At 39.3% G+C, this 72089-nt stretch overlaps 1 protein-coding gene across 1 annotated transcript; it reads left to right on the forward strand.

The window, feature by feature from the left end:
- Positions 1–4306: 4306 nt before the first annotated feature.
- On the forward strand, positions 4307–54092 carry Pank1 (pantothenate kinase 1). The gene is given in 8 exon segments (XM_005385848.2): positions 4307–4529; positions 4531–5063; positions 26671–27023; positions 37538–37791; positions 42455–42631; positions 43130–43253; positions 47921–48046; positions 52656–54092. Coding segments are annotated over 8 exon segments (1779 nt in total). The 5' UTR covers positions 4307–4377; the 3' UTR covers positions 52716–54092.
- The last annotated feature ends 17997 nt before the right edge of the window (positions 54093–72089 follow it).

Raw genomic sequence — 72089 nt, forward strand, 5'->3', positions numbered from 1 at the left:
GAACAAAGCTGCTCACCTTATGGTAGCCAAGAATTGAAGAGAGAGGAAGGGGCAGGGGTTCCAAAAGACCCTTCGAAGGCACACACCCAGTGACCTACTTCCTCTAGTTAGGCACTACCTCTTAAAGTTTCCACCACCTTCCAGTAGTGTCAATAGCTGGGGACAATACCTTCAATTCAGGAGACTTCAGGGATGTTCCAGATACAAACTATAACAGTGGATAACCAGAACACATGTTTCCCCAGGTGGCCTTCCTCACTTTGGCTGGAATAAATTCTTTGTTTCCATTTTTGGTGTGCTTCAAGTTGGATTTTAGGTTGATAGCTTATATAAGAGAGCATCCAACAGAGCCTGGGAGTGGGATAGCTCAGAGGGCAGGAGGATCTGCTCAGAAGCCTTCCACTGAGTATTTAGGTTTGAGTCTTAATGGAAAGAGAACCGTAAGAAGTAGGTTTGGGAAACAGTACAGTGTGTGCAGTTTCACAGGAGCATAGGATGTGAATGAGATAAAGGCTAAAAGTTGAAAAGCAAAGCTCTCTAAATTATTCAAAAGCAATGATTTTTCTCTCTAGTAAAATTGTAAGCTTCTTGAAGTGAAGCAGTGGAGACACCTCTTTTGTCTTTGTATTTCCAGCATCTAATTTAATGCCTACAACACAGTACACACTTATTAAACTATTGATAAATTCATGAGTAAAGAACAAGGAAAGAAGTTGGGTTCTTGTGGGTTCCCTCCTCCCTCACTTTCTTCCAAATATTGTTCTTTCCATGTCCTTTCTGATAGCTCATGCCTCAAAGTCACACCTCCTACACACACCTGAAAAAATCCTGTGAGATGCCACCTGGCTTCCATCCTACCACATTCTGGGTATAACTGAGCCATGGCAGAATCATGACAAGAGTAAGAGAAGGAGTGATAAACGTTTGGTCTCCTGTGCCATTACTTCTGTCCTACCTAGGGCAGAAACACCTGGCTGGTCTTCCCACCCATGCTTGGTAATCGAGCTGGAAGAATATGTCCTTGGAGATACTGCAGAGGTAAAGTTTATACTTGAGTCTCTGGTGTAAGTTGCTTCCTAAACAATTCAGTTCAGTTATGTGACAATTTGAAAACTATATATTGGATTAGAGGGGGGTCAGTATCAATTTTTAGCACATTTACAAAACAAAGTAGGAGAGAACCTGGGTGAAATACTGTCTTTGTTACTTTTCTCTTGTTGCTGAGACAAAATACCTGACACACAAAATTAATGAAGGAAAGGTTTATATAACTCAGTTTGTGGAGGTTTCAGTCCATACTGGACTGGCTCCAAGGCAGAGTGGCACACAGCAGAGGGCAACAGTTCATGGCAGATGAAAACAGTAAAAGCAGCAAGAGCAAAAAGGGAGGAGCCACAAGAACAAGCCTCTTTCCCTCCCTCATATTGTATACAGGCTGCCCGCCCCAGGGTGGGGGTAGCACTCACACCCATAAGCCCAGCAGTGGACTATGAATCAATCATAAACTCTAAAAGCCTGCCCAGTGACTGCATGAGGCTTTGGGGGGACATCTAGATACAAACTGTAACAAATACCATCTAAGTTTCTTCTTCATTCACATATGATTACCAAGAGCTTCCTAGGGATACAGTGATGAACAAGAGTCACCTGCCTTACTGGAGCTTATAGTTGGTAGGGGAGACAGCAAGCAAATAATATGCAGCTGTTTCACATAATATGTGGGTACTTCACATATATTAATTCACTTAATCATTGTAATAACTCAGTTATGTCCTATTATTAGGACCATTTACAAATGAGAGCATTGATGCATTTTATATTATATATTTTATATTTAGGAACTGATAAAAAGGCATGGAGTACAGGGAGTAGAAAGAAAATATACAGGAAGACCTAATGTAGTCCTAAGGATCAAAGAAGTTTCTCTAAATAGGAGACGTGAAAATGGAGATCTAAGGGATGAGTTGGAGTCTAGTAGATAAACAACATCTGAGCAGACAGAATTGCAGACAAAAGAAACAGCAGATGCAAGATGCTCCAGGAACTGCAAGCAGCACCGAGGGAGCCCAAAATGAGGTCAGAGAGGTAGGCAGGGGCCAGCTCTCCTAAGCTTCTTTCTCTACATCTCCAAATAGTATGATAAGGTGAGGGAAACGGAAAGCTGAGATTCAGGGTCAGAGTTGAGATTGTTGTCCTACCAGTGCCCTTAATATCCTCAGCCATTTCTCTGGGGCTCAGTATCCTTGTGGGGGTGGATAAAAGTGGATGGACCAGAGCGCTCAAGGGCTCCAGGTGTTCTAGAGCTCTGATTCTAGGTCTTCTGGAAGGAAATGTCAGACCAAGATGTAAACCCTGAACGCCGATGAACAAACCGAGGGCCAAATGTCCCAGTACTCAGTGGCCAGCCAGTCTTTGGCAGTCTCGGACCTTTTGTAGACTACGAACTTTTGAGGGAGACCATTACACACAATGAACTACACAATAAATACTGATATGAGCATAGTTTGTTCCCTTTACTTGAGTGAACTGCTAATAACAACAGTGTAATAAAGATAATAACTACCTCTTGCCAATGGACAAAATTGTATTTATTTATTTATTTCTGAGACAGGGTCTGTAGTTGAAGCTGTCCTTGAACTCATGTATAGCTCAGGCTGGCTTTAAACGTGCTGCAGTCCTCCAGCCTCAGCCTCCCAGGTGCTGGGATTACAGGCGTGTGTCACTAGCAATGTATTTTAATGATCATAATTTGCTTTATTTTTAATTCTAGGTTTGGGCAACACTGCATTCCATAAAACAGAATAGTGTTCCCATGGGCTAGAAGGAGGAGGTTGGCACTGCCGACAGAGAAGTGTTTCAAGAAAGTAGAAGTAAAAAGTATTTCGATCATTTCAAAGTTATGTTCTTGGTAAAATGAGGAAAAGAGACAGAACTGAAAAATGACTTGTAGTCAATATCAAATTACTTTTTTTTTCTACAACAGTGAGAGTTGAACTCTGCATAGCGGATGCATGGCAAGGGCTGTATCTTGAGCCACACAGCCCTTCTTTTGTGGTTTTACAAAATTGTCCAGACTGCCCTTGAAGTTGCCATCCTCCTGCCTCAACCTCTCAGGTAGCTGGGATTTCAGGCCTTTGCCACCACACAGACTAGCATCAAGTTATTTTTGGTTACTTCTTTTACCTACAGCAAAAGGAACTTTTATTATCTTACCAACTGAAGCTGGCATGTTTGGGAAGTTTGTCTGTTATCTCTCTAGCCCAGATCTCTTGGAAGGTCATATAAACTGCTTAGTTTTACTTGGTGACCAAGAACTTTTGGGTGAAGGATTCAATTTTGATTTTTTGGCCCGGTGTGTGTAGAAAGTTAATCTAAAACAATGATCTCCTGTAATTTTACTTTTTTGAGCACTTACTGGGGATCAAGATTATACAGGTACTTTTGAATGAATTCCCTCATAACAGCCCTATTATGGATGCAAAAGGGGAGGCCTCAGGCAATGACATAACTTTCCTAAAATTCTCACTACCCAAATTTGTCCTGTCTCTTGAGCATGCTCAGTGCAGTGTCCTAATGCTAGGTGTGTTGAGCAATGTCTGGGTTTGCTCTGTGGCTGAGTTGGAACAGAGACCCAGGGCTGATTCCAAAGCTCTTGATGTGCATCACCGTTTGATGTTGCCTTCCTTTCATAAAACCAGAGGCAACTCTTTGCTCTATAATTAACATTGCATTGTCTCTTTCTGGGTGAGGAAAGAGCTTTTTATAGTTTGGGATTGCTTGTGTTTACTAGGTTTTTTTTCCCAACACCTGTTAATCCTGTTTTGCCCTTCATTGTCCTTGCACTGTATTCCTTTCCTGCAAGACTGTTAACACTGTGAAACCACATGGGTATGAGTATGTGCATGTGTGTGTGTGTGTGTGTGTGTGTGTGTGTGTGTATGCGCGCGGGCGCACCAGTAAAGAAATTCGCTCTCCTGCTTACCCACGTCGGCCTACCTTTCTATAATTAATCGTTCCCTTTCCTTCTCTTAGTCCTCTGAGTACTTCGGTCACTTAACTAAATATATGCACGCACATGAATACGCGCGCAAGCGCGCATACGCCCGCGCACACACACACACACACACACACACACACACACACACACACACACACACACGGGGCGGGGGCAATTTGAGTGACCTTGCAAAGGTATCTAGACCACTAGGGACAGAATTAGCAAGCTTGAAACCTCTGCAAATATTTGGCTTCCTCCCCGGTTCCTCCCGAAGCTGCTGGCTCTCTCCGGCCTGCCTCACCCAGTGCTCTTTCAGCTGGATCGGCCACACAAAGCTCAACCCGCCCATCTCCTTGTAAACCCAGAGAACTTCATTCCCCATGTTGAAACTCGTCGGTGGAGGTGGCGGGCAGGACTGGGCATGCTCAGTGGCGGGGACAGGTCTGGGAAGCGAGGAAGCTCCACTTGAAGTCGCAGGGCCTAGGGATCAGGGGGAGGCGAACTGCGGGGTTCCCGGCCGGGGCAGCGCTAGGTCCAGATTCGGCGCCCCGGGCCGGCATGCTCCGGAGCTGCGCGGCCGGCCCGGCGCGCAGGGGGCAGGGCGCGGAGGAAGTGGGGGAGTCGTCGGGAGGAGGGGAGGAGCGCCTGGCTCACCATCCCCCGGCGCCGGCTTTGCGGCCGCCGAATCGGAAGGCGCAGGGAGGATCTGAAGCAATAAAGACGACCGAGAATGACCTCCAGCGGGGCCTCCTGAGCCGAGGCCCGTGCGCTGCGCCGCCAGTCCCGGGTATGGGGGACCGCGGAGCGCAGCCGGAGCGCGCGGGCGCACACTCGCCAGGGGACTCCGTGTACACCGGCGCCGCCGCCCTCAACGGGCTGCTGCACAACGGCTTCCACCCGCCGCCAGCCTGCAGCCGAGGCGCCGCGGGCTGCGGCGCCGCGGCGCCCCCACGCCTCGCGGGGCTGGCGGAGCTCCAGCCGCAGCCGCAGCTCCCTCAGCATGACTCTCCAGCCAAGAAGTGCCGGCTGCGGAGAAGGATGGACTCGGGGAGGAAGCATAGGCCGCGTAAGTCCTGCCGGAAGGAAAACGCCGGCGCGAAACCCGCGCGGCGCGGGGACTGGGAGCGGCGGGGCAGGCGCCGCGGCACCAGGTGCACCCGGCGCTGCGGGAGAGGGGCCTCGCGGGGCGCTCGGCCCGACTCTTTCCCCGGGCCGCCCCGCACGGAATGCTATTGGCCCGCCTGCCCTGCCTCGGTCGTGACCGCCGAATGGGTCTGTTGGGCGCGGAGCTCGAGCTGGTCCTTAAGTCAGACTCTGAAAGGCGAATCACTACCCGCCCTTTTAATTGTTCGCAGGGAAATGCGCTTGTGTGAGCCTTTGAGCAAGTCCAGGAGTGGGAGTAGAGCAGGCAGCACGGCCCAGGCTAACTTCTCCCTTCCCAGAGCACATCTTTCTGGGGCTGCAGCTCTGGCGAGCAGCTTGCCCTTTGAATCACAGAGTAACCGCCAGTGTCGTGGGTCTATTGGCGAGCTCAAGTCTGGAGGCGTGGAGTTTGACAACCCCCAAATCACAGCCTTTTAAACACTGTTTCTTCGCAGCCAATGAGAAGGCCTGCTAGGACGGACACACCCACTGATACCATGTGGGCCGGAACTATGTGGGCCAATGAGGATTGGAGGTGAATTTTTTTTTTTTCGTGGGAGGGGGTAGAGTTAAATGTAATTGTACAGAGCAGAAAGCCAAAGTGCGTTATTTCACAATCTAAAGCTTGTATATATAGTGGTAGTTTGTAAAGGGCACCTTCCTCGCGTGACATCCTGGGATGTAAATTTGTAGTTCGAGTTTACGGCTGTTCTTTCTTGTCTGCGCTGAACCTCATTCAACTGGTTACTTCTTTGTGTTTTTAATGAAGCTTATAAATGGCAAAAAGCAAAGTAAGTAGAACGTATGCTAATAAATGATTACATTCATACATGCACATTTTGCATAAAACATTCTGTTTGTTGTGGGGAAGTTGTTGAATGGTTTTGGATTTCTCTGAAAGTTTGATATTTGGCAAATAGCATAGCAGTTTCGCTTTTTGCTGTTTGTCTTCTTTTTTGAATCCCTTTTTCACTCTTAGCTTTTCTGCACTGAATTAAAATTTCTAAGACCCTGAAAAGCCCTTTGACATGACCGGGTGTACTCCGTAGCTCTGAAATCGGAAGGCTGGCAGTTGAGGTTTTGGGTGACAGTTTGGAACCACACAGTAGATTTTGGCTACAGTTTTAATACAGTTTTTACTTGTATTTTTATGTACATTTTGCTATTGTTGGGAAATGACTTTTTGGGGTTTCATGTTAATTACTTATTTATTTGTTTTACTTCTTTTAAAACGACATTTTAGTTATCTCTCTGGTCTACACTAACATTGTACTAGACTTCACAGTGAAGATAGCTAAACTATGATGAAAGGTAACTGTTGAATTTTTGTTTAGAAGTGTCAACTTGAATGATGTGTTCAATGGAGGATATAATATTTTAAATAATTTTCGATGAATTGAATATAATCTTTAACAATAATTCAAAGAAAAAGCTACCCTAAGCCTAACTTGTGCTTGCAAACTTATAGGGATTATTATTACTATTATTATTATTATTATTGCTGTTATTTTGTGGTACTGTTATCAAACCCTGGGCCTTTGCATTACGCCGTACCCCCAGCCCTTTAAAAATTTTTTTAGTTTGAAAGATTTCACTGAGTTGCTTAGTTGCCCAGACTGGGCTCCGACTCGACATTCTCCTGCCTTGACCCTCCTCAAGTGGTGGGATTAAAGGTGTGCGCCACCATGGCTAATAAGTATTATTTTAAAATACAAGAGAATAAAACATTTTCCAGGCCCTGTGTGCTTTATGTCAGTAAAGTGGTTTGTATTTCTAATAAAACTGAAAATCTTAATTCTTTTAAGTGACTTTAATTCTTTTAAGTTTCATCAACATCGTTTTTCATCATCTTCTAATTTTTTTTCTCAGATTTGAGCAAACATTTTTGAAATAAATTTTACGTGTCCCGAGGAGTCACATCTGCATATTTTACTACCAAACATTCTAGTTAAAACTGGGTGTAATATTTTTGTAACTTGACCATTGACATTCTTATATCTTTTTTTTTTTTTAAATATTGTTCAATCAATTAATATTTAGGTACGTTCAAGAGAAATCTTAGAGTTAAAGCTAATCTAACCTCAGCCCAGGCTACCCTAGAATTCATGGCAATCCTTCTGCCTCAGCCTCCCGAGTGTTGGGATTACTGGTGTAGACCTGCACGCCCGGCTTGTTTTCTGATGACTGACAATTTTACATGAACAATTATTACAGAGTATTTGAGTCAGAGCTTTACAGACTATGGGGACAATCAGAATATATTTGTGGTGAAGCATCAAACTGGGTAGCTTACCAGTTTATGATAGGAGACATACACTCTTGCCCACACTGGATGTGTTTTAAGATAGCCAGTAATACCACTTTTAAAGGCACCTGGAATGGAAACAATGGGTGGAATGAAATATGCAGTCCAGTACTTTTAGACTTTTTTTTAAAAAAAATGCTAACCTGAACTCCCACTGCAAACACTGTACACTATCCTGCAGTCTGTTAATGAGATTAGGACCAGGCTTGGTGGCACATGCCTAGAGTCCCAGCACTTGGGAAAATTAGGCAGGAGGATCATGAGTTTGAGGTTGAGGGTATATGTAGCTCAGTAGAGAAGCATGTGTTTAGCATTTTCCAGGCCCTGGGTTTGACCCCCAGCATGGAAAAAAAAATCAGATCAATTGAATGCTGATCTTGCAAACTCAAGAAAGGAGAATATTTTCCATTGTTTTCATCTAAAGTGCTGTCACCTACTCTACTCATCCTTGGAAGAGTGTTCCAGAACTAACTGCTGCACCAGGCTTCTTATTTACTTTGCCACCCTCTGCTACTTAGCAGCAGCATGAACTCAATTAAGCTATTAGCACTCATCCTGAAATGCTTGAGTTGGGTTAGGTGACCTGCAAGTGGTATTTTTGCCCCTTTAGAATTCTGTATTTCAAGCCAGGCATGGTGGTGCACTCTTTAGTCCTAGCACTTGGGAGGCTAAGGCAGGAGCATTGCCTGGAGTTTGGGGCCAGCCTGGGCTACACAGTGAATTAAAGGCCTGCCGAGAAGACTCACCGAAACCTTGTCACCAAAAAAAAAAAAAAAAAAAAAAAGTTATATTTCAGAGCTGACAGTTCTTGACAGTTCTTCCTACATGACCTCTGTACTAGTCAGCCAGTACACCAGATGACTTAGCATGTAACTAGGCATTTGTGGTGTGTGTGTGTGTGTGTGTGTGTGTGCTGCTGGGGACTGGGATTGAAATTGAACCCAGGACCTCACACACCTACCTTGTTCTGTCTCATTGTCACCCCCGTTAATTTGGAAGTCTTATTATAGATTATTTTTTCTCAAATGCCTTGCACCTTAGGTACATAAATATGTGACTGATGTCACAAAAAAAAATGGCACTAGTGACATCATCACCACCTCCTCTGAGTAGCTGTTTCCACCTCTATGGTGACCTTTGGCAAAAGACTTTAATGGAGTTTCCTTCAGTGTCAACAGGGAGGTTCCTTTGGTTTACCCTTTCTGCTTCTTTGAAGCACATCTGAGTAACACCTCATGGGGTCAGCTCATTTACCAAATATTTTGAAACTAGTGGTAGGCCTAAGATGATGTGTTTGCCTAATGTATTACAAATATTATAAATTCACCCCATCAAAGGGCTTGGGTTTGAATTTCAGCTGTGTGATCAGAGCCAGTTACTTAACCAATGTGCTACAGTTCCAAGAATAATAAAATGGGGAAAATCATAATACCTGTGGAGCTTATGTAAACATAAAATAAGAAAATATAAGGAACTTAGGTTGACCCTAGCACTTAGTCCCTGCCAGGTGACAATATCACCCCACAGCAAACAGTATGCATTATTAATCCACGGGGCAGGACACTGAGCTGGCTTAGACTGCTTGCCTTAGGTAAAATATTACATGGCTTAGAGTTAGAAAGACTAAAAAGTTTACTTGATTAGCTGTGACATTCCTAGCCTCACAGTTTTCTTTCTTTCTTTGTTCCGCTCTCTTGGCCTATCTCTCCCCTCCCTCCCTCCCTCTCTCCCTCTTTCCCTTCCTCCCTTCCTTCCTTCCCTCCTTCTTTCCTTCCTTCCTTCTTTTTCTTCCTCCCTTTTATTCCTTTGTTCCTTCCATTCTGCAACTGATGCTTACTAAAGGATAACTTTAATATTGTTTTGTTTTTTGGGTGGTGGTAGGAGAGAAATGACACAAACTAATATATATATTATACTATATACATTCTATATATTTAGATATATATAATCTTATATATACACTATATACTATATAATCTATATATACTTACACTATATACATTATATATATTTAAGGGACCTTTGAGACACCAACAGTACTGTTTTAGATAAGCCAGACCACTACAGGAGAAAGAACAAAGATGTGAAGAAGACGATTTTAATCTTGGAACACTGCACTTCAGAAAGGCCTAGATCTGAGCGTTGAACGTCTTCTAAGCCGCTGGAGGACACATGCTGCTCATTTGCCTCCCAGGGTGCGGCAGTAGGGAGCAGCAGTGGACAGATGATGCTTGCGGCCTTTGGGGGAGTTTCTCACTTCACACATCATCCAAATAGAACCTCCAGGGAGCAGCAAAGGAATAATAGTTCATTATGCACAAACAGTACAAACTGAAGAAACCCAAATCTTTTGCCTAGTTTGGCCATCACTGTGAATATATAAAGTGTCAGTTTTTTAAAATATCAAGGTATTAAAATATGGCACCTTGTAGGGGCTGGGGATTTAGCTCAGCGGCACAGCGCCTGCCTGGCAAGCATGACGTTGTGAGTTTGATTCCTGGTACCAGAAAAAAAACCAAAAAAAAAAAAATTGGACTTTATATTACCATCAAACCAGGTCAAGTAGAAAACCAGTATGAAAAGATAAATAGGGAGAATTTTCTGCATAAGGTGTGGATATATATGCCTTTTTTTCTTTTTGACATAGTCAGTACTTTTATTTTTTTTTATTTTTTTATTTTTTTGGTTTTTCTCCGGTACCGGGAACTGAACTCACGACCTTGCGCTTGCCAGGCAGGCGCTTTTGCCGCTGAGCTAAATCCCCAGCCCCAGTCAGTACTTTTAGATAGGTGAGAAACAATGCAAATTCAAGAACAAAATACTAATATGTAAAGCAGGAACAGGGTGCAGTATTGCTACCTTCTGGAACATGGTCAAATGCCCAAGTTAGCCAATTAAGTTATGAATTGTGCAATATATATTTGAGTACAAGATTAAGAATGTGAGGTCCAGAAGGGGAAGCAGACATGATAAATGTGTTTATGTTGCATTACAAATATTCATAGAAAATTAAGGAGAAGGTACACATATCTAGGCTCTAAGTGGTTAAAGGTCAGGATTCAGTTAAACATATGAACTCCATTTTTCCCTCCCAAAGACCAGTACGTAAATTTCACCATTAGCACAGACCCTATTTGGTTAACAAGTGAGTAAAACAGAACCCATCATGATTTTGGAGACAGAATAAGTAGGGAAACAAAGATGTATTTTTTTTTGTGTGTGTGTGTGTGTTTTATTTGTAGTGCTAGAGATTGAACCCATAGCCTTGTGCTTGCTAAGCAAGTGCTGTACTCCTGAGCTATATCCCCATCCCTTTAAAAAATTTTATTTTTAAATTTTTCTTGTTTCTTTGAGATAGGATCTTCCTATGCAGTTCAGTGTAGCCTCAACTTCACAATGCTCCTCTGTCAGCCTCTTGAGTGCTGGGATTACAGGTGTGCACCACCACATCTGGCTAGCAGTATTGGTTTTAACTGACAGGTTTTTATTTTTGTTCTTGATATCCTTAATATTTTGTTTGTGATCAGTTACCGTGAGAATAAATTAGGGTTTGGCTTCTATTATATTTACTTACATGTATTTGAGCTTTAATATGCAAACCAGTATTCACTGTGAGATGACAGTATTCTGAAGCAGATATGGAATCTGTTCATCATGCCCAGTGTGGCACACAGAATTTTTAAGTAGACCTTTTCTCTAGAGAGTGCAGCTGTCAAGCCTGGTATCTCATTACTTATGACATCTTTTAGATGTTTAGAGTTAGCTAACCATGCATATGTGTTTGGGGAGGGGCAGGTGTGTATGTTTTCTCAGGAATCTATTTGAGAGCAACAGATGATCCCAGAGGGCAAGGGAATGTTATTTTTAGACACAGTTACATCAAATAATAACCTGAGCCTCTCACAGGTGTCTTTATAGTGTGAAAAAAGAGTGAAGAAACCCATGACAATAGAAGGTCCTGACAGTAGTAGCTTGGGTTTCCAGGTTAATGCTGGTAGCAGTGATTGCGCATTAGCCATGTGCCGGTGGTTCTGCAGGTGCCTTTACAAAAGCAGGTACACATTATTTTGCAAGTGAGGAAAGACTCAGAGAAGTGAAGCAACCTAACTGAACATCTGTAGGCAGTGATTGGTCAGGCTAAAAGTTACACCTCAGTCTGCCTGTATTGCCAATTGGCTTTCTTTACTGCCACGATGAACCTGTCATTTATGCTGGGAATAGGGAGTGTGTTCTGTAAAACTTAAGGATACCTATAGGCTGAGTGCAGTGGCACATCTGCATTCCTAGTTGCTCAGGAGAGACAGTGAGAGAGAGAGAGAGAGAGGGAGAGAGAAGGAGAGAGACGGAAAGGGAGAGGGGGATGGGGAGGAGGGAGAAAGGAGAAGGGAGGGAGGGAGAGAGGGAGAAAAAGAGCGAGAGATTGTAAGAGAGAGAGGAAGGGAGAGAGAGGGAGGAGGGAAGGAGAGGGAAGGGGATGGAGGCAGAGGGAGAGAGGGAAAGAAAGAGGGGAAGGAAGGAAGGAAGCAAAAATAGTCATATGTACAGCTTTGGGAACAAGCCCATTCATGTGTCTGTGGAAACAATAATAGCCAAAATTAAGGAGCACTTAATTTAGTATGTGCCAGGCACTAAGCTAACCACTTTATATGGGTTATTCCATCAAACACTGTCAGCACCCTGGGAAATGGGTACTATTACTACCTGCAAACGAATAAACTAAGAGTTCAAATATTCTTAAGTGTAAAGAGCTTTGGAGCCATCACACCTGGATTCAGTTTCTTTTTTAAAACATTTTTATTCGTACATTTTTGCAGTGCACAGTGGTTACATTCATGTGGGGGGTTGGTGCATGTGCATAGTACATCTTAGCTCTTTCTGCTTCCTCTTCCCCTCCTCTTCCTCCCCCTTTCCTTTATCTTTAAATCCCTCTCCTGTTTGCAAAAGATGTATCTCGTGATTGAGGTTCTTATTCCTCTATTTACTAGCACTATAACCGTAGCTGGGATTCTTAAGTCCTCCAAGGCTCCCTTTGCAGCAGAGATGATGGTACCCACCCCATCAGGTGTAGTGGAAAATTCTATAAAGTGTACTGTGGTATGTGCTTGGGAAAGATGCCTTACTTTTAATACTAGCTTTATTACTACTAGTGAATGGCATTTAATATTAATATTGTGGCCATTTGACATAATGGCTTTCAAAACTTTCTGAAATCTCAGTTTTTCCCTGAATTTATCTTGCCCTGAGCAGATGTTTTTCTGGGTTGCATTTCACCATGTGCAAAAGAAGTTTCCTTAATGCCCGCTGATGTTTCTGGAAGCAGGGCACATGGCCTGTATCATAAGTGTTGACCTCATTGTCACATTCATAGATTTCCCCCATGCAAGTCCTGACACCAAGTACACCCTGATCTGTCTGAGAGTGATGTTGGCAGCTTAGTGAATACGAAGACTGTGTGATTTATTTGACTGCTAATTTAGTGTCAGGACAGTTATTTTTAAAAAAGGAAGTGTCCTCCTTTGATCTTGACTCTTTGATATCTCAGGCCTTGAGTGAGGGGGTAGGCACAAAGGAGATAAAAAGGATTAGAAAAATGAGCGCTTTTCATTTTTAAGAAGCACTTGAACTGAACAAGACTTCCGAATAGGTGCATCTATGTAGGGTCATCTTTTTAACCTATTCTCCAGAGACTGAAGAGTGGCCCTGCAGGTTTTATTCTGGCAGATGACGAGTGAGATGATATTTCTGGATGCTTTTTGTCCTTGATATTAGAATGTGGGCTTTCTGGTGCTCCTGGCCTTGGCCATGTGTTTAACCTGACTCATTGGATCTGCGTGAACTTCCATAAACTAGGAGTCCTAGTGGTGTGCTACAGCCAGCTTGTATGGGCTCTGGGGGCTGACTGTACATTTCTTCATAACTTTGCATTCATTGTTCCTGCATTGTCCTTCCATATATTCATGATGGATATATTTACACCACAGAAGTAGGCAAACACTGAAAAATTGGGGCATTCTTTCCAGAGAGCCAGTTAAGTGTTTACAGCATATCAGCAACTAAGACACAGTTCATAGAAGAGACTCAGAGAAAAGTCCTAGAGGGTAGTGATCATGCCGCTTGAATTATTGAAGTACTTGAGGTAGAGAAATGGAGGAAGGATCAAGAGCATTGTCCTTTGCCACAAGATTAGAAGTTAGATGAGGGATCTTTATTCTTAAGAAAGCACCCTACAAATATTTGTAGCCCTACCATGGCATCAGATTAGGATTTCTTTAAAGTCACAATGTTATCTGCCTCCTTTTCTCTCTCTTGAATTTCTACTCCAAATATAGTTGGGTTCGATGCTTGATTACCGAGTTGGTAGACCAAATAGGTGTTAGTCTGCCATGCATGCAGCAGGGGAATCAAGCAAAGGAGAAGAAAATAGTATATGTGTCTTTATGCATGCACCAAAGTATTAATCACAGGAAAATCATAACTTTGGACTTACTTATATTTATTTTATGATTCGCTGTGTTTTTTATTTTTGAATGACTTGAGTTATTATTATTTTTGTGGTACTGGGGATTAAACCCAGGGCCTTTACACTGAGCTATATTTCCAGTCCTTTTATTTTTTATTTTGCGTCAGGGTCTCAATAAGTTGCCAAGTTGTCCAGGCTAGGCTTGAACTTTTGATTCTTCTACCTTAGCTTCCCAGAGTGCTGGTGTTACAGACGTGCAGCACGGTACCTGGCTTCTTGAATATTTCTTGAATGGCTGAAAAGTATCAGACTTTACTGTGCTTAAGAGGATGATCTACATAGAACTGCCACTAGTAAATATTAAGGGCTGTCTTAATTTACTAGCATTTGATTCTAGGGCAGGTGGCAAACTTATGGCATGCATGCCACGGTGGACTGTTTGGGTTATCAACGAAAGCTCTAAAAAGTTTACCATCACTATCGTAGGACAATGAGAATTCCATTCCTTCTTTCCAGACTATTCTTTTTAATCATAAGTCCTCTTGAACTAGAATAGAAGTGCCAAGGGGTCACAAGTCTGTTTATCTCAGTGCTTCACCTTTTCTAGGAACAAAATAACTATTCAATCAGTTAATGAATAAGACTATAGTTGAGGCGTTTGACGCAGTTGCTTATGCCTTGTCTCTATGATAGCTTGAAATGCCATGTCAGCAGTTGGCACATCTTTCTTCAAACCTCCTATCATCCCAGCTTGACTTTAAAGATTTACCAGACTTTCAGAGTCAAGGCTAAAATAAATAAGTAAAGTCCATTTCTGGTAGGCCCATTGTTCTGCCAGGTGATGCCACCTTGTAATGCTTTTCTCACTGAAATCATTTTAATTAACTCCTCCCTCGCATTAAATTGTCAGTAGTTTCCCTGGAGTGTACAAGCATGCTCTGGTGGCTTATCAAGACAGAAAGGTAAACCTCTTGGTGGCTTAAACTGGTATTTGCTTAAGCGGGTAATGAGATTACCATCTTGAGCCCCAGCACAGGGAATTAGGTGCCTGCCTTCAGGAGCCGTTCCTGGTGGATGCTGTGCTGAGCTCTGGCTGCTGAAATGGTCACACTGAAGACAGTCACACAAGTGGATGGCAGTTGTGTCTGGTGGCACAGGTGGGTATGGTCAACACTGTGAAATCTTCTTTATCACCCAGTTTCTGTCTTTCTCATGAAGAACGTGGTATAATTAAAGCTGAAGACCGTATGGAGGGTTGATAGTCACCTTCTGTTGCCACTAGATGGGCAGAACTAGCAGCTTCTCGATGAGAAATAGGGATGATTATCGTAGCGAACTGGAACCTGTATTTTCCTTACACCTCTTCCAAACAGTCTGAGAGCATTACCTGGAATAGGAGCCAAATTTCTTTTCCTTTGTCTTTTCTTTTGAGAAGGTTGCACGGTGCATTTGGCCTTGGCCACTGTCTTCCTGCTTCAGCTTGCAAAATAGCTGGGATTCCAGGTGTGCATCTTTGCACCTGCCTTGGGGACCAGATTTCAGCTGCCTGCTGTTTTCCCTTCTGAAGAACTGCAGCAGAAATACAGGGCCCAACACAAGGACACGGGGAGAAGATAAGGTCTCCGATCACTGGAGTGACACTCTTCTTTCTACTCTGATTTTTTTCGTGGAGAGGCTGCAGGGCCAGGGAAAGAAACTGCACTGTGGTTTTTAACAAGTGCCTCAGGTGATTTTCATGATTAGACAAATTTGAGAAAGTGTGTGGCTGAACTTTGCCAATCATTTTTTAAAATAAGTACAGTTAAAACTTTGACTTTTAAATTTAGTTTTTCTAAGTACTAAAATTGTAACCTCCTCAAGGACTTGAGGAAGACATGGGAGGAGAAAAGGGTTTTATTCTAGGGATTTAACATTTTTGGGTCCCCTCATCTTCAGCTGCACTGTGCTCCTAATTCCCCTTGGTTTAGATCTAAGCTCAGAATATATTGACTGCTGCTACCAGGGGGGCAGCTTCGAATATAGCTTCCTTTGCTCTTTCAGAGGATTTTTTTTTTTTTCAAATCTTATCTTTAAAACATAGCTTTCATGTTGTTGTTTCTATTTGTTTTGATTTCACATGGCTGCCTGCATCAAAGTAGCCACGTGGATTGTCTGTCAGCATGACTTAAATTCATGAGTGCTGTTGACAGAGCTAACTTCTTTGTGGAGGGATGTACGCTTACCTTTAAAATGGCAGTTACTGAAAGAGATATGTTAATCATGAAGTTTACTTATAAATACGCTGCTTTAAACCACAGGCATGGAGTTTAATCATTCCTGGATGACACCTAGACTTATCTCATTCTCTCTGTCTCTCTCTCTCTCTCTCTGGATGGTGGTGCTGGGGCCTCTTGCACGACAGGAAAGAATTCTCCCACTGAGCTTCACTTGCAGCCCCATTCCCTAGGATTCTGGATGGCTCGTATCCAGGGGACTTTGACAATAGTTTGATATGGTACATATGGGTAGGAGGTATATCAGAAGAAAGGAAAGAGCTGAGTTAGGGAAAGTTGGTGAAGTTTTCTATGGACAAGCCACAGATCTGTCTTCACATTTAAGCACAGTTCAGTTTCTTTTTCTTTTGCATGATTACAGAAAAGCTTTTAACTGAGAATTTTAAATTAGCTTAAACTTACAAAGTTTAAATGTGTTATTGTAAAAAAAAAAATTGAAAAGTATCAGTAAAGCCAGAAGAAAAAGAAAAAAAAAATCACCTAATCCACAATTCAGAGATAACAGACATTAATATTTTGGCCTCAAGGGTCTACTCTCATTTTTTGTGTCCAAACAGCAATTAAATGTTTAAACAAAACTATCACCATATGAAATTTACCATGGAGTCACTGTCCGTCTCACCTCACAATTTATAATGAACATTTTTCTCATAATTAAATATTGTCCAACAAAATGATTTTGATGGTGATATGTTGTATCATTGTGTTAATGGATAATCCTTTATCTAGTTCTTTATTGTTGGACAATAAATGAATTCTACCATTATTATTAATAAAGCTTCAGTTTTTAAATCTGATTTTTCTGGGCACACCCATAATTATTTCTTTAGGTTAAAGTAGAACCAAGGCATATAAGAGCATAGGAATCTGAAGTTTTTAAATATATTTTTCCAAATAGCCCAGGGAAAGGTTGTAACAGTTTACGTTCTCATTGGAAGTATGTGAAGGCTTGTATCCTTGCCAACACTGAGAGTACTATGTGACTACAACTCAAACTAAGGAAATCCGCTCTCCATTAATTTGAAAGAAACCATGACTTAAGTTTCTTTTCATAGAGTATTTAATGTTTAAAAGATTGCACCACGTGTAATAATTATGGGTTTCTTTACAGTGTTACAGAACCTCTTTTATTCAGTTTTATATTCATTACTTTGAGGCCCTAGAATGGTTCTTAGGTTTTCAACTCTTACAGTTTATGCTGTTGAAAGTATGACTTTGGAGGTGTGTGTGTGTGTGTGTGTGTGTGTGTGTGTGTGTGTGTGTGTGTGTATTTATGATGATGGTATGTGAGAACTGAGTGGAACTTTAGTGATAGTTTAATCTGCTTCCATTTACATGGCTTAAAAAAGAAACATTTCTACATAAATTCTGAACACTTTTGATTCCAGGTGACAGATAACTCCACTCAGAGCAGACTACCAGAATGGGAAATGTATTGGCTCAGGAACTAAAAATGCTCTCTGATATTTACTGTGACTGATCTTGGACAATTCCTTAATCTTTCTAAGTCTCCGTTTTCATATCTGTATACAGAATGTTAATTTGCCTTTAACCTAAGGTTCCTTCTTCTTTTTTTCCTTTTTTCTGTATTTAAACATTTTTTTCTTTATTTTATTTTTTTTGAGACAGGGTCTCACTATGTAGTCCAGGTTATTTCTGAATCTGCTACTTGGCCCAGGCTGGCCTGGAACTGAAAGATCATGTTCATGGATTAAAAGACTTAAATAATGTCATATTTACCCAAGTTGATTGATAGTTTCACTGAATCACAACCAAAATTCTAGAAATCTCTTTTTAATAGAAAATGGCAGGAAGGCTGAGGCAAGAGGATTGTGTGGCAAGTTTGAGGCCAGTCTGAGGTATGTAGTGAATTCAAGGCCAGCCTGAACTACATAGTGAGACCCTATCTCAGAAAACCAAACAACCAAAGAAGAAGAAAAAGAAGAGGAAGAAGAAGAAGAGGAAGAGGAAGGGGATGAGGAGGAAGAGGAGGAAGAAGAAGAGGAAGAGGAAGGGGAAGAGGAGGGAGAAGAAAATAATAAACTGATTCTAAAATGTATGTGAAAATTCAAAGGACCTAGAGGAGTCAAGAAAAACAAAGGTTGAAGACTTATACTAAGTGATACATAGTTGTTATCTACTCACCTGTCTGTCCACCACTAGACTGTTTAATTCCACAGAACAGAAACTGTCTTTGGATATCTTTTTTCCTCCATTGTCCTCACCATTCCCAAACTACAAAACACACACACACATGCATATGTGCACACACACAGTGTGATGCAGAGTGAGAACTTAATGATGAATAGGAACTAACAAATGAATGAAATGAGTTCTGCCTTTGCTAGGGAGAACCAACTCAAATCATAAGAAATAAAAGCATGAATTATAGTCAGTAACTTGAAAATGGCAACTCAGCTGAAACATGAAATGCTTTTAATTTTCATCAGACAGGTCTAATCTTTAGACATAAAGCAAGAAAACTAACTGTTGCAACCAGAAGATGAAGAATATTTAACATATTCTACATGTTGCATGCTGGAGCATGGCATCTCGTCATGGAGGTATTTGCCATATCTGAGAGTTCAAGGCTCCAACTTCTGAGCCAGAGAGAAAACCATGAAACAATAATAGTACTACCATTACCATTTAGGGGCACGTGTTAGTCAGCTTTCTGTTGCTGTGACAAAATGCCTGAGAAAAACAACATAAAAGGAGGTAAGATTTATTTTACCTCATGGTTTCAGAGATGAGTGCAGGGTCACTTGGCTCCACTGTGTCTGGGCTCTGAGCACTATGGCAGGAAGCACACAGAGCAGCAGAGTGGCCAGGAACAAAGGTTAGGAACAGAACGCATCCTTCAAGACATACCACAGTGACCCGCTTCCTCACCTCAAGTTCCCGCCTCCCAATAATCAATTAAGCCATGAATCTACCTGTTGATGGGATTAGAGTCCTCATGATCCAGCTACCCCTCCAGAGCCCTCTTTGAATATTGCTGCGTTGTGGACCAAGTCTCCAACATAGAGCTTTTGGTGGACATTTCAGATCTAAACATTACAGGGCTTGCCTCAGTTACTTTCTTTTTTTTTATTAGCACATGTTTGCAGTACATGCAGTTTACAATCATGTTGGGGAGTGGGTACTTGTATATCACACAGCTTGTTGCTTTCCTTGATCCATTTTCCCTTCCCTCTTCTTCCCTTCTTCTTCCTCTAATTTTCCTTTTCCCATTTTCATTCTTCTTGATATTATTAATCTTAGCTTATACTTATGCATGTAATGTTTACATGCAGAGGTTGCCTGTACGTGACATATCAGTTACTTTCTTCATTGCTGGCACAAAATACCCGACAGCAACAACTTAAGGAAGGAAAGGTTTATTTTTACTCATAGTTTGTAGAGATTTCAGTCAGTAGTGGTTGGCTCAAAGGCATGGTGCCATGGGAGAGCACATGGGAGAGGAAAAACAACTCATGGCATGGCAGCAGGAAGCAGAGAGCCCCGGCCCCAGTGGGGCAGCTCCTCCAACCAGGCTTCATCTCTCAGCATCACGTTTAGCTAGAAACTTGTCAGTGGGGTAATTCACTGATGAGCGCATATCTTGCTCCCATGGTCCAATTGCCTCCCTAAAGTCCCACCTATGAAAGCACGTGGCTTTGGGGGACATCTCCATAGGAACCATAACACAGATATTTGGTACAATCTCCTTCTTACATATGAAATACATTCATGACTTCCCCAAAGAACACTATCCTAATCTCACCCAGTCAAAGCATCTGGATAGTGTCTGATTTAGGCTCTAAATTAGGGGACAATACAAATGCATTTGTGTACAAACCCTCGATGTGGCTCCTCTTAATCTTGAGATTTCAAACAAAGAAGACAAATTTTCTGTTCTTCATTCCCCACACGTTGTGTATTAGTGTAGCAAAATAAAAATCAGATAACTCATTTTATGCTGCCCTTCAGAAATGGGGTGAATGGGAGATCCCCAGAAGTCACTCATTTCCACTCCTTCTAAAATGCTGAAGCCATTCTGAAATCCCTCTGGGTTCCCTGCCTTGTGGATGGAGAATGTTGCTTTGGGGCCCTGATTCTCCCTGGGAGGGCCTGCCCATTTCGTTGTTCACTTTCCCTCTTGGCACCACTCCTAGGCAGCCTTTCTTTTTCTAGTAGCCCCTTGACCTTATCTGCTAAGTAAAAATTATAAGATGCTAGTGTTTTGGGGTAAGCTTCTGCACTAAGCCTCAACGGACCAGGCTGACAACCAAGACAGAGTTGCTGGAGCAAAAGTTCTAGTTCACAAGTCTAAACTAGGTAGTTTATCTGACTTTCTGAGATATCAAGATTGGAGAGGTAACAGCCAGATTTCCTGTCCAGGCCAGTGTCAGCTGGCATGGTAGAAAAGTTTCCTCTGTCTTGTACTTTATGCAAAAGAAGAAACGGAATGTTATGCCATTGGTTATTTTGCTATCATTTTGTGTCCCTGCCCCTGCCTTACAAGGAAGGTAACTTTGAAATGACCAGTTTGCTTTTTGTTCATTTGTTTCTGTGTTCTTCAACCTTTTTTCTGTCTATAAATCTGACTTCCTTTGCTCAGACCATTGGAACACTTACTCTATTTTAGTGTTATCTAAACCTAGAACTGGAGATGAAGTCAGGCTGGTGTTAAAATGTGTACTTCGTATGCCTGAGACCCTGATTCCCAGTATGTGTCGAGGAGATCCCATTATGGAAAATAAAGTCAAAACTAAGTAGTTCTTATTTTGTGCTTTGACAGGTCCAATGCATACACTGAGGAATGTGCCTTCCTTAGGAGCTGAGCAGCTTTGACTATCTTCTGGTTTAGAAAAACGAGGGCTCCACAGTTCTCTTGGGTCCTGGATCATTTTCCCAGCCATGTGAGCTTCAGGCTTATGGCTTTCTTGGCCGTATAGCTCTTTTCAAAACTAAATGGGGTTTTTTCTCCACTCTCCTTGCAGTACTGGTTATTGAACCTTAGGGCCTCATACATGCTAGCTAGCACTTACTACTGAGCTACATATCTAGCCCTTTTAAACTTTTATTTTGAGCCAGGGTCTCACTAAATTGCTCAGGTTGTCTTTGAACTTGCAATCATTCTTCCTCATCCCCTTGAGTCGCTGGGATTATAGGCAGACACCCCTGAACCCGGCAATTTCCTGTCTATTTGATTTCAGTTTATTTCCATACGCCTTGGATGGAAGCCCTCAGTTCTATTCTAGGCATACTCTTTCTATTTGTTGTATACCTTTGCGTTTTTGCTTCTGTGTCTTTATTGACTTAATGGATTGTACTTTGAATGAGTCTAGCTTGGTCAGTGAGTCATACCTTTAATTTCTTTTCCCCTGAGCTTTTCTTATTGAAAGACTGAACTGAGAAGGACAACCTTGTGTGTGTCTTTTTCTTGGAGACAGCTTAACCTTCTTAGAGTGTTTACATGGGTTTGGTTGCCATTCTTTGCATTTGAAAATGAAAGCCTGAAAACAAAGTGTTGGGCTAGAGATAGAGCTTAGTGCAAATGCTCTGGGTTCAATCCTTAGTCCTGAAGAAAAAAAAAACAAAACTAAGTATTATTTGCTAATTGGCTCATTGGCCTTTTCTAACTGAAAGGCTTTCTCAATTTTATTTTTTAATCTGTTGGAAAAGGGACACAGCACTTTTTCTGCCCTCAAGCCTGACTTTATGGACTTTATTCGCTTTGTGTTTTATTTGTAAACCAGTCAGTTATTTTCTGAGCTTATTCTTTGTCACTTATTAAAGTACAACCAATAGTAGCCAATAATAGCCAGCACGTGCTACTGACATTTGACTTTCAAACTTTTTCGCTAGATCAGCTAATTCTTTAGGTGTGTTACCTCTCTCCAGGTTATCAGAGATGATTGCTTGGCCAAAAGCTTTGCCAGTCTCCAAAATCTGCTCCCTCACTCCTTGTTGCCTGGCCTCCAAACCACAGCCACATGCCTTGTTAAAGCCACACTGCACTTCCAGCACTGGTCAGAACAGGCCAGGTGCTGTTGCGGTATCAGATAATGCCCAAATCTCTATGATTTAAAAGAACAAAGGTTTATTTATTTATGCTATCAAAGGGCACTAACACACCATTGTATTTAATGTTCTTCATTGGCTTTTTTCAATTCTAGAATCAGTCTACACTTCATTCTAGAAGATAGAATAAGTTTTCCAATGCTTGATTCTACAGGCAGGATGAAGAAGGCAGAAACAAAGACAGAAAGTGGGTTGGTCATTTCAAAGGTACTTTCCTTATAGGGGAGGGACAAGGACGCAGAATAACAGAAAAATGACTGATAGGTTAACATTAGGTTGCTTCTTCTGCATAAGGAATAAAGAGCTTTACTAGCCTATCAACTGAAGTGGAGCTATGTGGGAAATTTGGGCATTACCTCCCTAATGCTGATTTCTCAGAAGGTCAAATGGCAGGTTTAGTTTAACCGTGGTATGAATGAATCTGTTTTGATTGTTAGCCTACTCTACTGAGGCCTCATGTAGGAGCTCAGTCCAAAACAATGGCTGCCAATAGTTTTCATTTAACACGTGTTCAGTGGTTTTCTTCCGGATTTGAATCTGGTCTTCTGCTGAACATTGTTGATTAATACTTCAGATTCCTTTTTTTTTTTTTTTTTTTTTTAAATGACATCTGGCTTAGAAAGGAGGAGTAAGGGGTGAATGCAGATATTCTGTATCTAGAACCAACATAGCTCCTGGTGAACAAGAATAGGCTCTTATCAGTAGTTTGGCTGTACATATCAGAGTGTCTGGATATCTCAGAACAATGGCAAATGTGAGTCACGCATGGCAGCTGCACTGGGATGTTCTTCCCTTTTCTTCTGTCTCCACCTGAGTATTTTATACGGGAAGCTTAGGGGTAGACAGACTTGACATCCAGAAGATGAGTAAAACTACATGTGTAAAATATAACAGTGTCTTGGAAAAGCATTACAATGTGAAACAGAGGAGCATTAAAGTTTTCGCAAAGATAAGGAGTGAACATAACATAAATAAAACCTAGAGCCTCACTCATGCCAGGCTACCTATCTACCACTGAATTACGTTGTCGCCCCTTTAAATGCAGCTTTTATTGTCACTTAAATTAATAGGGTAATTTCAATCTTTATTCCCTCCTACTTTAATGCAGACTTCTGTTATAACATTGAACTGTATTTTAAAAACTCTACACTTTTTTTCCACTGTGGAGTTGCTGACAAAGCTTTGAAATGTCTCAAAATTGAGCAGTAGGTGAAGCAGGAAGAAGGATTTAAGACTAGTTTAGAACTAGGGTCTAAAATAACTTATAAAATGTTAAGGCCTCCCCTGCAGTGTTTTTTAAAAGTGAGACCTCTTTTCAGTTACCTGTACTTAGCAAGATCCAGGCAAACAAAAGGTTATGTGTGGGCTCTGCCTCCTAGAGTTCCGGTAACTGCTGCTGGGTGAATACTTTTTTTTTTTTTGTATGAAACTGGATTATTTTCTGGGTTTTACATAGCTTTTTCTGTCTGCAATGCTGAGGTATCTTTTACAGTATTTTCCATTGCTGAATTCCTTTGTTTTTAATTTCTATGTTTACTAAAAGTCCTAAATGTAGAATTTTCCCCTTCCCTTCCTCCAAATCTCTAGCCTCTCAAGTACAGCCTGATCCCCACAGACCAACCTCCCTGCATTAATATCAACAACCTGAGGTTCTTCTCTACTTTTCTTCAGACGTATATCACCTTAAATATACAGAGATCATCCTTCTTTCTTTCCTTCCTTTTTTCCCTTCTTATTCAAACCAAATGGTGTATTAAAAAATGTTTAGTTTTGGCCATCTCCTGCTTTCCTCATTAACAGAAATTTGGGGGAAATCTTTACAGTCAGTTGGAATAAATCCTGGTCATTCTTTTGAATGGTTGCTTAGTAAGCCACAGTTTAGAAATCAAACTTTATTGAACAGATTCCCTGTCAAAGGGCATACCCTGGTATTTGTTTTCTTTTGTTTTTGTTAGTTTTACCACTCCTAAGGTTGTTCCAAAGAATATTCTTAAACTCAGTCCTTGAATACTTGAGTCTTTTATTTTACGGCCAAAGAGAAGGGTTAGCTTGGCTTCAAACATATATATTTTAATTTTAATAAATGTTGCCAGAATTTTTCAAAGTGACATCTAGAAATTTCCAGAAAGCCCTTCCTTCATCCTGTCCAGTAGCAGGTGTCTTTTCCCTATTTTGATAAGACTAGAGGATAACTGCAACACTGGTTGTGTATCCCAGGCACCTGCTAATATGCCATAGGATATTCCAGTGAATTCCATCGAGAAAGACTCTGGGCAGCTTTTATGGTTGGGGATGCTTGTGGTTTTTCTTTCATATTTCTTAAATAATTCATAGCTTATAGCAGAGAGGGGACAGAGTACCATTCTAATGCACCTTATTCCCTTTACTAATAAGGAAGTTAGGATTCAGAGAGGTGGAGGGAGTCCAGTGAGTTGGTTCTGATGTCTGCTCCTGGAAGCAGTTGTTCTGAATCCTAATCCAGGGCTTTAGCTCTTACACCATGCTGCTCCCACACCGAGCCATGCTGACAGTGGATTTTAAAGGGTGACCCAACACACTTCACCTGTGAGCTGAATTGACTAATATGGATAAACGGTGTCTGGTTTTGTTACCACCCACTAGGACAAGCAAGTTTCCCAACCTGCTCTGAACTGTGTGGGATTTGCTTTGTAAACTTTTGAAAAAGATAATAGGAACTTTGTTAACGTGGTTTTGTATTGGAATTTGTTACTCTTAATCTTTTGGGGGCTTGGAATTTTATTTTTCCATAGCATTAGATCTTACCAAGTATAGAGCAACTGGTTTGTATCATAATCAAAGAAACAACAGCGAAGTTCAGGAGAGATATTATTTACAGGGCTGATTTCCTCCCTCAACTTCCCCGAGTAGAAAACTGGGTAGTGGGTGTACCTAGAAAAAAGACCCTTCGTAGGTATCCTTATATATCTGGCTGTATAATACATACAGTTTGACAGATGTAATATGTACAGTCTGACAGGGGCTTATATGAATGTTTTCTAGGGCTGAAATAAAATACACTTTTTGAAAGAAGCCATTTTTGCTCCTGAATCTTTAAAGTCAGTTTTATCTCCCCCGCGCTTAGTTTGTCGTTTTGAGACTGGGGGCGAGCTCTCGCTATGTTGCCTAGGCTGCTGTGCTCATGTGAGCACCCACCTAGCTTCCCGAGAAGCTGGGAATGCAGGTGTGCGCACGTGTACCCGGTTTAAACTCAGTTTTCACATCAGGGTTCAGGTTCAGTCAGTGGATTCTCCTGAGGGAAGTGAAGTGGAAGACTCCAGCATTTGGTGTCTCCCTTTGGGTTTGTTGTGTATTCGCTGCAGAGCATTTGACAGCACAACATTAACTTTCCAGGATGCTTTTAAATACAGCCTATTCAGGTGCCTCAGCTCTGTCTCTTAATAGCAATAAAGGTAATTGTGATGGGGATTCATTTAGTATCAGATAAGTAGCTGAAACAAATCAAGTACTTATATACCTAGAAGCAAGCCTTGGTGTTTCCGGCTGTGGTTAGTTTTGGACCTGCAGTGTCCGTGGTTCCTCTTGTGTCGTGTTCCTGCACCTACAGACTGGGACAGTTGAGGAATTTAGGCCCAGGAACTCACACCATCAAATTAAATCAACATCCATGGGAAAGGAGACTGGAAATAAGTGTTAAAATCTTTCCAGATGACTTTAACTCGCATTAGGGCTGAGAACTTCTAGGCAAGCCATTTAGAATAGAGAGTTTCTCTGCTTAATACAGAAAGGAGTAGACATAACACAAGTGGTTCTTAGATTTCTGCCTCCCTCGTGATAATTGTGTTTGCTCATCATCTCGCAAAGTGCCCTTTCTCTCCCTTTCTCCTTCCTACATATTGTGGCCTCACATCTTATCACCTCATAAGTCAAAACCTGAATCATGGAAAAATGTCGTGAGATGGACCTTGTGGTTTAGAGACCAACTCATCCTCTCTTGGTACACTCGGTATAGTTAGTTTTTCCTTTGTGATCGGAACAGATCAGTTTCTCTGGCTGCAAATCTGATGAGATAGCATTTGGAAGCCTTGGTGTATGTAAAAACATACATATCTGTAAATATTGGCACAGCACTTAGCTTGGCAAGATACTGAAGCCCTGAAAAGCACAATGAAGACTGGCTGAGGGAGCTGCAGAATCATGTTTGTCATCTCACTCGGTCCTGAGGCCGACTCATTCATGGAGTCGAGTGTGAGCTGGGTTATAGGCACCACTGGCCTTGTGGATTTCTGTGCTTTTAAAAGGCACATATAGTTGAATTCAAAACATTGAATATTAGATGCATTTTGTTATTGAATGTTCAAAAGTTGAGCTTTTTTTGCATATATAGGATTCAGCATGTATAGGATGTTGCATGTATAGGATTCACTCTCTTTTTGTCCTCTAGCGTTCCCGTGGTTCGGCATGGATATCGGTGGAACTCTGGTTAAGTTGGTCTACTTTGAACCGAAGGATATTACAGCCGAAGAGGAACAAGAGGAAGTAGAGAACCTGAAGAGCATCCGGAAATATTTGACTTCTAACACAGCCTATGGAAAATCCGGGATCCGAGATGTCCACCTGGAACTGAAAAACCTGACTATGTGTGGGCGCAAAGGAAACCTGCACTTCATTCGCTTTCCCAGCTGTGCCATGCACACGTTCATTCAGATGGGCAGCGAGAAGAACTTCTCTAGCCTCCACACCACCCTCTGTGCCACGGGAGGCGGGGCTTTCAAGTTTGAAGAGGACTTCAGAATGGTAGGTCAGGCTCGTCCCTGTTAAAAGCTTCTCACATGTCCATAATCATGGTAGTACATGCCTGAGAAGAAGTCTATTAGCCTTGGGACTTGGATAGATTACTTCAGCTCTGTACCTCAGTTTCCTCATCTATAGCGCCTACCTCAGAGGGCTGGTACAAGAAGATTTAAATGAACTGGGTGAAATGGCAAACACTTGTAATTTTAGCTGCTTAGCAGGTGAGATAGGAAGATTGCATGTTTAAGGCCAGCCTAAGCAACTTAGGCTCTACCTTAAAAAATTGGGAAAAGAAAGAAAAAAAGAATTAAATGAGACAATATATATTTGGTACTTAGTAAGTACTCAATATATACTAGCTATCATCGTCATCGTTTCTTCTACAGTTAATGCTATGTAAAATAGTTACATGGCATTCAGCTAGAGTTTCCCACAGACTGTTACTACATAATCATGGTGCTGGCTTCATCTCTGTCTCTCTCTGTCTCTGTCTCTGTCTTACTGAGGCCCACAGGAAGACTTTCTATAAAGCCTACTACAAATTACTACTTCTTTCTACCGATTTATTCTTGTGTTTTTTTTGTTATTCTTGTCATTCAGAGGTTTTGCTCACAAATAAATCTGAAATCCTCAACATTATTTATGGGTAAGTTTGCTTATTGTTGAATACCATTTAGAGAATATGATTTTATGTAATAGAGATAAAACTGCATCCAGTTGGGCAGTATATATCAATATGCGCTGCTTATTTAGATTTGACAAATGCTGCCAAATGTAACATATAGATGAAAAGATGAAGTGCAAAGTTTCTCTACCAATTTCTTAACATCTGTTTCAATTTTCCCATGTATTGTAGTCAAGATGATAATCTTTGTATTGCCTAGTTTCTTCTCACAGAGGAAAGTGAAAATAAAGTTAAGCAATAGATAGATGTAGATATATTGCATATCTCCTGGAAAATAAGGGGAGCTAGATTAAAACAAGGTGATTGAACATACAAGATGGAAAGATTGGGAGATTTTAAGATTAATGGTATCATAAAATTGAAAATATATTGAAGTACATGTAAAATACACTTCTCAGTGGATCTATAATCCCAGCCACTGGGGAGTCTGAGGCAGGAGAATTGCAAATTTAGGTGCACCCTGGGTAATTTAGTGAGATCCTATCTCAAATAAGAATTTAAAAAGGGCTGAGGTTGTAGCTTAGTGGCTGAGTGCTTGTTTATCATGCCTGATACCCTGGGTTCAATCACCAGTACCACAAAAAATAAAAAAATAAAAAACAAAACAAACAAAAAAATATATACATATATATATAATTTTCTCAAAGCCTATGGTATCATCTACTGCATTTTGTGATAGAGGTAATATAACCTCATCTTGCTATAAAGTCTGTCATTAGTTAATAATGAATCAACACATTCTTTGTCATATTTAATGTAGCTATAAATATGAATTTTATTTGTGTCATCAAATATAACACTAGTTACCTCAATGATTTTAGTTAAGTAATTTCTATAGGACTCTGTGTATGCTGCCACTAATACTAATACTACCACTTACTTAAATAACCCGCAGGATCTTTTTATCACCCCAGTGGTTCAGTGATCAGTTTTGAAACTGCAAAGGTTAAAGTCCATGGACGTGAGAACTAAATTTGAGACCCTGATGAAAAAAGGGTTGAATTCTAGTCCTGTTTCTGCATTTAACCAGGTGGATACCTTGGGCAAGACATATCCCTCCTGTGGGCCTGTTTTGTCATTTGCAGAAAGTTGGCTCTGAGATAAAAAGAGGAGGATTTCTAGGACATCAGAACTGGAAGTGACCCCTGGAGATGAGGAAATATAGCGCTGAAGCTTATGTGTGACATGCATGAAAACACTGAAGTTTAAGGGATGATCAGGAGGTTTTACGTTAGTAATGCCTCCTAAGTAAGATCTGGGTGTTCTGTGAGTTCACCAGTCTTTCAAGGGCACAGTGCCTGTCCATTTCCACTAGAGAGCCGGAAGTGGATAAGGTGACTGGGGAGATTTATGTAACTTCTGTCATTGCCTCCATCCCTTCCCGGGGTAATGTATGTCCTGGGAGAAAGTTACTCAATACGTGCTGGCTGTGAGCAAGCGTGTTTCTCAAGGTTCTGAACTCAGAAAGGTCATCCTCTCCTTCAGGTGTACACCTGGAGCTTAAGGAGTAGATTGGAACAGGGAGCGAGTTTGGAGTATTTACTAAATAGTCCTGCCTGCTGCGGTATTCATCTGTAAAGAACATCCCCTGAACTTCCCTTGCTTTCTGTGCTCAGTGTTGGCCAAAGTCAAAACATAACTGAAAGAGACATCTCTTCCCATATCCAGTGTGACAGTGCACTAAATAATGTGCCCATATGATTCCAAAGTATGTCAGGATGAATAGGTTTTACCATCTTCCTCCTAAGCATTTCTTCATTCCCTTAACAAATAATTTATCATGCTTCCTTTCTGTGCCACGTACTGTTATGAGCGAAACAGAACTCCCACACCCGCCTCTGAGTTTATATTCTAGTAGAGGAGATAGTCATAATGAAATGAATAGTTGAATATAGACTATATCAAATGATGGTAAGTGCTATGAAGGAGAAAAGCAGGACAGGTTGGGTGGTGAGTTTTGGGAGGGTCTGATGAAGTCACACTGGCATAAAGATCAGAAGTAGGGGCTGGGGATTTAGCTCAGCGGCAAAAGCGCCTGCCTGGCAAGCGCAAGGTCGTGAGTTCGGTTCCTGGTACCGGAGAAAAAAACCAAAAAAAAAAAAAAAAAAAGATAAAGATCAGAAGTAATAAAGCAAAAACCACAGAGGTCTGGGCAAAGTATTTGAGGCAGATAGAACAGTGAATGCTAAGGAACTTAGGTATCCAAAATACAAATCTTTTGCAGGGGGTAGACAATTGAATAGAATGGAAAATTATTCCTTATTTGGAAAGGATCAGTGTATACTATTGTATATATGAAACAATTAAGTAAACAATAAAGCAGTGCATTTACATAAAGTTCTGTTATTGTTAGTTTGTAAAAGCACTGTTTTGGTGTAATATAACTTGGAAGACGAGAATTTTTAAAAGCTACCTGAGTAGAGCTAAGCAAAAAAAGATGTTCAGTAAACAGAATAGTTAACGATTATTGCGTGTGATGACTATATCATTGTAGTAAGTTTATTAAATCCTTAAATAGTGTTAACTGTTCTTCATTCAATTTAGAATATACAAGAAGGAGCCGTAAGACATGAAGCAAGCATTAAATTAGACCTTTGTGTAGATCCTTTCAAATGGACAAAGCTGCATTTCAATTTTGTTCTTCATTTTTTCTTTATTCTTTTTCTCTCCCTCCTTCCCTCCTTCCCTCCCTTTCCTTTTTTCTCTTTTAACATTTTAAGATCACCATTCCAATTAAAGTTATTGCTAGCAAAAGCTAGTTTTCAAAATTAGTGATTTACTTAATTTAGCTTTAAGTAGCTTACAACATTGAGTAGTCAGTGAGGAAACCCGTGTTTTAAAAACACGCGTTTAAACCTCCATGGCTATCTGCCTGGACACAGAATATTGTAGGATTCTGCTAGTTTTGTGTTTATTCCCACTATACATTGTAAGTTTTGGTTTAGAGAACCCAGCAGAATTTATTATTTACTAGTTCTAATATTTTCACCCACTATCACACTTCTTAATTTCAACAAGAATATTCTTAATAGAACAAAGAGTTCCTAAAAACAAAAACTATGTATAGAAAAAATATTCATCCTTTTTATCTAGGTAGCTCCTTATTCTAATTGATACTTATCAGTTTTGTTCAATCCAAAGTTATTGTTAATTAGAAGTTACAAAAGACTCACTCAATTTTGTACTTAAATAATAAGTACTGTCTTAGTAACTTGCTCATAGCAGGGGAAGAAATACCCAGCACGTAGGGGTTAAAAGAGGAGAGGTTTATTTTGACTCCCAGCTCATAGAGGATTTCATTTGTAGTTGGCTGGCTCCAAAGCAGGAAGGGCGTGGAGGAAACCTGCTTGCATCATGGCAGCTGGGAAAAAGAGAGAGAAGGCAGAAGGCTTATTGCACATTCAGCTGTGGATGCATCAGTAGATCAGTCCACTGGCAACAATAGTGTCACCCAGCCTTTGGACACGTGAGCCTTTTGGGCGATGTTCTAGACCTAAATCGTAATATCTACCCTTTAAATAAAAATGGTGTAAAACAGTCTTATTTGGCTAATGTGAGATTTAGAACAGAGGAAAAGATTTTCTGATTGCTGTCATCAATTTTAAAAAGTTCCTTATTCCAGAAACTCTAAGAGAACAAGCTTAAAATGTAAGTCATGATGGAAAAGATCATCACGAGAGTGTAGGATAATTGTGAATATGTGGAACCTGTTTGGACCATTTAAGTCCATTTATTAGGCTGGCGCTTATTATTAATCCAGAAACTGATTTGTGATATTGTAGATACTAAGGTTTGGTAGACTGTTGTTTTTATTCCCTTCTGGCTTGACACTTGACCGGTCATACACAGCCTCTTTCATCATTGGGTGGGGTAAGAAAAGACATCAATGAGTTATTTTTCTAAAAATATATTTCACACTCACTGAACTTACTTAAAATTCAGCTTGCTCAGGTTTCTGTTACATCTCTTTTGTGAAAAGAAATGAAACTTGCATATAATTTGTAATTCAGAATCAATCATTTTATGCACACATTGTTCTTGGTTTGCTAATCTATTCTGCCACGCAATTTGATTTATGGTGCCAGTGTCCCCTAAACCACTATAGAAGACTGGGCATAGTTGCATGCACCTGTAGTCCCAGCTATTTGGAGGCTGGGGCAGGAGAATCAAAGGTTTGAGGCTAAGCTGAGTAGCTTAGACACTACCTCAAAATAAAAATAAAAAGGACTGTGTATATAACCCACAGTCAAAGTGATTGCCTAGTTTGTATGAAGTGCTGGGTTACAAAACAACCAAAAGCAAAACAAAAGTACTGTAAGTGTAGTGTATCATAAAGCTTTGTGTTTTAGTAATTTCTGAAACAGTTTGGAGTCATATTTCTTTACTATAATTAAGTCATATAACTTGGAGTAGGTCCATAAAATCCTCCCAGGGAGTAGGTATAAATCTTCTTGAAATGTTCTTTACCATATTTATTAATTTGTTTATTTAGCTATGCAGTTATTTTCAACATACTGAACTAAAGCGTATAAAGAGACCTTATTGCAAGTGTATCCTGAGCATGTCTGTATTTGGGATCCATTTTTTTCTTATGTTTGCATATAGGGAACGCAAAACCACCATCTAAAAATTAGTGTTTATATTGGAAATGGTGTTCCCAATGCATTTCAATTTAAGATAAAAGACCTGAGTTATTTTATTTCTTATATCTATAGTAATTATATCTCATAAGTGTAGTACTCATAAGTGTAGTACTCATAAGTGTAGTAATTTAGAAAGCACCTTCCTTCCTTCCTTCCTTCCTTCTTTCCTTCTCTTATTCCTTTTTTATTGTCTTTTTGAGACAGGGTCTCACTGTGCAGCTCAGGCTGTCCTTAAACTCACTTTGTAGCCCTGGCTGACCTTGAAGTCACAGCAATCCTCCTAACTCAGCCTCCTGAGTACTGAGATTACAGGCGTACACCACCACATCCAGACTCCAAAGCATTTTCATACAATCATCTCATTTAATTCTTGAAATCATCCCTATGAGTTATCTAGGACAGATGCTATTTGGCAGATTATGTAATTTTATTAAACACTTGCTGGGATGTGATGATGGGCTCATTTTCCAAACTTTAGTGCCAAGTACTATGCTCCTCTTCCTATGTCAGTGGTTCTTAAAGTGTGTTGTTGGTACCAGCTGCATCACCTTTAGGTAGGATACTGCTATAAATGTGATTAGAAATGCATTTAGAAATTCTCTAAGGATGGAGCCCAGTAATCTATGCTTTAACAAATTCTCCAAGTGATTCTGGTGTACCTAAAGCTTAAAAAATCCCCTATGCCCATACTTGTTTGGGTGACTGGGCCAGGCAAAAGAATATGGGTCTTTTAATAGCTATAATTATTTATTATCTCTTCTACTTGCTATCCTTGGGATCCCAAGTAGGTCATTTAGTCTGCTGGTCCCTAGAACCACATTTTTGTTTGGCAAAATGGGTAAATATAGTAGCTTCTTTGTCAAAATTCTACAGATAGGATCTACACAGTTTTTGATTAGCTTCCGTTCTTTACACAGAATTTGAGTCTCAAACTCATGGTGATCATCCTGTCTCAGCCTCCCAAGTGCTGGGATTACAGGTGTGTACCACAGTGACTGGCTACAAGCACTTCTTTTCAGGTCACACTTCAAATGGCTTTTTAATTCTTGTGCTCTTCTTTTTGTTCCTGAGTCTCCCTATAAACCTGGCTAAAAGCAGCCAGCAGTACTTGTGCCTCTGCTTAAACATTGGGCTGCTTTGAAATTTCTTCCACCAGACCAATTAGTCATTCTTAAACTGAGCTTCATACAAAGTTTTAGGACACGGACAAAATGTAGACAGAATCTTTTGTACAATGTAACACATATGGTCTCTAGTCCAGTTCCCACTAGAGTCCTCATTCCTACTTGAAACCTCGTGCAGTCTTTACTGTGTGTATTCCTATCAGCAGTCTGGACTCCTGAGCTCCCACCAGAAGAACCTACAAATCTCTGCTTGCAGTCTTTTAGACTTTCACTATCTCACATATCCAAACCTCCCCAAACTTCCTGCAAACCAGTTTCAAAGGCTTCTGGTCACATGGTTAGGTACAGTTATAGCAACAACCTTACTCTTGGTGCCAGTTTTTTGTTTTAGTGATCTTTTCACCACTGTGTTTAAATACTTGAGGAAAACAACATAAGGGAGGAAGAGTTTATTTTGGTTCACAGTTTCAGAGATTTTACTCCTTGGTCAACTGGCTCCAGGGCAGAAACATTGTAGCAGAAAGGCATGATGAAGGAAAGCTGCTCATTTCATGATATCTGGGAAGCATAGGGAGCAAGGAAGAGCCAGAGACAAAAGAGCCATAGACTAGATAAAGTACACAGGGAATGCTCCCATGACCTATGCACTATATGATCTACCCAGAGTGTGCTTTACTAATTTTCTAGGCATCTGTCAAGCTGATCAAGTTGACAGTCAAGATAGACCATCATAATCAGCCTAACTTCATAAGAAAAATATATTTTGCTCACAGTTTTAAAGGCTGAAAGTCAAAACAGCATGATGTAGATTCTAGAGGAACCTTGGCAGATGCTGGGTGTAAGTGCAGAGTGGCATCAGATCTCAAAATATGAGAGAGACCCAGAGGTCAGGGTCAGTCTTTTATAACATCTCACTCTCATAAGACCTAAGTGCAGGAGACCAGCATACGCATCTCAAGGCAGCACTCCCAATACCTAAGGTCCTCTGAATATTTATGTCAACTCCTGCATCTCCACACTAAGGACTACAGTCTTACCACATGGACCTTTGAGCGACAGACAATATCCAAGAATTAGCAACTGTGTATAAAATAACAGACATTTTTTGACCTACAGTGTGTAGATAAAAGTTATCAAATTGCTGCCAACATTTAAAAATTAAAAGATTTCACATAAAAATGTGGATTTCTGACTCGTGAAATCTAGATTTTGAAAACTAGGATTATCTAACAAGAGTGGGGCCTCTTTACCACATGGCAGCAGTGAGCTACAGATGAATTGTGAATACGTGTAGATTGTCCTGTTGACTAGTCCCCATGTCCCTTTATTTGCATACTAATCAAGGGCTTCTCTCCTCCATGTTTTCGTATTGCCTTATTTAGGCATTTGCATTTGTGGCCTCTGATTTAAAAAACATGCATACCAAAGATAGTGTTTCTCCTTGGCTGGGATATTAGTAGCCTGCTTTAAGCTTTCCAATAAGTTAATTCAGGTTTATTAACAAATTACAGTCTGGTGATTAATTTTCAACTTGGAATTTCACATGGCCTGTTTAAAAATCCAGGTAGCAGTTTGACTAATTATCCATACCTGGGGACCTGTTCTTTTTCCCATAGGTCTCCATGAAAGTGACCAATGTCTTTGTTTCCACTTTAACCAAAGGGGGCTGCTCCAGGATGTCCATTCCTCAGCAAAATGTGTAGAAAAGATGTTTGTCTGCTGTTACTTTATTTGAAAATAATTTTGAGGTGAAAGGTGAAGTAACAGTGTTTCCTTTCAGATGAAAGTTGTATGTGCTTAGTTTATTTGCCTTGACGTTTGTATTTTTTCACAGTATAAATTCAGGCTTCTCAGATGGACAGACTGTATCTGTGTTGATGTTTATTATATTGATTCTGTGCTTGGCAGTCAATGTTGTTGATGAACCTCTGATTAATTTTTAAGCAGGTTAACCTATGGTCCCAGGACTTGCTGATGAAATCTCGACTTTTCAACTTGGAGTGATCCATGCAGTGATAACTTTCCCTGTTCTATTGAATATATTTTTATGAAGCAATGAGTTAGGGGTATGTGTTTGAGCATGGTACTGACAGGTGCCTGAAAAACAAGCCAGATTGCGAAAAATGTTGTAAGTGCAATACAGACTGTGGAATCAAAGGGGATAAAAGAGGTAGTATTTGTCTGGCTATGCTGGTAATCTTTCAGGTCTCCAGTTATTTTTATACCTACAGCACTGGCCTCTTAAAATATGTGTAAATTACATGCATTTCATCCAAATGGTTCATTAGATTAAAAAATGAAATACTTGGAGCCATTTATGTGATACATTTACCTTATCACCAAGAATACTTTAGAACATTTATTTTCATGTGTCATGAATCCTTCTACCACTTGACTGGTTAGCTGTTCCAACTAACTTGTTTTGTAGGTCCTTTCTGTTAAATAGAAAATGCAGATAAATGGCACAAAGTCAAAAGTTTTCTTCTGGTTGTTAACTTTGGTAATAAAGATCATCTTTCTGGTAAAATATCTAAGTCTAGTACTTGTATAAATTGTTTCCAGATCCCAGAAACAATGCCCATTGTGGCAAGGAAGACAGTAGAATAGGGAGTCACTGGGAGATACTTGCTAGGTCATTTAGGGAAAGTTATTTAAGCTTTATGAACTTGAACCACAGAATAGGGTTAGTGGTACTGACTTACAAGATTTTGTGAGAAATTGCATGGTATCTTCTTTTATTGGTTGAGTCTCATGTTGGTGATATTTAGTTTAGTTTAGTTTTTTGTTGTTGTAGGAGTTGTTTTATTGTTGTTGTTGTTTCCTGGTCCATAAAAAGTGATTATCAGCCTAGACTTTTGAGCCAGTGGTTTATTTTTAAGGATCATGAATTAAACTTTTGGGGAGGCAGAGTAGTTATTGGCCTCTAAGGCTAGCCCACAACCAGGTCATTCCCTTTTATTGTTTTCCCCCTGTACGTAGGAGACTGGAGTTTTTATCTCATAAGAGCCTGTAAAGACAACTCTGACACCACCCCCACCAGTAAGCCCTTTGTACATGCCAAGCCCTATGCAAGCACTTCATGTATATTACTAGCACACAGTCTGTAATCTTCACTGCTATATTATGCAGGGGGTATTATTATTCCCACTTTACAGATGAGCAACTTAAGTTTGAGAAGTTAAATAACTCACTTGAATTCTTCAGTTAAGTAAGTTTTGGAGCTATGATTTAAAACCAGATCTAGAGCCCAACCCTGAGAAAAAGATAGTTCGTTTCTGTGGCTTCAAAGAAGATTCTCTCCAGTTAGCAGGCCTTTGGGACACTATCCTCTGTCGAGGAAGTGTAGATTTTCATTGCTTTCTGAATATTCTTACTCTGCTTACCCTGTGAGAGAGACCCCTCTTTGTAGCATACTGTATTAGGTTTCTACAGCTGCTATAACAAATTACCACAAACTTGGTATCTTAAAATAACAAAAATATATTTATTCATAGTTCTGAACACCAGATTTTAAAATCAAAGTGTTGCATTTCTTCTGAGACACTGGAGAACTTTCTTCTCTTGCCTTCTGTAGCTCTGGTGTTGCTGGCCTCCCTTGGCCCATGGTGCAGCACTCCAATCTCTGCCTTAATCCTCATGTGAGGCCTTCTCCGTGTCTCTTCTATCTTCCTTGTATGAATCTGTAAAGATTCTTGTCATTAGATTTAGTGTCCACCCAGATGATCTCGGATGTCTTCTTCGAGGTTTCAATTACATCTGCAAAAACCCTTTTTTCCAAACAAGGTCATATTCTCAGGTTCTCAGAATTACGACATGGACAGGGGCCACCATTCAACCCACTACGCCTTCTCAAGGATCCTTTTCCAGCAACCAGGCAACCTCCTATACTTTAGCACTTCTACTTTCCCATGGGATTGACAGATTGTGAGCAAGATTTTACACCTTGTTTTTTCAAGGATGTTTTCATTCTTTTAAAGTGAATGAGCCAATGTTAAGTCCAACCAAGGTCTTCCAGGCTTCCTCCGAGGTGGTCTCAGCATCTCACAAGGTTTTGTTCTCTTTCAGATCGCTGACCTGCAGCTCCATAAACTGGATGAACTGGACTGTCTGATTCAGGGTCTGCTTTATGTTGACTCTGTTGGCTTCAATGGCAAACCGGAATGTTACTATTTTGAAAATCCCACAAATCCCGAATTGTGTCAAAAAAAGCCGTACTGCCTTGATAACCCATACCCTATGTTGCTGGTTAACATGGGATCAGGTGTCAGCATTTTAGCAGTGTACTCCAAGGACAACTACAAAAGAGTTACAGGGACCAGGTAAACATATTTTCTGCTAGGTGAACATCTTTATGCTTAAACCCAGACCTCCTCCTTGATAACCAGTGTATTGTAAAACTATATTGAATTTATATTTGAAAAATCGTGGCTTCCTCTACAAACCACAAAGGATTTATTGGGTGACATATTAAAAGAGTAAGAGGATGACTAATATAAAAGTTAATAAAACATAGTCTTTGCCTTTCTGTAAATTATGGGCAGGTTGAGGGAAGAAGGGTTGTGTACATTAGAAGTTTACCAACAAGGCGATATGGATTAAGTGCCAATGAAACGGTAACGACAGTAAGTCCAGTTAGAAGTGAGATAGAAGGAGCTTAGCATGGTCAAAGCAAGCTTGGTAGAAACCATCTTTTAAACCTCAGTGGTGCCTAGCACAGGGTGAATTGCTTGAATTAATACATCATTCCAAACATCAAACAAAATAAGGTTTATGAAGAATGAATTTTCTCTTCAGATATCCTTTAGGTGAAAACTGGAATAGTAAGCACAATCACTGAATTGGGAATTTTGGGATACAGTAGACAGGAAAACAGCCAGCGCTGTGATCACAGTTTGTCAGAATGCTTTATGTTTCAGTCTACATACCTGAGGGCCACAGGAGGCCAAATGGGCTCAGCTTGATGCTAATGGGGATTCAACATGGGTAACAGCTCTGTTAACAAGTATCTTTCAGAACCAAAAGTAAACAAAATCAAACAGGTTTCCCTTGCTGAGGCATTTCTCTAACTTATTGGACCACACAACCATTTTTAGAGGAATAACTTAAGGAACTAGTGCCATGTAGACTATGCTTGGAACATGATATTGAAACCATCGTTTTTGATAGATATATTATTTCTCTGGGCTTCGTTATCCTCATTCCTGCCATGAAGGCTATTGTTTGGATAGTTTTTCTAGAACTCAAATTCTGCAGTATTACTCCCTCACTAGCAGGTGAGCTTGGTTTTTCTAGTATTTTTCATAACATGTGATGGAAGGAAGATTAGTCGCCCCCAGGAGGTGTTAGACAATGTCTGGAGATACTTTTTGTTCTCACCACTGGAGGTGGGATGCTACTGGTAACTATAGGTTGAAGTCAGGGATACTACTAAAATCCTACAATGCACAGGCAGCTCCTCCAACAACAACAAATTATCAAGCCCCAAATAGCAGTAGTGCTGCTGTTGAAAAACTATGGTTTGCATGTGCATGCATGCGTACGCGTGCACCCACACCCACACACACACACACCGACGGAAGCCTGCTTGGGTCCAGAGTGTAGGCTCTGTTACATCAGTTATTTGCTACTAGGCATACATTTTCTCACTGAAAATGCAGAAACTTACAGACTTGCTCAGATGCTCAGATAAAACTGACCCATGTCCACATTAGAACTGTCAGGAGTATTACAGACAGGAATATTTTGGCTGAGCTGGTTTTACCTTAGAGCCTGATCTCCTTGTAAAGATAAAATTTTAAAGAAATTTCAGACTTTCTCCCAGAAAGAGTAGTTGAATTGTTAAAGCCAGTCCCAAGGAACAGCAAGGTAAACATTTTCCACAGTTAGAGATATTTACAGTTTTACTGATGAATACCACACATGTATGTTCTCAGCGTGGAAAACGAAGGGGTCTGGGTCCTGTTGAATAGCTGCTAAGGAACCATTGCAATGTTTGGCTTCTTTTATGCAAGTAATAATACCTGTAAATTCTAGTTACTGCTAAATGCACGTTAATGACCGGTGTTCTACAGTCAACAAATCCTGTCTCGATGCCCAATCTTCCTTGTAAGCTCTTTCTTCCAAGGATGGGTTTGGAAACCTGCTACAGGCATCTGAAGGGTAATAAGTGCCTCTCAGGGGCTGCCACAGGTAGTAGATGGGAATGAAACCTCCAGTCAGTGGAGCCCATGACCCTTGGCTAACCAGAGTTGTTCTGCCATAGATTTCTTTTGATTCAAGTTTAAAAATCTAAGATATAAATTATTATGGTTAAGAGTAGATATCAGTGTGTAAAACACACTGGGAATCACTCCTCTAAGGAAATGGCTTAAGCTTTAAATTTTGAACTGATATAAAGATCCAAATTTATGTTATGTAATTATACTATATTTTCCTATTATATCATTACAAGATCTGATTTCTTTGAAACATGATTTTATAAGATCTGCTTATGTGTAATTTAGTTGTATCACAGATTGGGTAGCAACATTTTTTTTTAGTGATGCTACCCTAAGTTTCGTATGGAAGCCAATGGAAAAAATTCTTTATAGCTGATGTTGTTAGAATGCATGGTCTATTAAGAGGAATGTAAAACTTTGAAACTTTAATGAAAGCAGCAGTCCATCTCAGTCGATCATTTGGAATTCATTTGAGGGGACAGTCATCAGTGACCAGTGTTCTGCCAGTCTCAACAATTATGAAAATGAGTAACTGAAGATTTCTTCTACTTTCTAACATATTTTATTATGAGTAATGATAATACTCAGAGGCTTTTCCTGGAAACATATTTTTGTCTCTGATATACTGAGGGTTTTGCTTATCTGACAAAGAGATGTGTCTGATCATGAGTAAGGAACTCCTGGATTAAATAGTGGTTAACAAGTTGAGGATATCAATAAAAGTGCTAGCAGGCTCTTGGCTCTTGCATTCTTCCTCCTCTTCGCAGTGTCTCAGCTGTGCTAATGCATGCTCGCTTTTCCCATTCAGCTCTTTATCTGGAGTCACCTGTCATTTTCCAGTCGTTCTTGCCCCTTTTCACTGCACAAACACATCAGCTGAGTTACCTTCTTTCTAAGTCAGCCAATGTCTTCAGTTGCCCACATTTCGAGTAGCGTGTTGAGTACCTTAAGATGAATCCCTATTGTTCAATGAAAAGTAGGAATAAAGGGTACTGAGAAGCTAGAAATGTAAACAAAGACTTCTTTTCAGAAATATGCAGGGAGAAAACAAAACAAATCTGGATGGCACACAACCCAAAAGTTATTTTCCATTAATTAAAACCCACTAGCAGGGCTGGGGATTTAACTCCGTGGTAGAGTGCTTGCGTGGAACCTGGCAGGCCCGGAGTAAAATGTCTAGTACCACACACACCAAAAAAAGCTTGTGCTTATCTTTCTGAAGCAGCATAGTATGCCGTATTAAATATAAGTGAAGATAAGCTTTCTTAGAAGAAATCCAGACTTTCTAGTGTGACTGATTTTTCTCTGGAAGAACTTACACGGAGTTCTTTGTTTCTTCATGGCACTGTACCCACGATTTGGCTAACTGCTACTGATCGTGGCTAGCTACAGACTTTTCCAAGAACCCATAATTTCAATCAAGGAGTGTTGTTTGTTTTGTTTTGTTTTTGCTGTTTTGGAAAGCCAGGGTTTCCCACATGCTAGACAAACGATTTGCCACTGAGGTATACCCCAGCCTGAGGAACTATTTCAATAAGAAACATCTAAAACTGTTACATACTTTGGTTATAAGTGCAACTTAAAGAATTATGTGCATACCTCTCTATAATCTAATACTTCCTTGTTAACTTTTACTGGCAGTAAACATCATTTACCATTAATTTTCTTATTTCTAATTTTAGTTCAAAATAATTTTAATCTCAACTTGATTTTTTTCTTAGAGCTAAAAGCCAACATCCTAAAGCAAATTGGGTTCCCAGAACTAGTAGTTCTTTGGGACTGTAAAGCAACTTTCTTATATTTATTCTTCCACTTGGTAAACAAAACCTCAAACCTGTGTTCAGGTTTAGCAATCAGAGCTCCTTTTCCTTCTGACTCCCTTGGTAGTTATTTTACTGCTAGGAGTCTGCTGGTGGTAGGTTTAACCTGAATCTATTTTTCTTTACTAAGTAACTTTGATACTAGCACACAGTCGAGTGGATTCTTAACTACTATAATTTGTGACTTTTGTCTAAAAATGACAATTTTAAAGGAATTTAGCCTAAAAGAATTCTTCAGTTGTTTTAAAACATAGTTCAAGAATTGGAACCATTTTGTGACTTTTGTTACTATGTTTCACTCTTGGGTTGTAAGTAAAATGCCAGTAACCTTTTCCAAAGTTTAGTAGAAAACATTCCAACATCACATAGGTTAACAGTTTTGTTCTTAACATCTCTGAGGAGGTGGAATGAGAGAGTCAAGCAGAAGGTCAAGTAAAGTCAAACAGAAGACAGCCTTTGGGCTGGTTGCTGCCGGCAGCATCCTGGTTGCATTTTGTCACCAGAGTTTGGCTCCATAGTTGTGAACTATGGTCACACCATTTTTCTGGGTATTAGTATTTACACAGGTTTGTAAAGTATCAGTCATTTCTCTGGTTATTTGCTGCTTTCAGACTGCCCAAATATAAGAGATCATGATTTGGCCCCGTTTTATAGGTGGAAGACTGAAGTGTTTAGGGTAGTGGCTAGATGAAGGTCTCACAATCAGTGAGAGTGTTTCTCCACTTTTGTTCTCAAATTTAGGGGCAAGTTTTCTGTGATGTTTTAGTTTCTGCCCTCTTATCCAATCTATCATAAAGTCCTTTTGCATTCTAGCACTTTAATTCAAGTGCCCCTTTGTTTTTCTTCTATTTTTCTTAACCCATATTAATAGTCTTACTGTAGCTGGGCTTGGATGGGCATATCTTAAAGTAAAATTTAAAAAATAAACCTTATTGTTCCTTCAGTCTTGGAGGTGGAACATTCCTAGGCCTATGTTGCTTGCTGACTGGTTGTGAGACCTTTGAAGAAGCTCTGGAAATGGCAGCTAAAGGCGACAGCACCAATGTCGATAAGCTGGTGAAGGACATTTACGGAGGAGACTATGAACGATTTGGCCTTCAAGGATCTGCTGTAGCATCAAGGTAGAGATTAAGCAGCTAGGAGCGGTAGTGATTAAACTTAGAGCAGCCTTTCCACCCGGGCCATTCACTTAGTTATTATTAAAATTTTCAGCCTACCAATGTGGTGCAAGTATCTATCATATCAGATCTCAGACTTGATCTCCTGTCCTTTATGAAGCACTGACATATTTTGCTCTTATGTTTGTGCTTAAAATAAGGCAACTTTGAAAGAAGGTTCTAGAAATCTGCAACGGTTTCCCCTGTTTCATTCTTAACCAGATGTCTACAGGTATTAAAAAATCTCCCCCACCTGCATTAATAGCCTTACTGTCTTGTCCCTCTTAAGGAAGGGACTGCCAGGCATTCATACTATATTTCTGTCTGCTTATAAATTGTGGTAACAAAAATCAGGTCTCTTGAGTTTGAACAGTTATTCCGAGCTTTTCACAGTACCATGGTAGAAGCATGGGTCCTGACTGAAGATGATTTTGAAAATTTTCACTGCTATTTCCAACATAGCTTTGGCAACATGATGAGTAAAGAAAAACGAGAGTCGATCAGCAAGGAAGACCTTGCCCGGGCCACGCTGGTCACCATCACTAATAACATCGGCTCCATCGCCCGGATGTGTGCACTGAATGAGGTAAGGTGGCCCAGGGAAAGCCACGTGTCATTCTTACACATTGCTTTGGGCAGTGTGGTAACTGCTGCCTCTTACAAAACCTTATGTCTATCCTTGGGAAACCTACACTTCACGATGTAATTCACACTTCATAGAGTGGGAGGGATGTGTATTGTATGTGTTTATTTTTAAGTAGACACAGGATTATACATGATGAATGATCCAGCTGTGGAAACATGGTAAAATTCCAACCCACACCTTAACCTGTCATTGCCATGTGCCTCTTAAAATGCGAGGAAGAGCCGCAACTATCCTTGCAAATATTGTAGATTAGATGCTTCCACTCACATTTGATATTCTCTTTGCTTTCAGCTTCTTTACAGTGTTGCCTTGTGGCATGGAGTTCAAGCAGCATTGTACAGGGCTATCAAAGCACAGAGAGCTTGCTACAGCCACGGCCACCCAGAGCCCCAGGCCTAAGGAGGTGTGGAGTAGGTGACAGAGGCAGCCTTATTAACACGTTATAAAACATTGCAAAATTTCTTTTGAGAAAATGGACCTCTTTGAATCACAAGGCTTACAAAGTGGAACAACTCCCTTTACTGAGTTGTGTTAGGAGAATGAGGAAAGGACATTGGAGCATGGAGCAAGGAGTAGGAGAAATAAGAAAGAACCATAGTAGTAGATGAGCAGTAGAGTTTTGAAATATATCATTTTAGTAGAAATATGACATATGAACATGGGAGAGAGCGAAAATCATAATTGTACAACTTGGTGAATGTTCACAGATGAACAGCTGCATAGCTACCATGCTGATCAAGAAACAGAACATTTCAGATACTTAGAAACCCCCTCCAAGGGGCCTCTTGAAGAGCCCAGTTGAAGAGTCAGGGTACAAGGCATTCTTTGTAATGGGTGGGTGCTAGCCCTGCATTTGAGCTTTGGGGTTACAAAAGAGCTGTCTTTTATAACACTGACATATGGTAGGGTCCTAACTTTTTGGAAGTCCCTAGCTCAGATGTAGTTTAACTGGGAGGCTGATACTCAAGCAAGAGTGTTTCAGAGACTGCTTTTTCAAAGTCCACTTTGGTCATGAGCTTTGTTGTAGCAGAATGTTTATTTTTTGGCATTCAGCCTTGAAGGGTGTTTTTCCAAGTGGCCAAACAAGCTGTAAGACTGTGTAGCTGGCTGTACTCATGCGCTATCAAAGGTCAGTTCCCTGGTGATACCCCTTGCTCCACAGAGCAATAGATGCCCTTTCCCCTACTTGCCACAGAGCCTGCCTTTGGCCTTGCATTTGTGGCTGGAGTGAGCCAGCAGGTCTCTGCACAGGTATCCTTAGTCCCTTCGGGAAAAGACCGCTATTTTTCACTATTTGGAAATGTAATCCTGTTAAATACTGGTTTGAGCAACAACTTTAGATGTTTCTAAGAGTTTAATGAATAGGGGGACTCCATTTATTCCCTCAGGGCCAAGGGTGTTAAGCCAGCTGGGGCTCCCAGGGGGCACATCAGTGACTGACAGCATCAAATTTTCTTGTGTGAGCAGGAGCCAGGGTTTTCAGTCCTTGCATGGCTCTTTGGAGTTGTGGACTTGACAGTCTTTGATTCCAGTCATTTCACAGAGGGTGGCACCGTATTTACTGGCACCACATTAAAACATTTGAGTTATGATGGTCAGAATGCTCTGAAATGCTTCCTCATCAACTTTAAATTTTCTCATTTATATTTCTGAGTAGGAAATACAGACATACTGTGCAGAGTTCTGCAGAAAAGACCTAGAGGGGAGTAAGTCATCATTTTCATCCTGTATCTCAGCAAGTACCTCACTAGATATAGGCAGCCATAGTTTGTTAGTTTGTTTTCATCTTTTATTGTATATAAGATTAATATAGCCTTCCAAAGGTAATGACCTCTACATAGCACCCTTTTTTTAAATAAAAGTTTTACTGAGATATAATCACAAACCATACAGTTTGCCCTCTACCTACTATTCTACATCTTGCTTTATCAGCTTTTTCTTGTGAAAATCAGTAAGTGTACATATAGGAAAGAGAATAGCTTCAAGAACCTCCATTTATCCATTAGTGTGGACTCAACAGTTGTCAAGACATTGTTATACATGCTTTATCTGTTTTATTCCTCCTTCTGCTCTTCTCATCTTTTGTTTTTTTTTTTTACTAAAATATCAGAAAGCAAATCCGAATTACTATACCAATCTACAAGTATTTGTATGCCACTCTGAAAAGTCTCTTGCTTTTTAAAATAACATATCTTTAGCTTGTTCATATCAGTATATTTTAAATTCTGTTGTTTTTAACACACAGATATGCCACTTTGATTTGTTTTACTAATGAGACTTTATTTTTTCTACTATTGTGCCACTATTATGAAACTTGCAAAGCCGGCCTTGGTGGCACATGCCTGTAATCTCAGCACTCAGGAGGTTGAGGTAGGAAGATCTCTGAGTTCAAGGCCAGCCTAAGGTACGCAGTGACTTTAAGTCCAACCTGAACTACATAGCAAGTCCCTACCTTAGTAACTCACCTCCTTTCCAGAAAAAGCTCACAGTACATTTATATATAGTATACACATAGACACACATATGTGTATGTACAAACACAATTTTGCATATACGTCATTATGCCTATATAAGATAAATGCCCAGAAAGGAAATTGCTGATTCTAAAGAATATGTTGACTGTTATTTTGGTAAATACTATAAAATTCCCTCCATAAAGATGGTTATAATTTATGTTCCCACCAGAGTATAAAAATACAAATTTCCCCAAAGTTTCTCAAATTTTTCATCTTTTCAAACTTAATAGGTACCTCCTTACGTTAAAACATTTCCATGTGTTTAATAGCCATTAGTATTTTCCCTTTTATGTACACATGAGCAGTCTGTTAATACTGTTCATCCATTTCTCTGTTGAAATGTTCATTTAATTCCTTACTGACTTGTGGAAACTGTTAATTAGGTGGCAAATCCATTTTATATGGTATGTACTAAGAATATTTTCCATTTATAGCTTACTTTTGGATTTGTTTGTGGTGATTTTCCCCCTGAATAGATGTTTGATTTTTTTCAAGTAAATATACCAATTTTTAATGAATATTAAACATTATACTTCTATTTAAATTACTTTTAAATTTTTTTTCATGTTTTCCATTAGTCTTTTTTCTTTTGGACCTTCTTTCCATCTTTCTTTCTTTCTTTCTTTCTTTCTTTCTTTCTTTCTTTCTTTCCTCCCTCCTTCCCTCCCTCCCTCCCTCCCTCCCTCCTTCCCTTCTTTCCTCCCTCCCTCCCTCCTTCCCTTCCTTTCTTCCTTCCTTCCCTTATATACATTCGATTTTTTGACCCATCTGGAATTTATTTGAAATACAGAATGCTCATCAGCTTTTACGCTACTTGTACTCCTTTTGGCTTTCTACCATGGTAATACAGCAAGTCCTACCTTGGGCTTCCTAAGTTTGATAAAATTCCTCCTTAGTTTTTCTTACTTTAAGTGTTCCTTCCCATCTGTTAGTATGGGCAGTTTGTTGCTATGGTTCATTTTTTAATGGAACTTCTTAGTCACTCTTGACCCCTTCACACATGGAAAATTTTCAGCTGCTAATGACCTCATAAACATGTGTTATTAAAATTTGTAAGAGTTAAAAAGTGATGTTCCCAGACCCTGATTACTTCCAATAGCCAGAGCAGAAAATAATGCCACCATCAAGTACTCTCTTACCTTTGCTGAGTGACTATAATAGCTGTCTGTGCTGAGTGAGTGCTGAGCAGTCTCTGCAAGGTAGACAGGCTCAGCTCAGTACTAAGCTTAAGAAATACCTTGAGAGTGGAAAGTGCCATGAAATGAAAGTACACTGGAGATGGAAGCTCAGGGGATTTGAAGCCTGTCTGCAGGGACAGGACAGGAAAAGAATGTTCATAAGTGTGTGTTTAGAATGAAATCTATATCCATGGTGACAAAAATACACATGTATTTTGTGTTATCATATTTTCTTTTTGTTTGAGACAGGGTCTTGCTATGTAATTCAGGCTATGCTTAAACTCACTGCATAGCCCAGGCTGGCCTCAAACTTGTGGTGATCCTCTTGCCTCAGCCTCCCCAGTGCTAAGATAACAGGTGCGCGCTGCCACACCTGGCTGTGTTGTCATATCTTAGCCCACATGTTGGTGAAACGGGATATTTCACCATATATCCCAAAGGCAGAGACTGTTGTTTCTGCTTTATATTCCCAGTATTCAGCACAGAGTGAACTCATTAGATGAATGAACCATGCCATCAGCATTTCATTTATGAGTCAGTTATAATAATAGTTTATACTTGGAACTATGAGAGGTTAAGGTAATGTACAAGAAAATTTAGCTGAAATTTGAACTCCAGTTACAATTTAATATGTGTGGGAAGCTGAATTTCATGTCAGACCTAATGCAATCTGACATAACAGCTGCAAGAAAGACCAGTATCTGCTTCTGCTTTGCCCAACCAAAATCTCACTCTCCAGTACTTGTGGAATGTACTATGAGATTTGTTCAGCTTCCTTGTGGAGATGTTGAAACAGTTCCACTTAAAAATTCACTGTGCAAAGTTGTGTACAAAGACACACAGAGCATTTGATCTTTGCTAAATGTTACTTTTATGCCACATTCATTTGTTTTTCTTTAACTCTTTTTTTCAGAATATTGACAGAGTTGTGTTTGTTGGGAATTTCCTCAGAATTAATATGGTCTCTATGAAGCTGCTAGCATATGCCATGGATTTTTGGTCCAAAGGACAGCTGAAAGCTCTGTTTTTAGAACATGAGGTAGGTTGAGCTTGAATAGATGTTGATTGTCCTATGTGGAGTGTATTTTGATTTGTCTAACATATGAGCTGATCTTTTAGTTTTAAAATTGACCAAGTAGAAAATTTGCCATTTAAACTTGGCATTTATATGAAGATTAAGAACGAATTATATATAACAGAAGCTTCCTTATCAACAATTGGTACCGATTGTTTTTTAATAACAAAAAAACCCCACTGGAAATGTGAATTTAGTGTACCCATTTTGGAAAACATGGAAGTTTCTCAAAAAACTAAAATTAGAACCACTGTATGGTGCAGCTAAATACTTCAGGGTATTTACCCAAAAGACTTGAAATCAGTATACTGAAGAGATGTCTGCACACCCATGTTCATTGAAGAACTATTCACAATAGCCAAGAAATGGAATCAGCGCAAGTGTTCTTCAGCACATGAATAGATAAAGAAAATGGGGTACATAATAGCATACTGTTCAGCCTTTTAAAAGAACACAGTTCTGTCCTTTTTAACAATAAGAGTAAAACTGGAGAACATGCTAAGTGAAGTAAGTCAGGCACAGAAAGACAAACAGCACATACTCTCACTTATATGTGGCATCTAAAACAATTTAATTTATAGAAGCAGAGTGGAATGGTGGTTATAGAGGATGGAGAATAGAATAGGTAGCTAGTGGTCAAAGGAAACAAAATATCAGGAAAAAAACGTTTTGAGCTCTACCATGTGGTATGGTGAATATAGTTAATAAGAGTGTATTGTACATTTCAAAATAGTTAGGAAAGTAAATTTCAAATGTTCTCACTACAAAAAAGCTAAATACTTAAGGCAATAGATATAGTAATTAGATTTATTCCACATTGTATTCATTTGTACTGGATATTGGTCAGCTTTTCCACTATTGGAGAAAACGTCTGATACCTGCAACTTGAAGGAGGAGAAATTTATTCTGGCTCGTGATTTCAGAGGTTTCAGTCCATGGCTGACAGTCTCCAAAGCAGAAATATGGCAGAAGGGTGAAGTAGAGCAAAGCTTCTCATGTCATGGTGGCCAGGAACCAGAGTGAGCAAGGAAGAGCCAGAGAAGAAGGGGCCAGGGACCAGATATGGTGCCCAAGGTTATGCCTCTGTGATTCCCTCCTCCAAGTAGACCCCACCTCTTAATAGCCTCTGCAGTTATGAGGTCATCACCAATTATTGTGACTTCATAATCCAGTCACCTCTCCAGGAGTCTCTTAGTCCTGTCTTAGTGACAACTAGCGTACACCTCATAAATATGTGCAATTATAAATTGTCAATCACAATAAAATTTAAAAATTGTAAAGTCAGTTAAAATGGATAATCATTAAAAATCTCTCTGCTTCAACCATTTTGTTTTAATGTAAAAATGTATAAATGCACATTTAATTGTAAGTGTTTTGATGTAGGACCAAAGTTTCGAGCCTGGCTTATGTTGCTTAGACTATTGTAGTTTTCTTATTTTCATAATCTGTAAGTATTGTGTATCTTCTTTGATTTCCAGTTTATTTCCTTAAAGTGAATCAAGAAGTTAAAGATACTTATGAAGTAATTTATTTGCAGACTCCTTCCAGATTTTTCTCCTTCACATTGTAGCATCCACCTAAGTTGAAAGCTGTGGTTTGTGACTACCTTTTTCAAACTTTTTCAAGAGTTTCCCAAATTTAGTTTTGCATTCTTTTTTTTTTTTTTCTTTTTGGTACCAGGAATTGAACTCAGGACTTTGAGCTTGCCAGGCAGGTATCTCCCCGGCCCTTGTTTTTTTGTTTTTTGTGTGTTTTTTTTGGCACTCTTCTTATTTGTTATATATATGGTTAATAATTAGATTATTGCCTAAGCAATAAAACTGCCGTAACAAATATGAAGGTAAACACAGCTTACTTTTGGCAAATAAACAGCTGAACTGGTGAGAACAGACATGCTTGGGCTCCTAAGACTAATCTACTAGCCTTGAGAAGTCAGTGTGCCTGGCCGGTAATAAACCTGTTAACAGGGAAAATAGCATCAGTTCATCCAGACAGTTTTTTCCATGACATTCCTATGATAGGAATCAAGGTTCCAAGAGTAAGTGGGGGGCCCTCCCTTCTCCGTACTTCATCTGTCACCTCCTTTAAGATCAGTGCTGTAGAGAGCTATCATTTATCACAAGTCCGACCCCATCTCTTGTACATAAAGCATCAGAAAAAAAATTGCAAAGTGAATATTCTAAATTCCAAGTGTAATAAATAACTGCTGGAGTAGTTAATCTCCAAAGTAAATTATTTGAGTCACTACAGACATAGTTAGAAGTTTTGTGGAGCACTCTATGTGCACTTTTTGCTTTATTAGAACACATAAAATGAGAAAAACTTAAATATAATAGTAAAGGCCAATGACAGAAATTAACACTGAAGATCCTTTCTTTGTCTCCCTGGCTTTCTGTCTCTTTCTCTCACAGGCTTAAACCATGGAGTGATAAAATATTCTTTTGGATGAGGGAGAATATGGTCCCAGAACATTCAGTCTTCCTCCCTGCAACCCAAGGAGCTCCCTTTGATTCCGCTTATTTATAATTTCCGTGTAAAGTTTTATTTGAAAAAGAAAATATATCACAGCTTGAAAAACATATATGAAAGAAAAAAGAAAACCACTGTTCTGGCTTACACTTATAGTTAGCAATAAAAGCAGCATTCTCAGTTCTTTTATCTGGCATTTATTGGTATTTTCTCAGTTTTACATCTAGGTTTTGATCTAATGCAAAGAACAAAGCCTATGAGCTGTCAGGGGTGAAAAATCGTCCTCAAGATCATGTTTATGGTTCTAAAATAGGGAATGAGATACGGCATTTTTAGAAAAGCTACTTCTGTAGGTAAACATGCAGTCACCTGCATCCCTGTACTGGCCTCAGCTCTGTGGATTTCAGTTTTGTAGATTTGTTACTGTATGTCCTAACTCACTCTCTGGGCCAGTGAACCTCTTGAAAGTGTCCTTTGGAAAATTCTCTACCTTCTTAGTTTCACTGTGGCTTAGGCAGTCTTGGCCAGGAAATAGTACAGAGAGACTACTTCTAGGAGGCAATGCGTTGGTGGTTTTCAGGTCACTTGCCTTTGGCCTTAGGAGTCCTTGCTTGCTGATTTCTCTTTCACTCAACGAGTGTTACGGAGCGTCTCCTGATAGAAGTAGTCAAACCAAGACGTTGAGAGTGTAACCTTTTATTGACTATGAGATCTTAGATAATAACTCTGCCTCTCACTGTCTGTTTTAGCATTTTTAAAATGAGCTGATAAAAATGTGTCTCATAGAGTTATTGTAGAGATTAAATGCGTACGTTCGTGTAAAATACTTAGAAAAGTTCTAGCATGTCGTGAGGCCTCAATCAATGTCACCTAATAGCAACAAAGAGCAAAGATCCCACAGTATCTTGACACACCCATGGCCGTCACAGCAGTGGCTGTCAGGCAGATGCCAGAGCAGGGGAGTCTCCAGACTTAAAAACCGGTTGCTGTGGATTGAATCTGAGTGGTATCCCTCTGCATCTCAGTTCATGTGTTGAAATCTTAATACCTAAGATGATGGCATTAGGAGGTGGGGCCTGAAGGAAGAGATTAGATCATGCAGATTGACCTCTCGTAAACGGGATTTGCTTCCTTGTGAAAGAGACCCAAGAGAACTGCCTTGCCTCTTCTGCCATGTGAGATCAGAGTGAGAAAGACAGCAGTCTGTAAGAATCAGCCCTCAATAAACACCTTGATCTTGGTCTTCCCAGCCTCCATGAGGCTAAGAAATAAATTCCTAATTGCTTATAAGCCACCCAGCATAAGAAGCCCAACAGACTTAAAATAATACGTTTTTAAAATCTCTGAGATTCCTTTCCTTTCGTTTTTACAGAAACAGGGGTTTCTTTTTTTTTTTACAGACGAGCAAAGTGAGGCTCAGGCTGATGTAAGAGCCTTTCCTGAACGTACTGACAGAATTTAGGGCTTTCTGCTGTGAACACAGTATTGCTACTAGACAGAATTGAGCACTGAGCCCTGGCACAAGTTCTTGAAAGAGTAATAATTTACTTTATTACCTCCATTTCTCCTCTGTGAAATAATGTGAATTTTGTCATGGCAAAGACTGAAACAAATTGTTTTGTTTTGAAGCCCTGTATAATTTTTATTGGTTTTGCTTTGTTTTGTTTTTTGTCTGTGCTGTTGTTATCTTGTTATTTTTTTATTCTCTTTAAAAAAAGACTGAAACAAAAGTTATAATACTAGCAGTATCCACCATTTACTTAGTACATACCATGTATCAGATACTATTCTAAACTCTTTACATGTGTTAACTTATTTAATATGCATAAGCAAGTAGGCATTCAAAAATTTTTTGCTGTCATTTCACAGTGTTTCCTAGCAAACAGTTTGTTTTGTTTTGTTTATGGTAATGGGGATTGACCCCATGGGCTCGCTTGTCAAGCATGAGCTTGTCACTGAGCTATATCCCCAGCCTGAGAGTTCAGATTTTAATTTTCTCCCTCCCCTGTAAAATAAGGAAGCAGCATGCTAGAATTATTAAACATAGTAGGTCTTTGGCTCCAGTTGAGAGACAATCCTACAGAATTTTCCATTGTTTTTATAGGGCTATTTTGGAGCTGTTGGGGCACTGTTGGAACTGTTCAAAATGACAGATGACCAGTAGAGATGAGCAGAGTTGGAGTGGGCTCCAGCGAGCACAGAGAACTGACAGTTGCTGCTGGAGAAGGTGGAGATTGCTATGGAACGGAAGCCAAGCCATTATGGCAGATTGAACCTGCTGGATTTGTAAATAATTGAAAATCCTTCTAGCTGATCTTTTATTCTTAGGTTTTGAGCGTATGATTCAAAATGGGGCATAGAAGAGTTTTTTCTGTATACTGTATTTTTTAAAAAAAATTTTTGTGCAGCGTGGCCAAACCTACCAATTTTATGTATTAACTTTGAAAAATTGTTTGATGCCTAAGAAGGACCTGAAATGTAAGTGCTGTTCATTTTTCTTCTGGGGTTTACTGATCAGTGTGATAATTTTAACTTCATTTAGTAATTACTCTAGGAGATTTTACTTTACTTATATTTTTCATGACGTTTCATGATTCACTGTTGGTTTCAAATGAAACTGCAAATCTGGCATGTTTTACTGTGAACACTATTTTTGTTTGTTTGTTTATCCTTCTTTTGTTTTTTTTCTGTGTGAATGTCTCATGGGGGAGAAAAGAACCCTTCCCCGTTTGTACCCTCGAATGCTTTCCTCCCCCTTTCCCATAGCTTCTCTTTAATGTAATTGTTCATATCAACCAAGGTGCTGACCAACTCCTTAAAAAATTTAATACCCAATTTAAGGTCTTAAGAATGCCCATAAAGAGAAGACTCAAGAAATATTAATAAACTTAATAAGTTTGGCAGAAAATTAAAACTACCTGAAATTTTATTTTATCCCTTATAAATGCAGTGTTTCATTGGATTTATTTTATGCTACATTATGTTAAATTGAAATATTTTGCGATAAAATGCCCTTACTGACATATACATATAAATGACATCAAATCCTTGTGCAAGAAGTTTGGAAATCTCCCAGTAGCTCAATTATTTGTAAGATTTAGGGGAAATCATGATTTGAGGTATCAACTAGTAATAACCATCTGTTTTGTATATGTATGTACCTAGGAGCTTTGTAACAAGACATCTTAAATAATAATGTTAATGTCCTCTTTATTTTTAATATTTTAAACTAAAAACTGGACCTTAATGCCAGTTTCTAAAATTAAAAATTAATCTATGCCACTAATCTCCATAATTTTTGAAAGATTCCACTAACTTTCAAATGAGGGTCTTGTTCACAGATTGGAACACACGAGATCTAATGATCTGAGTTATCGCTGAAAGGGATTTTTAAGGGCAGTGAAATTGCTCCATGAGGAATCTTCCTTTTTCTGCCTTCTGAGCACCATCTTTAATTTCCATATCTTTAAATCTTGAAGTTGATACTAATTGAGAAATTGACTTGTCTGGGTGAAATAAAGCCTGTTTCTGTTGTGATGTGTTTAGTGTACATGTTATTTTCATTTCTTAATCCTCGTTTTCATGTGCTGTGTTTTTGCTACTCTACATTTCATAATTTGAGGTTTTCCCATAAGCGTGGCAAGGTCTAAAACTGTGTCTTCCGTTGAAGCTGTAGTCATATGTACAGATTTTTTTTTTTAAATCTAGCTTTATTGTTCTTATATAGCTAACTCCTTGATGCCAGACTATCACTGATATACTTGATTCCAAAGGAGTTCAAAATTTGTTCATCACTAATACATTTTATTAACTTCTGCCTGGCCTGAAACAATTCAAGAAACTGAGGTGTTCTTGAAAATGATACTGTTTCCATATTACCTATAATTAGTGCCTTTTGACCTTTTCTTCCATTCTCACATCTATCGAGAGAGGGCAAACCTGGGATCTGTAGACCGTTGTTCGGTAAAGGAAACCAAGGAAAATTACTGTAACTATATTTTTTAAATTATCTGAAATCATTAGGTCTCTCATCCCCAATTTCTAAAACATTGGTTTACCTGAAGAGACAATTTAAGTGTTTGGCTACGTATACCCAGCCTGTTTTTAACAAAGAAGAACTTACAGCCTGAGGATTTTCACATTCACTTGAGTATGGAAACTTCCTTTAGACTGAACCTCACAAAGAAACTTTGCAAGAGTGAAGCATTTTTACCTTGTGCTGTATGAAGTTAGGACGGCGAGGTGGTCCAGTGCATGGCTTGTTATTGCAAAACAGGTTTGATTTGCGTCCACACTGGCCAGTGACTAGCTGTGCTTGCAAACTACTAAAGCTCTGTTGAAGTCCCAGTTTCCTCACCGGTAAAACAGGGCAAATAATTGTTCACATCCACATTTAAATAACTTAGTGCAAAGGTGACGCATAGTAAGCCCTTCATTCTGTTAAACTGTAATTTAAAAATAGATATTTTAAAGAAATACATTAAATCAGGTTCTTAACATTCTGGAATATGTAGATCTCTGTTCAGCATGGAGCTATTCCACAGATATCTGTGTTTAAGTACATAGCCACAAATTCTCACCTGTAATTCCAAAATTCCCCATTCTATATTTTTATTTGGTTTTTATTTCTTTTCTTTCTTTCTTTCTTTTTTTTTTTTTTTTTTTTTTCAGGGATGGTCACTCTTCAGTTCAGGCTGGCCTAGAACTCATTGTTAGCCCAGAGTGAACTAGAACTTGCATCAATCCTCTAACCCTAGTGCTGGGATTACAGGTGTGCACCACTGTGTCTGGCTCTCAACTCTTAAAATTTGCTTTGATTACCTGCTTCACAGCAAAAGCTGGCCTGAGCATTATTTATCACAAATAATAGGTCTGTTCACTTATTTTGTTGAGAGCTATTAATGTGTTTGGTTCTAGAGTATTGATCCCAGGGTGTTAAGTAATAAATGTTTCTGAATTTTAAAACATATCTGGACCTAAGAATTTCAGATAAAGGAATTGTGGAAATAGAGCTATATTCTTCACCTTATGCAAAATACATGGATTCAGAGTTCCTTTGTTGAGAATTATTTTATGGGTAATTATATTTTATGTCCTTCAGTCATATAAGGAGTACTGAGAAATTAATCAGGAAGGAAGTGAGACTAAGGGGAATAGCAACATTTTGAGCTAAGGTGTGTAATAATCAACCATAAGTGCCATTAATTTGTTAATTTATATACTTACAGCTGTAAATAAAACAAAGATCCACTATCATGGGGCTTGTATTTTAGAAAGAAGGACAGTTTCATTACTAAACATATGATGTTAGACCAGGACTAGAAAGAAAATGTAAGCTAGGGTAAGGGGCTAGAGCAGAGATAGTTTTCTTTAGGAAAATGAGGAAAGGAAGAATTTCTTTGGTTACAATAGTCAAAGACACCATGTCCTTCCCTTCATAGGAAGTGGTGTTTGAATGGAGAATCGAAAAACCTTGGGAACATGCTATAAAAGCCTGGAAGGACAATTTTTTTCACTCATGGCAAATGAGAATGAGAGTTTTGAGGATCGGCATCAAGGTCAATGTCTGGGAGTGGTGGGAAATGGAGTTTTAGGATTTCTCCTCAAGGAATGTGCTAGAAAAGGTTTCATAGACCCTTTACTGATGAGTCCCAAGTGGACCAGGATGGAAGGGCTTCTCTCACAGAAGCTGAGTAAGCAGAAGCTCTGAGGAAAGAAACATCCCGGCTTTTTCAGGAAACTGGAAACCGTTTGCTTCAGCCGGAGCCTTGTTGATGAAGGAGAAACCAGATCTGGGAGAAGAAAGTAGTCCAACTGTGAAAGGACTTGGGTTCCATACTAAAGGGTTTGGATTCTCTAAAGCCATGGCAAGGGTTCAAATTGAGTAAAAGTAGAAAGACTCTTCCTTCACAATGATAGAGCAAATTGTCCTCTTGAGGTAATGAATAAGCCAGTTATTTTGCTTCTGAACACGATGCCATTCTATTATCAGGTGTATTTCCCCTATGGTGCCGTGCTTCTTGCAGTAGCTATATAATAGACCCCCTCTTCTCTGTAACTGAGACGGTTAGATACACTCCTGAGAATTGTGCAGAGAACAAAGGCTGCTCAGAGCTACAACTCTACTCTGAGTGTAGTCCGTGAGTGGAAGGTTTCAACACCAGGGATCACCATAAACTCTTATAGGAATTGTGAGAGAGAAAGCCATTTTCTTCTGTTATCAGAAGATGGTGGACCACCCCCCACCCCACGCTGCAAAAAAGAAGATGATCCCAAAGTTGTGAGGCATATTTAATCAATGCACACTGTTTAGTGGGTCTCCGTGGGCCTTATTCATTCACTGTATCTGATTAATTTTTACTGAATGCTGATGTGGGAGGCATTGAGTAACATTCAGGTTGCTTTTGGTTGTGAATAACACGACAGGGCCCTGGTTTCATTGAGCTTACATTCTGGTGAGTGAGATAGACTAAGCTTATAGATCAATATCTTCATTACTTTCATTGCTGGGACACAATACCTGACACCCACAAATTAAAGGAGCAAGGGTGTATTTGGGCTTACAGTTTGTAGAAGTTTCAGCCCATAGCTGTCTAGCTCCAAGGCAGGGCAGCATGGCAGAATGAAATGGCAGAGAGAAAAAGCTTGTGGCAAGGTAGGCAGGAAGCAGCAAGCCTTCCTTTTTCTTTCCTTTTTTTCTCCATCCAGGGTACACACCCAGGGTGGGTCTCCCCTCTTCTGTAAATCCATCATTCACACCCAGAACTGTGCTGGACCAACCAGCAGACTAATCTAACGTTCCACACCCATGATCTGGCCACCTCCCCAAACCCCCACTTGTGAACACAGGAGGTTTTGGGGGAGTGTCTAGATATAAGCCATAGCAGTCAATAAGTGAAAAGAAGATACTAGGTAATGATGAGTACTATGAAGACAAGAAACAAATTGAGATGATAAAGAGACAGGAGAGGTGCTTATTCATCATCAGATGGTTTGGGGGCCCAAATGCAATTAAGTCATGATCTCAGATTTTGAAGAATGACAGCTTCTCCCTGCTGCCATTCTTGCCTCCTCTTTGATGAAAACAAAGATGTTTTGGGGAACCAACTTAATAGCTAATTCATTTTATCTTTTTGTTTACTTAGAATAGTTAATCTAGCTCCCATTTATTTTTAATAAGTATCTCATTTAGTAATGTACTTTTTTTATTACTCATTTCATGAATAATTTTACCTGAACTGTTCATTTTCAGTGTCTTTACCAGATCAGAGCCATTCAGTGGTTTCCAGAGTACAAGTTTGAGCACTTTCTGAATCTATATAGTATGTGTCCTCCTTTTTTCAGCCAAGCCACTAGCTCTTATTTTTATAATGATCTCAGTAACCTCACTTTCTTAAAGGTCTGTACTGGTGATGTAGTGTAACTGTGTATGTTTTTTTAAAGTGAACATTAAAAGGCTAGTTTACAACTGTTCATTATTTGCAGTACAAAAAAATTGCATTAAATGTCTTTGCCACTTTTTACTCACTTTTAATAGGTAAGATTAAAGTTCCAAACTTGAATTTGGATGACTTAGTGTTTTTTCACCAAACAGTTCTCAGCCAGGCTACAAAGAGAGTTCACCTTTTTGAATTTATGTGCTTTTTAAAAATTTAAATGTTTTAGATACATGTAATTTAGAAAGACAAATATTTGTCCATGACTAACTGTGAAGAATAGGACTATATCAGAGTTAACTAGAACAGATTTAATATAAAATGTATGTATGCTATAAAAGATTTACGAATAGGCTTACAGTGACGCCTGCAGAGTCAAGAGTAAAAGAATGCAAAAGAGTCATCACACATTGGAGAGCCATGGAGAGCCATAGGGTCCAGTCAGAAGTCGAGGGCCTGGAGCTCACGGGGAAGCCTGGTACATGTCTGTTTTGGAAAGCCCAGGGTCTTCATAGGAAGGCTGAAGAGTGTGCTGGAACTCTGAAGGAACTGGAGATGAACATCCAAAGGCAATGGTGAAGACGAGCTCCTCTAAAGAAACAAAAGGGAAGACCTTTTTTTTCCTTTTTCATTCCATCCAGGCCACGAGCCTTTTGGTTGGGGACACCCATGTCCAGGGTGGGTCTTCTCCTCTCTGTTTGCAGTTTACAAGTCAGTCCTCCAGGCACTCTCATAGTTGTGCTCCTAAGCACAAGTGTTTATTAATCTATTCAAGTTGACACCACAGTGAACTAGCACACAAGAGTAACTGAGTTTTCTTTTTTGTTTTATTTCACTGAATTGGGCATGGAGGCTTTGCAGAAAAGGGTAAAGCGATGGAATTTTTTGAGTAGCTGCATGTCTAAACATTTCTGAAAATACATTCACTTTATCCTCATACCCACTGATGGTTTGGAAGGATATAGAATTTTAACTTAGAAATTATTTTCTCCACAATTCTGAAGATATGGCCTTATTTTTGTTAAGCTTCTAATATTGTTGTAAGCAAGCCTAGTGATATTCTGGTTCCTAGTCTTTTTATGTGACTGTTTTTCCTCTCTCTTTTGGAAACTTTTAGCTTTTTAACTTCTGATTTCAGCACCACCATGTAAAAAGATTGGAATTTATTACTCCCATATTTACAATAAGAAAAATGCTTAACAGACTGAAAGACAATGACTTTTCGTTGGACCCATCACAGAATAGTGGTGACAAAGAAATCTGTCACCTGGAAATCTGAAGAGATAGGAAAAGAAATCACGGCTGAGATCACTTTACCTTCCATCCACTGGTAAGATCTTCACATGACAATTCTGGAGGCTGAGTGTAGACCGGTGTAAGAGTGAGAAAGTAAGGGCTGTGATCTTAGAGGAGGTTTCAACACGTTCACGGATTACACCTCCAGGAACCTCACCCAATTCTTATGGTGAAGAGCCAAGAAAAATTCCCTCAAGTTTCCAGCAAGGGGAAAGAAAAAGTTCCTTTTGAAATATGTCTGAAGTGTTCTCAATGAGAAAGACTTACTTCCAGCAGAGAAGATTGGCAGAGACATCTCACCTTGTTGGGGCTGGGGAGAAATGGCAGTTGCCCCACTCCAGCCCCGCTTAGCCTCCCTGCCTTCAAAGGGTTGGGGTTAGAGGAAATTCTAAGAAGCACTGATAAAGATGGCAGCTCAGGGACACAGACTGAGAGACTGAACCTTGATTATGATGTTGTAAACGGCTTACCTTCCCCATATCCTTCCACCACACCAACAGGGCTCCAATAACTGTGGATTACAACTAAAAGAGCAGCAAGATGCAGACTATTTGTGAAGAAGTTCCTAGGGGCACCCAAAACAATGGAATAAAAAGCAAGAGCACCGAAGAAATTTGAAGCTTTTGTCACCGATACCTATAGCAACATTAAACATAACCCCACTCCTAGCCAGGTTAATGTAATACCTTACTGGTATTTTTATTTCTGTTTCTTTTACTCAGTACATCATGTCTAACTTTCAGCAAAAGATGACCAACTGCTAAAAGACAGGAGAATATAGCCTGAGGAGGGAAAGTTTTAGAACTATTCTCTGATATAGCACATTTTGGAATTACAAGCCAGTGAATTTAAAATAATAATTTATATATATTAAGAGTGCTAATGGAGAAAGTAGACAACATAAACAAACAGATAAGTAATACATGTAGAGAGATGGTAACTAATAAAGAATCAGAAGGAAATGCTAGATGTAAAAAACACTTGGCAACAAAATGAATATTTTTGATGGATTATTAGTAGACTGGATACAACTAAGGAAAGAATCACTAATCCTGGAGACATGTCAATAAAAGCTTTTCAAGCTGAAATTTAAACAGGTAAAAAATTTACAAGTAAAAGATGTAGACTTTATATTGAAAATAACAGCACATATTTAAAATTTTTCAAATGTTTCATTATTTTAAATATAGGCCAAAAGTATTTTCCATTAAGCTCCCTAATTGTGTAGATTGAAGTTAGGAAAGTTAACTGTCATTGTGAATTTTATTTTGTTTTATTTTATCATTTATTTATTTATTTTTTGGTACCAGAAATCGAACTCAAGACCTCTTGCTTGCCAGGCAGGTGCTTGTGTCACTGAGCTGTATCCCTAGCCTTCCCATTGTGAATTTTAAATAGGATCTTTTTAGGCATTCTCCTTTGGGGTTTGAATTTATGTTGGATTTATAAATTTTAAGATGAGCAGTTGCTCTTCTGTTGGTTCAGATGCCAGCAATAACAGTGATTTATCACATAGTTACTTAGGCAGTATTTAGACAGGCAAAATGAAAGAGAGAAATGAGGCAATTATCCATAGATCTTACTAATACAACTTGAGGTAACTGCAGAGAAAATGGTTTGGTTGTCTAGAAGAATTCAATTTTGTTGGCTCTGCCCTGCACATTTAGTTAATTGCCCGATTCTTTGTGTCCTTTAGCCTGTGTGTCTACAGTCTGCAGTGACCTCATCTCTGCACAATAGTTTCTGTAGCTGTTAATTAAACATGAGGATTGTCTCAGTGCAGTCTAGCTGGAAGAATCCCTGTGCATTGTAAAGCTTGATTTCAGAAAAACTTAAGGACAGTTTCATCTCTGGCATAATCTGTTTTAATGGTCATCGGGAATGGCGTTAAGGTTTTATTTTATTTTATGTTATGTTATGTTTTTTTTAGAGTGCTGGGCATTGAGTCCAAGGCCTTGCAAATGCTGAGTTTGTACTTTACCACTTAGCTACATGCCTAATCCCCAAGATTTGAATTTTTAAAACACCAAATTTTGCCTATTTTGTGGGTAACAAACAAAGTGTAAATACAGGGCTATGCAGACTTGAAAACATATTTAGTAATTCACTACATAGTGTTAATTATTAAGTAATTGCTACTCGTGTTGTTAGTGTCAGCTTTCGCTCACTGATCCAGTTCTGCAAAAGACTCTGGAAGCAGTAACTAAGTCATATAGTTCAACTTAGAATGAGTTAATTCTGATCACTAAGAGGTAAGTTGCAAAACAGTGCAAAAGGCTTCTTCCAAAGTAGGGCTACCAACTGTAAGTAGAAGTTACATTTTCACTGTTGTTACTAATTTTTAAATTCCTACGTAAATTTTGAACAATTTTGAGAATATCAGTTAGGAAGTTGCCCATTCTGACGTGGCACTGGCTGGAGAGGTAAAGCTTAGACCAGAGACATTTTTTAATTCTTCCTAACCCTGAGATTCTGTGATTTTAAGCACCAGGCATGGAGGCTGCCCTTTTAAAACTACTACAGGAAAAAGAGTTCACGAATATGACAGATTAAGCCTCTTACGCTTGGCACTCCATGTACATAATCTTTAATCCACCTAGATAATGAATAAGTGGGATAAGGATTATTTTCTCCTTCTGCTCTTTTTCCACCTCTACTTCCTCCTCTTTTATCCGCCCCCCCCCCCATTTTGTTTAGGTTCTTTTTTTTTTTTTTTTTTGCTTTTTTTTGGCATATTGCTGGTAGTGGAACCCAGCGGGTGGTGCATGCTAACTAGGCTCTCTAACACTCAGTTACATCCCCCACACTTTATCTTCATTTTATAGAAGAGAAGACTAAAGTGTAGGAAGTAAAAAGAATTTGTCGTGATCATGAACCAGTAACCAAGACTTCTGAAAAAGGCCTCTTGGAAAAATGCAAGTTTCTTTGTGACCAAATGGTGCAAAGATTTGCCTCAGTCCTCCAAAAGGGGTTATGTACAGAGCTGAGGTGTGTGTGGCTACCACTCCTTTCATTCATCTCATTGAAATATCTGCTTGCCTGGGCCCAAAGTTTGCATCCTGAAGTCCCCTGTTTTATTCAGTGAATGTTAACATTCCTCCATTTGCCGTGTCTTTTTTCCCTTGTCATACTTCTTCCACATTCTGCACAAACACAGGAGACTTGTACCTGCTGGAGTGTTTATAAAACAGGCAAGCGATATTGCAAAATCTAAGAGATCAGAGAGAGCAGTGGGGGGAAAAGGAGGGTTTATTTCCAGGATTTCAGATGCACGTCGACCCAGCTGAACTCGCATCCAAAGTGCAGGGCGCCAGAACAAAGGAAAGGCTCTGTTTTATCCACTTGGCTGAGGGGGTTGGTCTTCAGAAAGTGGAGGAGGGTGGAGAAAGCACGGGCACAGAAGAGAGACAAAGTAATTAATAACTCAGCCTTGAAAGAAGACAGAGCTTGTGAATCCTGAGAGAACAAGATGGCATAAATTCTGTGTACAGGACATAGTTGCCAATCTTATCTGTACCAGAAAAAGAAGTTATGGCTACAGGGGAGGAGCGGGGAGTTGAATGGAGATTGTTCTGTAAGTCCTGCTTCAGCAAAGAAGCAAAGAAACGACAAAATCCTAACTTATTGACTAAACTGCTATGTGGTTGAAATACGTATTCCATTTTGTCCAGGAAGAAACAATTTGATTGTGAAGACTCATGCAAAATTATTTTTGAAAAATAAAATGACTATTGATTATTAAATCAATTTTCTCAATGATTATTTGAAATAAATATTTTCCATTGTGGTCAATAACTTGCATTTCTTAGTTCTGCTGTTACTCTAGAAAATTTATATCTCTCAGAAACCGGATGATCTTGGTAAGATTTTTTTTTATCTTTCAGTGATTAAATTTGGGGAGAGGGGTAAATAAAAACTGCTACAGTGGTACCTTGGTTTACAAATTTACTTTGTTTTCTAATTTGGGAGAAGATGGCTGCAGTTTTGTTTGTGTGGAAAGATGACCATGGTCTGGTTTGTCATCTGATGTGGAGTTTGCAAACTGGAAGCAACATTTTGCCAAATGCTTTTGTTTGCGAACCAAATTGTTTGCAAACAGAAGTATTCGTGAACTGAAGTATTACTATATTTGACTTTTAGTAAATCTCATCAGAATTAAAATTTTTAAGGATGATACAATTTTTGGTTTCAGCAAATAGATTCCTTTCACGAATTAATTTTTAAGTTACCTATCTTTTTGTCCTGATTATAATTAATATCATGAGTAGCTTGTTTCCAAAATTCATTGTTTTCAAGATGGTTTAAAAAGGATTTAAGGGTTGTTTTTATTCCTGTTCAACTTTTTTTTATCTGTATAAATGATGTAGGTCAAAGATATTTTAGTTTTTAAATGAAATTCTAGTTTGTCAATAATTTACTCTAGCACCATTACTCAAATAAGCGTATCTCTGATGTGAGCGGATTTTTATTCAAGGAGATGCTAATAATGTCTAGTATTTTAAAGTGTTAGGCTGACACACCTTAGAATAACCTGAAGAGCGTGTATAATGGCTACTGTGAGGCCTTTCCCCAGGCTGACTAAATCTGGACCTCTGAAAATGTGGCCACAAAAAGGACTTGGGGGGTGGAGGGAGAGAGAAAAGAAATTTAGAGAAAAAAAAGAATTGAAGAAAAAAATGGAAATAGAGCTTCTTCTAAAAGGGGAGGGGAAGAAGGGCTGGAAGGAAGAGAAGGGAAAGGGATTAAAAAAAGAATAGAGATGTTATGTGCATTCACAAATCCTCCAGGATGAACGTATTCATTACATACTGCAAACTTTACTAATTTTAAAACAACCTCCCTGGATGATCCTTAAACATTTGAAATCTGAAAAACCTTTTTTTTGAGAATCACTTTCTTGAAGGTTACTTTACTACTAGCATTAAAAAGCATATCCAGTGGGCTATGAGTACAGTTATGGTAGAGCACATGGTAAGCATGTATGAGGCTCTGGTTTCCACGCCAGCATAAACGAAATAAAAAGTCCATCATGTTAACCCTTCAAAGAAAATGTCTTACTGTTTTGGCAGATAATATTCAGTTACAGGAAAGCAATTCTAGGTGACGATCTGCTATTGACTAACTCTACCCAACTGCTGTTTTTCTGTGTTCAAAATAACAGTACTACATAGGTACCAATCAGCCATTTCTACTGTGTGATGACTAGAGACAAACGTATCTCCTACAATATGTTGAAACTGATTTTGGAAACAGTTTTGTAATCCAGTTTTCAGTTTCCATTCTATTCCCACATTTTTCTAATTTCTCTGTTGGCCTGAGGAAGACTATGTTCTGAGTTTAGTTTTGCAGGGGAGAAAAAAAACCACTTAGTAGGGTGCTTACTTTGCTTGAGACTGTCTGGAGTTCATCTCAGGTGAGCCACTGCCTCCTTCCAACCATGGAAGTGACAAGAACAACTTCTCAAGCTCAGCACACACTTACTATTGCTGCCATCTCCAATTCATCAAACAAACATTGCAGTTTTGAGGTACTATACAGTAATCCTAGAAATTTTGAGGACAATTTACAAAGAAGTATAAAGATGCCATTTCTTCCAAAGGGGCTATTATATGGAATGGCAAGGTGGTGTTGTTATATAATTATTTGGGGCTATAGGAAAGCGACAGCCATGCTTTGCAAGCATGTACCACCACCACCCCTTTCACCGAGGGATTTCCAAGTTTTCTCCAACTACAAAAACAAAAAGCCTCTGACAAAACCTCAGTTTTCCAGCAGTAACAGAGCATGTTTCTGAGTGTCTCCATCACAGAAGTGGAACTGGAGCCCTTGTTTGTTAATCTCCTTTCCATGTGAGACCCACCAAATTTAGCAAGCATTTATTAAGCATAAGCCTGCTCTGTGTTTAATCCTGAATTCTACCAACTCAGAATCTAGGGTGCTTTCCTTAAGAGATGTCTTTACATTTTCCCAAAATTGCAACATAAAAGTAATAGTCATTATTTGGAAAGAAAGAGAGGAAGAAAGCAGAGAAAGAGATAAAGAGAGAGAAAGAAAAAAGGAAGGAAGGAAGGAAGGAAGGAAGGAAGGAAGGAAGGAAAGAAAAAGAAAGAAATGAAAAAGAAAGAAAAAAGAACAAAAGAGAGAGAAAAAGAAAGGATGAAAGAAAGAAAGAAAGAAATGAAAAAGAAAAAAGAATGAAAGAAAGAAAAAGAAAGGATGAAAGAAAGAAAGAAAGGGAGAAAGAAAAGGAAATTATCTCCAAGAATTTAGCAGATGCTTTAAGTTCTTTAGGTTCTGGAATGTCAAAACTCCCAGATGACTAAAAAATTACTTATTCATTTAGATATGGAGGCAACCTTTACAAAGTCATATAATGCAGAACACATACAGCCTGAAGCCAGGTTACTTTGAAAAACTTGTACCATACTAAATATTATTAAAATAAGCATATTGTCCCCATCTTTTACTGTGCAATTGTTGGAAATTTTCTCCTTCACATCATAGCATCATTTCACTAGCATCATTTTACTTATCCAGAACTAAAAAGACACCTGCACTTAATGAGGATTTTAATAATGAATTGAAAATACAAAATTTAGGAACACATTTTTTTTTCACTACTGGGGATTGAACTTATGGCCTTGTAAATATAAATATATACTATATATAACATATAATTTATATGGTTGTTTCATGGCCTTAGTTGCAATGTGTGTTCATAAATTACTGTTAAAATCTTATTAATATAAAGCTAGAAATTCTATTCAAAGTAAGCTTTTATTAATGTAGTATTTCATGCAATTATAACCTATTAAAGCTTCCTTGTTGCACTTAAACAGAGAATTCACGGGAGTATACAAACTTTTCCAAAGATTTTGAAATTGAACCAGTGACATCACTTGATCCGAGACTCATTATTCTTTGAAGTCGCAGCTGTGTGTTCTAATAGCCGACTGACTACCCAGTAAACAGAGGTGTTTGTTAAGGAATTTGTTGCACATATTCTGATTCCATATAGTCAGTACCACATGAAGATTATGTTGTTTTTTATTTGGATTATTCTCCTCTTCCTTACTATTTTCAGTAATTGTCACTTTTCTGAAGACTCTGATATGAGGAGTAGGGTAGAAAACAGACCATTTTTTCAAAAAAACTTAATGCTGGTATTTTAATCAACAAACGGCTGGGACTATAAAGAACATTGTAATCACATGACCACACCACACATTTGTGTTTAAATCAAGTCAGGGTTGTGGGTGTGATGAATAGCACACACTGACTAAAAAGTCCATTGATATAATTATGAAGGAAAAACTTCTGCATTTGGTGAGGAAACAAAGTAGGCATATAACTGAGCTTTACATTCTATTCTTTTAAAAGGCATTTGAGCCCTGTGAAAAAATCTTCACACTTGGGTTACATATTAAACTTGAAATACATGTGCTATTAACAAAATTTCATCTTCACAGGAACTTTGAGTGTTGCATTTAAGACCGTGTACCAGTTATGCCAGAATTCTACAGGTGGCAGGGCTACACTGACACTATGTATTAATAGCAAAAGTGCTCTATTGGAATTTTATTAAAACTCAGCTGCTTTGAAATTTGAGGGGAAGCCGGGCGTGGTGGCACATGCCTGTAATCCCAGCACTCGGGAGGCTGAGGCAGGAGGATCCTTGTGTTTTCGAGACCAGCCTGGGTTACAAAGTGAGCTCAAGGCCAGCCTGAACTGCACAGTGAGACCCTGTCTCAAAAAGCAAAAATAAAATAAAAAAAAAATAAATTGAAAAAAAGAAACTTGAGGGGAGTTAACTATAATTTACACTCTTTCACCCTATCCCGGTGGAGCACACAGAGGTGCGGAGTGCTCATTCAGAAATAAGAACCCCAAACGTGTTTAGCCCAGGAGAGGAGTCTCACCGGGCTGGAGGTCAGGTGTCAGGACTCATGCTGCCCATCCTCCTTCCGCTCACTGGTCTGACCGCTCCTTAAGACTTTTTAGTTCCTTTCCTCGCTATACGAAGCCTCAGCACTGGCACATATTTCTACAGACAATTCATTTTCCACATCAGAAGAGCTTAGGAAAAGAAGAGAGAAACTTGCAGGGGAAAAAATCCATATTGCAGTATTCTTCCCCTCACCTGCACCGCTGAAGACCACAAAGCCTACTTCATGGTAGAAACCTGGTGAGTCTAGGATTTAGCACACTGTAGCGATCTAGGAAATCTTGAACAAATGTGTGTTTCCTGCAGTCAGACTGACCTCAGCTTACTTGAACTTACTGATGATGTTTTTTGTTCTCTTACTTGTTCACTCATTCACACAGTAGTGTTTGTTAGTTCAGAGCTCAGTAAGCACTTCCTACAATACAAAATGCTTGACAAATATTTTACCCGGACCTTTGATTTTTATCCACAAATCTGTATTAACAAATAACTGTCATTTAATTTTTCAAGCACTTTCTTCTACTTGGTGTTCAGCAGTTTTCTCACAGCACAGGATACTTATTTTGCCAGTGAAGCCAAGAACCATGTATATGTCTTCTGTCAACTAGCATGTTCAGTCTGCTTAAACTTTTGTTCCATGATCCAGTTATTTATGAGCCTAGCAAACACGTGCAGGGCCTATAAAATGCACATTTCTTGGCCCTATTAGAGAAAGCCCAGGTTTTCTGTGGTTTTTAAAATCTCCTCAAGAGGTTTTCATGCGAGGTCAAGGATGAAAATCACTGGAGCGAGGAGCTGAGGAAATGCCAGAGGTAAGCACTCGCGTTTTCAGCTCCAGTGAACATTTGGGGAGAGGTCAGGCTGCCTGCGCACATGTGAGGTGAAGGAAATTAGTCAAAGGTTTTCCGGGCTCAAGATCATGTTTATTTTGTTGTGATTGGTTTTTTTCCAATTTAAAGGTAATAAAAGTAATTGTAATCTCCATGTGATAACTTAATAATAACATGTCAAATGACTCCCTTTTCCTCTTCTCATATTTTACTCCATCTCCTAAAATAAACATTTGAGATCAGCTACTATTTATGTTCCCAACTTTTTTCTGTTTGTGTGCATTTATAGGTATTCATGGAGGTAATAACTTTATTACCAGAGATCGTTTACGGGTAATGCTTTATATATTGGAAATATAAAAGCATACGTGGGAATAATAATGAAGTATAATATAAATTTGTTTTTATTCTGTATTGATATATATTTAACTTTTTAAAAAACTGGAATAGTTTCAAATTCAGAGACAAATGTGGAAGAGTGGAGTTGCTGTGCGCTCCGCCCCGGTTTTCCCCAGGCTGAGCGCCTTCCGTTAGCATGGCACGCTTGATACACTCTTGTCATAACCAACGAACCCATATTAATATATTGTAATTAAAGTATATACCTTATTCAGATTTCCAGTATCCTTTCTGTTCCAGGATCCCATCCAGGATCCCGTAGTATGGTTCATTATCGTATCCCCTCAGATGCCTTTTGGCTGTGACAGTTTCACAGACTTTCCTCTTTTCTGATCGCCGTGACAGTTTTGGAGAAGTACTGGGCAAGCATTCTGAGAGTCCCTCAGCTGGGATGTGTCTGATGCTTTCTCATGACTAGGTTGGGGTTGTAGGTTTGGGTGAGGAAGATCACTGAGGTAAAGAGTCATTCTTCATCGCACTATGTCAAGGCTACAGACTGTCACCCTGACTTATCACAAAGATGTTGACTTGAGCAGCTGGTGGCAGTGCTCCGCTGGGCTTCCTCCCCTGTGAACTTTCCCCCTTTCTTCTTTTTCCGTGCTGTGCTCTTTAGAAGTGCCTGTGTGTTGTCCATACTTGAGCGAAGTGGCATGCTCCACTTTCCACCATTTATTTTAAATCTTCAACTTGGAAATACTCCACAGAGTGCTCCTATCTCTCAGTGAAAGCACGGAGGGATTTACCTCCACATATTTTCTAAGTGCCTTCAACATGGAAGATGACTCAGAATACTGGTGCCTGAATCGCCCTGTTGGAACAGGCAACGGAGATGCACATCATGGGGCCTTTTGGGCTTTTAGGTGTAAGCCGAGGCTCTACACAGTCTGCTGATTTAATGAAGCTCCAGGTCAGAAACCACCTTTTCCATGTCTTTCCTGCATGGCCATCCTGCCTTGGCGCCCGCTGAGCAGCACTGCTGCCTTTCTCAAGTTGACCAAAGTAGTGATATTTTGTCTCCTGCGCCACTTACATTCCTCCTTCTAAGACTGCCTAAACATGCAACTCCTTCACTACCCAACTGTAACCTTTAAGGAGAACTGGCTTTCACACCATCCCCTTTTTGTCACACCCAGAATATTGCTTTAGCCAACAAACCATAGGACAAATATGCTGTATTATGTGTTTTGTGTGAATGTAGACATTACAAATTAACATGCTGTATACACTTATTGCATTTAAGAATTCAGTGACAGTATAGTCACAGCCTTGTACAATCCTAGAACATCTGGGAAATTTAGCTCCAAAAGAGTTTCATTACTCAAAAGAAAGCTTCATGTCCATGAGAAGTGATACCTCTTCCCTCAGTTCCGAATATTTCCCACAAATGGAATCATAGGATATGTAACATGTGGTCTCTGACATTTTACCCTTAATGCAGTGTTTTCAAGGTTCACCCATGTTTGTAGCCTATGTCAGTATTTCATTCCTTTTTAGGGTGGAATAATTATTCTATATATTTTGTCATCCCCGGCAGGTACATTTCCTGTGCTCTAATTTTACCACTAGACGGCGTCACTTTCCTGGAACCCTCCCTGTTATCCGTACTGTGTAGTGGAATTAACCAAACTAAATTGTGAAATTATGTGAGCTCAAGAACTGCTTTCACTGCATAGCTGACCAGTGCATAACAAACTACTGTAATGGATTTTCTGACACTCAAGCATATAATATACCATGGATCTAGTCATCAACGGTGGGTTATAGGCAGCACTGTCTTCTAAAACAGATATTTTTTAGATGTTCTAAAATATTTATATTTCATTTAAAAAGAAATATTACATCATAAAACTTTTATTAAGGTGTCAGTGAATAATAATATTAATGTCAAGGTGGGAGTAATGAAATATTACAGGGAATTTTGTAATGTCATTGTGTAATCTACAGAGGCTTGGTTTAGAGAACCTGACTCTACACATTAGCTAGGCCAGTTACTCAGCCTCACGTTACTGGAGTTGCTTAATCTTATACGAAGAGAGAGACAAGAAGGAACACCTTTCTTCCATGTTTTTGTAAGCATCGAATGAAATAATGTCTGAAAATGCTCTATCATTTGGGAAAATATTACATTAACTTTGAGGATGTAAACATTCACCCTCATGGTAGTATTTATGTACTATTGTGATTATTAAGGTAGTCAGTATAATTAAGCTTTGGGGTTTTCAAGAATTCTAATAATCTAAAAAGCAGTTTAATTTTGAGCATCTGTATAGGACTGCCAGCAGAGAGGGTGGTTTGAGAAGATTCTGTGAGGAAGTTCCAGTTCTTTTACTTCAGCTTGACTGAAAATACATTTTAATATAAAAACAGTTTTGTCTGGTGGTAATGGCCCACAGTCTTTTTGTGCCTTTAGTGTCCAACACCAGAGTTTGACTTGCAATGAATCTTAAAGAAACATATAATGTCAATGAGTGAGTGATCCTTTACTCAAGTTTCATTGTTTACTGAATTCTCCTTACCTGCCCAGCAAAAAAGTGTTTATTAGATTCACAAATGAATAAATATATTAATATTAAAATGCAGAATATTTACGTTTAAAACAGCTGAAGTTATATTTTGAGAATTATTATCAGCCTATTTCAAAGTTACGCATTCTCCTTTAGTTGATGTGCTTGCTTAGAATTGAACAAGAAGCAAGCATATCTTGACAAGTGGTATCCACAGTTAAGTTGACAAATAATTTAAGAGACCTAAATTTTCTGAAATATAGACAGTATGAAATTCTTTGCATGTGTATGAAGCAATGAAATGTTCACAATAGAATGGGTGGGGGCTTAGATTAAGTGAGATAATCTACACAAGGCATTCAGCTCAGTGTCTGGCTCACAGCTCCTTTAATCTAACTAGGTAAAGATCTCTCCCAGCAGATGCAGCCCTGTGGGCTTACAGTTTGGCAGGCTCACAGGGAACTAGATTTATGTCCCAACACTCCTTTTTGGGCAGCAATCTTGCACAATGAACAAACTGCAAATATTTTTGGAGGCCTTTGTGCTAGCTATTTTCTTTAAGAATGGCATGACAGAGAGTCAGATTGCTTCCCTAGCATACGAACTGCTGCCTAGTAACAGTTATCTTGTGGTTCCTCACATGTATAACCACAAGCATTGTGGTTCCTCACATGTATAAGGAGACAATATTAATATTCACCTCCTTGGGTCCTTATGCTCACTGATTTGTTCATAGTTCTAATTTGTTCCGGTATCTAAGGTTAGATGATACAGTTCTTCAGTCTCTTGTTCTGAGATAATTACTGAGTGCTTTCCAAGTACTACAGTACCCTACAGCATATTTTTCCTGCATCACTTGGATTTGCTCTTACCTACACTCTCTTATCATGAGTATTTATGTTCTCAGTATGGCAAAAAATACAAATACAACAATTACTTGATGGCACACTGATGGATTTTGAATACCAAACTTTCTCATAGATTTTAAAAAATTAATAGGTTTTATTATTAAAAGCAGTTTTATGTTCACAATGAAACTAACCTGAAAGTATAGACAGACCCACACAGTCTTGATTGCAAAAGCCTTTTCCATATCAGTATTGCATTGGTTATAGTTAAACTTATGAC

This window comes from Chinchilla lanigera, unplaced genomic scaffold, assembly GCF_000276665.1.
Source record: "Chinchilla lanigera isolate Chin_1 unplaced genomic scaffold, ChiLan1.0 scaffold00024, whole genome shotgun sequence".
Classification (NCBI taxonomy): Eukaryota; Metazoa; Chordata; class Mammalia; order Rodentia; family Chinchillidae; genus Chinchilla; species Chinchilla lanigera.